Source organism: Microcaecilia unicolor, chromosome 9, assembly GCF_901765095.1.
Source record: "Microcaecilia unicolor chromosome 9, aMicUni1.1, whole genome shotgun sequence".
Taxonomy (NCBI): Eukaryota; Metazoa; Chordata; class Amphibia; order Gymnophiona; family Siphonopidae; genus Microcaecilia; species Microcaecilia unicolor.
In genome coordinates, this window is record NC_044039.1 from 169,384,852 (window position 1) to 169,448,301 (window position 63,450).

A 63,450-nucleotide genomic window follows, 5' to 3' on the forward strand; every position below is an offset into this window, starting at 1 on the left:
TACTGCAAGCTAAAAACGCTAACACAGCATTGAAAAAGGCCCCCCTTAATTGTTTTTATTGCTCAAAATGCATGCTGTGATTAAGTGTGATTAATCATGCAATTAAAATTTTTGATCATAAATTAAAATTTATAATTGTTGCCCACCCCTAGACTTAACCTATCTGATGCTTATTCGGGCAAGGAAGATTACTCGTTTATGATTCAATAAAGAGATTTCAGCTAAAATGGGCCATTTAGCCTGCCATGGTGATAGTCCCAACACAAATGTAGAGAGCTCCCATGCCTGTTCCTCTCTGTTTCTGACTTTATTGATGTGAACAATAATTACTTGAAAATGGCCAAGACATCCATTGCAAAATTAAGGAAGATATGTAGGGTGGTTGGGGAGCAATGGGGTAACATCATAACAATGAATCTATGTAAAAAAAACTCAAAAAAACTATTTATTGTCTATTTCAAAAGGCAACATTGGTGCTACGTACCTTATAAACTCCTATAATGACCACCAGAAGTGCAGAAATTCTGTCACATAAATTTACATCTGCTCCAGATGTAGAAATGTGTACGTACGCTCTATGCATGCATTTATGTATCTTATCAAATATGTTAATTCAATCTCAACTCTATCCCAGCTCTGCGCAAACTATGGCCCTGGGAACACCTATGCGCAAATCACATATAGGTGCCTGCAATCTTGCAGTTCACCTGCTTCTTAAAAGAGAAAATCCCTGCAGAGCTCCTCTGCTGAAGGCTGAAAGCAATTTTCAAAGGTGGAGATTTCTACGGAAACAGCCCTGACTATGTGCAGACATCCCTCTAAAAATGACCTCTCCATGCTTAGATGGTGAAATAAATTGCATTTTTGTAGGAAACGTGAATTACAGACTGTCATCAATCTCAAGCATATTTCACAATAGAGATCATGATACAGGTTCCTTATCAGTCAAAACCTCCGCTAACTTAATCAATATTTTAACTATCGTATTATATTCTATCAAATACCAAACTATAACAACTATCTGGGCTATAGCGTGGACAGGAGGGTGTGCTCGACAGAAAGCTTCTGTTTCCCAAACGCTTCATTGGGAGCTCTGCCCTCAAACGCCAGATTTTGCCCTTCAGGGTGCTGATCGGAATCATATCCAACCCTGCTCAGCTCCCTGAAGGGCAAAATCTGGCGTTTGAGGGCGGAGCTCCGGATGAAGCGTTTGGGAAACAGAAGCTTTCTGTCGAGCACACCCTCCTGTCCACGCTATAGCCCAGATAGGTGTTATTGTTTGGTATTTGATAGAATATAATACCATAGTTAAAATATTGATTAAGTTAGCGGAGGTTTTGACTGATGAGGAACCTGTATCACGATCTCTATTGTGAAATATGCTTGAGATTGATGACAGTCTGTAATTCACGGTTACACACAGTGAATACAGAGTTTCTGAAGTCTTTCCTCCTTAAAATAACTGCACTTACTATATTCCTTCTTGCTTACATTGTATAGTAGTAATCCTCAGGGGCAAGTACCAGCGATTAGGTGATATACATTTTTGTAGGAAAGCAATTATTAAACTGTCTGCGCTGGCTTAGTTTTTGCCTAAGGGGCTAGCATTGATTTTCACAGGTAAAGTAAACAAGTACAGACATTCAGCTTTGAAATTTGCAGTTAGTATAAGGTTCCTAAGGACGTTGCCATGTGTTTTTTGTGTGTGTGGATAGATTTTTCTGTGCAAAATGACACACACAAGCACTTAGAGATGGATTCTGTAAATGGCACTCAAAAATCTGTGCCAAAACAAATCAGTGCTGAATGGTATTCCATACCGGCGTTCCGGGATCCACACCCAAAGGAGTTACACCAACTAAAACCAGGTGTAAGTCTCCGTGCGCAATTTGAGTGCGGATCCGCACTATTCTATAACACTACTCGTATTTTAAGAGAATGCCCCTGACCCACCCATGCTCTTCCCATAGCCACATCCCCTTTGCAGATCCGCACAGAAACGCTTAGGTACTATTATATGAATTGGCAAGTAAGTGTGTTTTTGCATGGATCTGCCATTTCTACCCTATTTCGGTGCCTTGCATCCATTAGAATGCTTTTCCACACCGAAAATTCAGCTTGGAAGTAGTATTTAATATTTGGCACCATATATAGAATTTGCTACTACTACTACTTATCATTTCTATAGCACTACTAGACGTATGCAGCGCTGTACACTTGAACATGAAGAGACAGCCCCTGCTCGACAGAGCTTACAATCTAATTAGGACAGACAAACAGGACAAACAAGAGATAAGGGAATGTTAAAGTGAGGATGATAAAATAAGGGTTCTGAACAAGTGAATAAGGGTTAGGAGTTAAAAGCAGCATCAAAAGGTGGGCTTTTAGCTTAGATTTGAAGAAGGTCAGAGATGGAGCTTGACGTACCGGCTCAGGAAGTCTATTCCAGGCATATGGTGCAGCAAGATAAAAGGAACAGAGTCTGGAGTTAGCAGTGGAGGAGAAGGGTGCAGATAAGAGAGATTTACCCAGTGAACGGAGTTCCTGGGGAGGAGTGTAGGGAGAGATGAGAGTGGAGAGGTACTGAGGAGCTGCAGAGTGAATGCATTTATAGGTCAATAAGAGGAGTTTGATCCTGTGCTAACTACATGTTAATTGATTAGCATGTAGTAAGCGCAGCACACCAATTGCTGTTCATTCTCCATGCCCATTCTATACCCATGCCCCATCTAGTTCCACCCTCTAACACAAAATGCCCTTAATGCAGGACTTAGCGCACAGTAATCTTCAAAATACCACAAGAGTGGTTACCAATGTTGCCTTTTTAAAATAAGACATAATATAGTTTTTTTGAGATTCTTTTTTTTTTACATAGCTTCATTATTATGATGTTACCCCACTGCTCCCCAACCACCCGACATATCTTCCTTAATTTTGCAACGGATGTCTTTGGCCATTTTCAAGTGTGTTAGTTGCTACCATGACCTAAAAACATGCATAACGTGCTTTAGTAAAACGGCCTCTTGGTTTGTTAATTTTACATGCACAAAAAGTAGGTGTAAAATCAATCTAACTCACATTAACCTACAAATTAACCCATGCAAAGTTCATTTTCATGTGCACAAAAGTTCTTATGGATGGTAAAAACGTTAAGCTTAAAGTTTGAAATGATCTAAAATAAATGTCTGGAAAAAAGCCCCAAAAGTCCAAAAATAAAATGATTTTTTTTTTCTGTGTGCACCCCCTAGAAAATGAGACTTAAATAGGCCCTTTGAAAAGGAGTGATGAGAGGCAAAAGTATTGTAACAGAAGAACCATAGCCTACAAAGCTTCAGGTTTTGCAAAAATGATTAACCTTCACAAATATTTTCATGCAGTTCATTAGGCCTTGCAGTAGTTAACAATTACAAATCTTTGTGAACTTATATTGCTGCTAAATGTGTGTTGTTTTTACAATCATACAAGCAAATTATCCTTCACCATCTTCATAGGCATTGCAAATGTATTGCAAATTTTTAATTTAATTCTTGCATTTGCAAGTCACCTTTTCTCAAAGGTCAAAGTGTGGATGCATGTTTGGGATAATGCAGGGTACAAGTATCATTAATAAATAAAATATAAAATAACATCACAATACAGAAAAAGCAAATTTAAATCATCCTTAGTATGTGAAACACAATCTGAAAGGCTTATGCATTTTTTTCTTCTTAAGTTTTTTTTTTTTAATTGCACACACTTATTTTTTCATATGATCTTTGTCAGGAGATCTAGTTTGCCAGCAGTAAAAATCATAAGTAAATAGTGTTTAAGTATGTCAGCAAAATGAATGTGAAGGGTTTATAATGTATGTATAAATGTCAATAATAAGGTTTATGGTTTATAATAAGGTTATATTCATATTAGTTCAGTTTGCTAGTAGAATAATTAGCCTTCTCCTTTACTGCAGGCTTTAGTCTATGGTTATAGACAGTTTGCAGTGCTTGCATTAAAGGAGCATAACCAGTGGTGTGCTGGAGCAGGCTCTCACGGGCTCGCGAGAGCCGTTTGTTAAGTTTTTAAGAATTTTGGGAGCCGGTTGTTAAAGTAGGCCTCCCCATGGCTACTTAAACAACTGACTTCCAAAATGTGGGCTTGGGCCCCCTCCTGAATTCTCTTTTACTTTGCTGGCAGCGATGCTGGCCCCATCAGCCAAATAAACAGACTGCTGCTGCTCCCTGCTCCTTGTTTCTGACTCTGAGCATCAGGCTGGGACTTTTCATGCAAGCGCAAGAAGGTTCCATCATGCTGCTCAGAGCCAGAAACAAGCAGCAGAGAATGGTGGCAGTCCATTTATTGGCTAGTAGGGCTCGGCAAAGGTATGCCTAGCGTGCCCGCACAAGGGAGGGGAGAGAGAGGCATGTATTCCCCCCCCCCCCCAAATTTCAGGGCTGGCTATGCCCGGAGAGAGAGCCCGTTGTTAAAAATTTACCAGCACACCCCTGAGCATAACATATTTGTCTCTGTTTCATATTCTTAGTGCTTCTGAATGGTGGTGGTGCGGGTGAATTGCTTTATAAGTACCACTTCTGGTAATGAGGCCACTGACAATAGCCAGTGATGTAAATAAAGAACATTATCGCTATAAACTGCAAAAGATAAACATTCCACTCAATATTCAGCCTGCAGTGGTAAGCGAAGCCTGAGCCGCTCACAGCTACGGGATGAACAGACCCCAGATATTCAATGGCAGGGCATGTGTGGCTGCCGGCATTGAATATCCAGATCTCGGCGGACATCCAGAAATGTAAAGGGCATCAGTCAATATTCAGACCGGTGCCCAGTTAACTTCATTGTATAAAGTTACATAAGAACATGGAAAATAGAATAGCCATACTAGGTCCATCTAGCCCAGTATCCTGCTTCTAACAGTGGCCAATCCAGGTCACAGGTACTTTACAGAATCCCAGAGTAGCAAGATTCCATGCTACTGATCCCAGGGACAGCAGTGTCTTCCCCCATTTCTATCTCGATTTCAGACTATAGACTTTTTCTCCAGGAACTTGTCCAAACCTTTTTTAAAACCAGATATGCTAACTGTTGTAACCACACCCTCAAGCATCCTGGGATGCACTGGGCGGGGCTACAGACCATGTAAGAGAATCGGTCCCTTACATGGTCTGTAGCCCCGCCCAGCGCATCCCAGCCCTCGGATCTCCAGCCCTCCCTGAGCATGGAGGGGGTCGAATTGTCAGGGGGACCTCCAGCCCCCCCCCCCGTCGCTGAGTGGGAGGGTGGGAGAGGGTTTGGCCAGCGGCGGCGGTGGCCTCAACGTTTTCTGGGGGTTTGTGGGGGGGGGGGGGGCTGGAGACAACGTTCGGTCCTCCAGCCCTCGTTGTTCGGGTCTGGCAGGCTGTTTGACAGGTTTGGGCTTTTGACAGCCCAGACCTGTCAAACAAGTGCGGGAGGATTGTGCTGCACGCATGCTCAGGCGCAATTCTCCCGCACTTCAATATGATAATCAAAGATAATAGCGCTGCTTAGATTTGCATGCATTATCTTTGATCATCGATGCAGAAAAGCCCTGCTCTGTCCCGGCGCTATTTTTAGGGCGCTGTTTGGAACAGCGCAGGGCTTTTGATCATGAGGGCCTAAGTGTCCTGTTTCAATAGTATCCTTCGAGGACAGTTCACACCTAACCATGCACTCCAGGGTGACTATTGACTTCCCCCAATTTTAGTTTAAAGCTGCTCTATCTCCTTTTTAAAAAATAGTGCCAGCAGCCTGTTTAAGGTGGAGTTCATCCTTTTGGAACAGGCTTCCCCTTCTCCAGAATATTGTCCTGTTCATAACAAATCTAAATCCTTCATCCTTGCACCATTATCTCAACCACCCATTGAGACTGCAGTGTTCTGCCTGCATCTTGGGTCCTGTGTGTAGAATGGGGAGCATTTCTGAAAATGCTACCCTGGAGGATCTGGATTTCCGCTTTCTACCTAACAGCCTAAATTTGATTTCTAGAACCTCCCTCCCACCTTTTCCTATGCCATTGGTACCCACATGTACCAAGAAAGCAGGCTCCTCCCCAGCACTATCTAAAATCATATCTAGGTGATATATGAGGTCCACCACCTTCACACAAGGCAGGCAAGTGACCAGGCGATCCTCAAGACCACCAGCCACTCAGCTAGCTACATGCCTAATGATCGAATCACCAACTACAACAGCTGCCCTAACCCTTCACTCCTGGGCAGAAGCTCATGGAGACACATTCTCAGTATGAGAAGATACTGCATCCAGAGGCATAGCCAGGTTTTGATCTCAGGGGGAGCAGACTTTTATAAAATAGGCACCAGTTGGTGTCAGCTAGAAAGCAGTGTCTGTGTTGTTGCTCAGGGGCTGTGGCGGGCAACGATTAATACAGGCTGTCTCTGTTACGTCCTGCCTACAAGGAAACAGTAAGTTATATCAGGAGGCAGGACACAGAAGAGGTCCCTGGACTGGCCAGAGCAGGCAACCTGTCTTTTTAACTTCAAATAAAAATATTCAAATCATGACCATCACCTCAGGAATAGCACACCCAGTCCTTCCACTGCTAGACACCTTGTTTAAATCAAGATGGGCTTTTGTTTGTGTGGTGACTCTATAGGATGTGAAGAACACTAGTCTTGAGCATTTTTATTTTGGGTGACAAGGGCCACCAAAGGTGGTCCTTGCCCCACAGCCTACATTCAAATAGGGCTAGACACTTTGTGAAATAACACAAACCCCTGCAAAAAGACACCCAAAACCTATACTGAAAACTTAACACACCATAACAGCCCTAACTCACCTATGAAAGACAGTGCTATAAATATTACAGTGGGACCTAGAGAAGTGTTTCCATAGGTGGTCCTGGAGTACCCCCTTGCCATTCAGGTTTTCAGGCTAGCCACAATGAATCTGCATGAAAAAGATTTGCATGTAATGGAGGCAGTATATGCAAATCAATATCATGCATATTTATTGTGGATATCCTGAAAACCTGACTGACAAGGGGGTACTCCAGGACTGCCCTAGAACACAAAACTTACCACACCTAACAGCCCTAACGCACCTATCAGACGATAGTACTATATATAGTACACTGGGCTCTGGAGCACCAATATATCTACTATTGGGAAACTGGAACAAGCTGCATCGTTACACATTCCTACACAGATACTACATACTAGCAGAATCCTTCACCTCAGTCACACATGCGGACATGGACAGACCCTCATCTACATAACATAAGAGTAGCCATACTGGGTCAGACCAATGGTCCGTCTAGCCCAGTATCCTGTTTCCAATGTGGCCAACCCATGTCACAAGCACCTGAAAGAAACCCAAATTGTGACAACATTCCATGCTACCAATCTAATACAGAATAGGGAGCCACAAAAAAATAACAACAAAAATTGACATAGAGACCCCTCCCTGCCCAAGGAAGCCAGACTCTAAACAGTGCAATACTGGTTAAAAAAAAAAGAGAGAGAGACAGACATGCATTTTCTCCTGTACTTTGCAAAATAAAAATAGAAAAAATGTACATTTTACAAAGCAGATACATCTGTCCTTACAAAGTATTAAATAAAATAATTTTTTCTACCTTTGTTGTCTGGAAATTTGGCTGGTCCCAGTCTTTTTTTCCATGTTCCATGAGTCATCCTTACAAATTCTTTTCCAGGTTGGCCTTTCCATTTCTTCGCTTGCCTCTTGTCTTCTTCCTTTCCTTCTCTACATCTGTTTCCAAGTGCACCATCCTTTTTTCCTCTGCACCACTATTTGTCCTGTTCAGCATCTGCCCTTTCTGTGTCCCCATCTCCCCCCTTTTTCAGCACAAGCCTATCTGGTCTCCTCACCTCCCCTTTTCTAGCATCTGGTGTCCCCACCTCTCCCTTTTTCTAACATTGTCCTGTGTCCCCATTTTCCCAGCATTACCTCTTTATCCCCATCTTACCCCTTTTTCACCATTGTCCCTATATCCCAGTGGTGCCCCTCTGTGTCCCTATCTCCTCCTTCCCTTTCCAGTAGTGCCCCTCTGTGTCCCTATCCCCCTCCTTTTCAGTAGAGCCCCTATCTCCCCCTTTTCCATAGTGCCCTGTGTCCCCATTTCTTCTTTTTCTAGCATTGCCTCTTTGTATTCCAGTGTCCCTACCCTCTCCCTGTCCAGCATTGACTCTGTGTCCTTCTCCCTCCTTGTCCAGCATTTACTATATTCTTCTCTCTCCCCATGTTAACCTTCTTCCCCGTCTCTTTCAGCACTCCCCATCCTCCTTAGGGCCACATATCTCCCTGGCCTGCTCCCACGGTCCATCCTCTGGCAGCTCCAAGGAGGTTTTAATAGACAGGAGACCAAGTGACGTCAAAATGTTAAAACCAATTAGGCCAGTCTCAGTTTCCCCTTCCCCGCGCAGCTGTCATCGCCACATTCTCAAACGAAAGCAAGCAAACCTATGAGTTGCTGCATCCACGTTGTCACTCTTTATTATTGGTAGCATTTGTATTTAATCTCACTTATATTTTCAAACATGTTGATTTTGTGCAGTATACGGATGTACACAGAAGTATAATAACAGAATAACTTTTCATCGGAAGAGTAGTAATTTGTTATAAATCGTAATCAGTGTGTCATTTGGAGGGGCTGGTTACAGGGACACTCTAGCATGTGTTATATGTAAGCCACTCTGAATCCGACTTTGCTTGGGATAATGTGTGATATAAATGTAAAAAACAAAAAAAATCCTTTATCCTCCACGACACTGCCTATCCTGCTGGATAGTGATGGCACAAGGAAAGCAAGTTTGGTCCAGTGAAGACTAACTCAAAATAACTTGTTCCTTAGCTGGGCCCTAGTATTGCCATATTAAAAATGCAACCATACCATGCCTCTGTGGCTATGTTCCACTAATGTTAAACAATTAACTGGATTTCTTGAAAGGATTATATAAACGTAGGATCCATGACTAGGGACACAAACATATACTTATTTATCCAATATCACAATTCCTCATGTACTGCCACAAAACAACTTTTTTAGGGTGGATAGTGTTCCTTTTATTATCGACCAGATAGAGAGAAGAGTTTTCAGTTTTGGCACAGTGTAAGTCATCATAAGAACAAAATATAAGAAAACAAATGGACTGCATTAGGGACTTATTGCCCACTTATGTTTAAACAAAAGAGATCTGCATGAAACAAAATATTTAATTTTATTTTGACTTATAAAATCACATGCCCCTGAAACATGTTCAAAAAACAGAATAATCCATTTGTGTATCTAAAAGGTAAACTTCTACAACACAGATGAAGATGTGATTGCATGTGCTCCAATGAAAGGAGAGTTTAATTCTACTTCCATTTAATTTCAGTATATTCTATCATCGGAAACAGCTTTAGCATTTTTACAGATGGACCAACAATAAAGAATGACAACTTGTATGCAGCAGATTGTAAGTTTGCTTGCTTTGAATGTCAACAATGGCTGCACGGGGGGGGGGGGGGGGGGGGGGGGGAGTGGAAACAGATTACCAAAATTGGCTTCACCCTCTCTTCTGCCTGTCTCTCCCGTCCCGTCCGCGTGGTCACTTTTTACATCCCTGAAGCCTTCTCTGTCTCCCTCCTGCACAGCACCGGCGAGTCGATTCACAGTCAGCCTTCTGCCAGCATCGGGGCCTCTGTCTCCTCAGGTGCGTCCCGCCTACTCTATTGCAAGTTCCTGTTTTCTACAGAGGTGAGATGCGCCTGAGGAGAGAGAGGCCCCGATGCTGGCAGAAGGCTGACTGTGAATCGACTCGCCGGTGTTCCGTAGGAGGGAGACGGAGAAGGTTTCAGGGATGTAAAAAGTGACCACGCAGATGGGATGGGAGAGATGGGCAGAAGAGGACTCAGGAGGGAGGGAGCAGAAAAAAATATTTGCCATGAGGCGTATAGACGCCATTTTTTCAAAACAGCTGTTTAGGAGAGCGACCACTCCCCCTGTACTCCACTTAGCTATGCTTCTGACTGCATCCCCTGGTGGGCAGGTCCTGGCTACAGGATTACTTCCTACTTCACAAGGGTGATGCTTCCTTATAGGAGACCTTCCTCCTCCAAGGCAGCACAGGGGCTACCAGACTGGAAGTGGGACTTCTCTACAATATCCCTGTAGACCTCCTCTATGTATACCACTCTGTCTCCCTCAGCCCCTCTATCCTTAAGAGAACAAACTCATTCTCTGAGAGCTAGGAGCTCTTTGCATTGAGCACACAAATATAACCTCTTACCATACATGTGACAGTCAATGCAATAGACTGGATAGCACCCTTCTTGCTGCTGGACTGCTGTCTGCATCTTAGTATTGTTGTGTTGTTTAAACTTCTTTAGGGATATTAGATTACTATTAAGAATCTTAATACTATACGGTATATTGTGTGATTTACTTAGTGTTTGCTTTTTAGAAAGTAATTTTAATGTAATGAAAACTCCCTTCATACTATCCTAATTAGAATAACTGACTATTAGTTAAGACTATAAATGAAAAGATGTGGTAGGCATTGACAGCAGTTGGGGGTGGGAATAAAGACTGAAATATGCCCTACTGTGCCTTCTAGATGCTGTATGCTGTGGTTCAAGTTTTAGAAACTATGGGGAAAAGAGTAGGGGAGACTAGTTAAAATTTTCTTTTTTTAAATTCTGTCTTTATCAATAAAACTCCCTTCGGGCCTTCCCTCCCTGTGTCCCACCCTCGTCTGACGTAACTTCCGCAGGCCCCTCCACCCGCCCCCCTCCATCCACCACCGAGCCGGGCCCCCCTTGGAGGCCCGGGGAATTTTGTCCCCCCTGCCCCCCCTCTCTGCGGCCTTGCTAAAAACTCCTCCACTTCCGCCCCAAACAACTTATAAAATTTAGCATTCAGGCCATCAAGACCCAGTGCTTTCCCAGCCTGCAAGTTAATAGCTCTCTCCACTTCTTCAACCCATATGGGAGCACCTAAATGTTCCCTATCATCTCCATACAATACTGGCACTCTCTCCCCTGTAAATAATCAACAATATCTCCTTTTGCACATGGCTCAGATTGTTCATATGGGGTTCTATAAAAATGCAAAAATTGTCCCCGAATGCTGTCATCAGAATAAAGAAGTGTCCTGCCCAGACCCCAAATTTTCCTAATCAGCTGATTCACTCTGCGATCCCGCAATAATCTACCAAGTGAGTCCTGGGTTTATTGCCATATTCAATAAGACGTTGTTTCAATCATCTACACACAAACTCAACCTGTTCCAATTGCAACCACCCTAATTCTGCCTGAACAGAATTTAACTCCCACCATACTCAGGTGGGAGCCCTTCACAAAGCCTAAGATGTGTTTGCGCTCTTTTTTTCTGATGGGCACCCCACTTCACCAAATGACCCCGAACCACTGCCTTCAGTGCATCCTATAAAATACTATTAGACACAGTCCCAGTATCATTATGAGAGAATTTTGAATTACATCACAGACTTTCTGAACCAAACAACTGTTTATGGACTCCCCAAAAGCCTGGAGAGTGCTGACTCACCTCAAGACCAACTCGACCCACATTGGAGAATAATCCAAAATGTGCATCGGTTCTATAATAGCATCCTTAACCTGCATCCATAACCCTCACTGACACCAAATCAGGTCAATCCTAGTATAGGTTCCAGCTGCTTGAGAATAGAAAGTATAACTCTTAGATGAAGGGTGATGTAAGTGTCACACATCCAAAAGATCCAGACCCTTAACTAAGTGGAAAAGGGCTTTCCTATGTCTCCTATTATAATCCCCCCAACCTTTGGTGCTATCCCACACCCCATCTGGAGCCAAATTAAAATAACCTGACCCCTCTCAAAATTCTGTAAAGGGTCCAGGAGGTTCCAAAAACATTTGCCCTGATTCTTATTGGGAGCACAAATATTGATAATAGTGATAGGAACACCCCTAAGTTGACCAAACACTGCTAAGCATCACCCCAAAGAGTCTTTATAAACATCTTCTACTGTAAAAGAACGAGTAGAATGACACAGTATCACCAGCTCCCCTTTCCCCCCCCCCACCCACACAAATATGAAATCCACACACATCATAGCACCTATGAGAGAGAAGATGAATCTCTTGCAATAGAATAATATCCCATTTCAAGTGATTCAGCTCATTAAACACTATACTCCTCTTCCCCACATCATATAAACCATTGACATTCCATGAACCCACTTTTAACCCCTGTATGTCACCTACAGACCCTCCTCTACTGTTGTCCCCCAATCCCAAGCAATCATGCTGGCTCTGACCCTCTACTGATAGCCCCCCTCCCCAAAGGAAGATCTCCCGCCCTTGAGCAGGACCCAACTCGCCCCACATCCTATTCACTCTCCCAACACTCATTCCACATAATATACATACAAACACTCAAGCATTCACCACCACACTTATATACTCCACATTCACCCGAGATCCTGAGCCAGCCATAAGGCGAGGCAAGTCTAGATCCTCGATCAGGTCCAACAGTTCATCATGCCCCTGGATACCCGACTTTTCTGCATTTGATAAGTGCTCCTCACAAGCTTCAGTGCTCCACCCGAGTCCCAGTCTCACTCGCATCCCTCCGGATCTCAGTGAGTGCCTCCTGGAGATCACAGCGCACCTCCTGCATTTCCAATTTTAAAGCTTTAAACCAGCTCACATCTTTTTTTGTGATCTCTTCCTCATTGGGACCAGGGTAGGTCCCAGCCTCCTCGTCATCTGTATCACCATGTTCTGATACCATTTTGGCCATGTTAGGTTCCACTCCGCGACTCTGTGGTCAACAGTGCTCCACATCCTCGGGAAGATATTTAAACTTCTCCAGGTGTTTTCGGGTGGACATGGCAGCAATCAACAGGCAAATAGTGGCAAAAATTACACTGAGGGGAAGCAGGAGAGAGGTAAAACAAGCTTAAATCGCACTGCTCTGATGGAGCTCAAGACTCATGCGCCCATGATTGAGAGGTGACGTCACTTCCTCCCCAACATCCTTTTATTGACTTTCTTTAGTCAGTGTGTTTGGGAGCTTTTGTCTATCTCAGACTTTCATTCCCCTCTGGTGGTTTATATCACTATCTGTATTAATATCATGTAAGATTACCAATATTGATGGATTGTATTTCTCATGTTTTTATATAGACCCCTATGTGCCGAAACACGGCCGGTGTTGGGTCCTTGAATTAAAGAATTATTCCATTTTTGAAGACTGTAGCAGGCATAAGAACATAAACATTGCCATACTGGGACAGACATCAGAGGGCCATTAATAAAAATGACCACCACTTATTTTGTAGACACGAGATAAACTTGCATTAACCAGTTTGTACACAGTAATGTAGCTGTGCTGACTAGCGCAAGAATGCCCCCCTGACATGGCCCCTCCCAACAAAAGTAAGCTTTTTTTTAGCGCGCACTAAAATATCATTTATTGCAGAATTCCTGTGCACATCCCATGTTAAACCATTTTAAGCTGTCTTAGATGAAAGGGAATGGGGACTTGATATACTGCCTTCCTGTTGTTTTTACAACCACATTCAAAGTGGTTTACATAGTATATACAGGTACTTATTTCTATCTAGGGCAATGGAGGGTTAAGTGACTTGCCCAGAGTCACAAAGAGCTGCAGTAGGAATCAAACTCAGTTTTCCAGGATCAAATGCTGCTACACTAACCATTAGGCTACTCCTCCACTCCAGGTGAGTGCTGGTGCCTAACACAGCTTAGTAAAAGGGCCTCTTAGTTCTCTCAGCATGCATCTGTGACAGTTATCACCTGGTCAAACTTGGGGACTGATCAATCTGCTGTTAGCAACACTTTTGGCAGTGGCGTTCTTAGGGGGGGGCGGTCCGGGGCAGAGGGAGCATGGAACGAACGACGGACAGGCGCGCGCGGCACCCCCCTAGCGGCGTGCACCCAGGCGGGGGTTCTTTTGCGGGGGGGGTGTCCTTTCGCCTGAGGGGGTCGCGCTGCATCCGGGGGGTGAGGTGCATTGGCGATCCGCCCCGGGTGTCAGCCCCCCTAGGAACGCCACTGACTTTTGGTAATTATCATGATGATCATACTAGGTGATTTACCTTGCTCCTGCTAAACCCTCATATCCAAATGACATTCCTTTATTTACAGCGTGGCCCCACTAATATTGTTTCAGATCAGTTTAACATGTATGTTAAAGCCTTATTACATCACCTACTATTTTTAGCATGCGAAGAAAATACCTTAACCTCCCACATGAAAGCTTAATATATCCCACTGCTGATGATACGGTCCCCTAAATGTGATTTGCTATTCTTATCTATCTTCATATTCTCTGTTTCTAAACTGTAAGTAACAATTTGGGGTAACTAGTAATTTTATATCTCTATCAGAATTCTAATATATTTTTATTATTTATTCTTTCAATAGTGGGGTCCTTTACTGAAGTACAGTGGGTGCAACACACGCCTACTGCATACTAAAAAAAAAAAGCACCACCGGGGGCATGCAGAGGCATGATGTTTGTGCAATCAGCATGCGCCAATTGCCACGCAACAAAATGGAAAATATTTTCTGGTGCAGTGGGTGGAGAGTAGGCATGCTCAGTGGTAATCAGCAAGTGCATGGCCATTAGAATATGCTGACCGACTACTGCAGGGGTAGCATGTGAGCCCTTAATGCCAAGTCAATAGGTGGTGGTAAGGGCTCACATATTAATGGCCATGTGCTAATTGGGAAATTAGCTCAAGTCCATTAATGGAAGATATTAAAAATCAGCCATTTTACCAACACGCTAAAAAGTGGATGGAGCGCATGGGAAACCCCAATGCTGGCCAGTTTCTAGTGTGCCTCAGTAAAAAGACCCTTTTATTTCTAGCAACAAATCCTAACACTGATCAACAGCGGAGTGTAACTTGTTTTGGGAAGAGCTAAAAAATAAAACCGACTCCTGTATCTAATGTAAATCAGTTAAGCATGTGTCTATCAGAGAATTAAGAATTTTCTCTGCTTTAGGGTAGACTCATCTGGATAGTTACCTTGGTCATTATAGAAATACAGTAAGAAGCATGGTAATCAAAGAGCCAGAAAGGCATATCAAATCAATATGAACATCGAAAGAAAAAAGGCAGCCATCATCTTCATGAGTGGACTTCCAAAATACAGAACACCAGAGGAAACGGGACCAGCAGTGAGGTTTGGGAATGATAAAAGGAAAAGAGGTAGAGAGAGAGAGAGTTAGAGATATCACTAATGGTTTCAGATCCTTGTATGGTGGAGGAGTAGCTTAATGGTTAGTGCAGTGACTTGGGAAACTGGGTTTGATTCCCACTGTAGTTCCTTATGACTCTGGGCAGGTCACTTCACCCTCCATTGGCCACCTGTACACCCTATGTAAACTGCTTTGATTGTAACCACAGAAAGACAGTGTATCAAATCCCACCCCCCTTTCTACTGTATTTGTTCTCCCTGAAGGAAGATGCCCTAAAACTAAAATGTGATGTCTTATTTTTATAGAGAAAGTTTGTTTATTTATTTTGGAGTGTTTAGATGTTTAAGTTACACCACGATCTGTACTGCAAAGAAAGCAATAAAAAGAAAAAAACTTTAAATGTTTTCATATTTATTACAAGAAAATCTGGAAAAGTTACTCATATCATCTTAGCAGAGCCCAAGGGAGTAGGGGTGAAAGTGTCTGTTACAGGAGCCATATCAGGAAGTTACATCTTTCCTGACTGTGAATTGAAGTCTGACATTTCCATCCAGAGACATCAAAGACACCAAACTCTTCCCTGAGGTAACTGCATCGGTAGGTTTTACACTGAAGTGATAATGCATAATACAGGACACGGACTGAAACAGAGGTGGAAGGATTATTTTAAACTGTTCTTTTTAGTAATGTCTACACTTATAAAGGTCAATATTAATATGTAAAGAAAAGATATTGGATGACTCAGAAATCAAACTTTCAAAGATTCTTTAGTGTCCCTATGGCATCTTATAATATTGAGGAGGATCTTTTGTCAGGAAATTGTCAATGATGCTTATTTAAATTATTGAAATAAGAATATAAGACACATAGTTATACTCTTTTTTACTGTAGAATATCTGTGTGAATTCCATATGTTCTTTAGATATAGGAAAGAGCAAATGTTTTTCAGTATTATGATTAAACCCCAAAGTGAGCTGATAACACAGTAAAGTGAGTATCTGTCTGCTCAACTATCCTCTAGTGCAGGTGAGTGTGCCAGAGAAACTAGAGGACAGTCAGGGCCAGATGCACTAAACTTAACGAGCCATTAACGAGCAAGTAGTAAACCCTGGCATGCACTAAACACTTTTTTCCAAGGACGGTAGCAGCTAATGAAAACGGAGTGCAGATGAGCAAATCGTGTAGAAACCCTATTGTAATGAGATGCACTAACCTTTTCCGATTGCCTTAACGCTGGAAAAAGCTGGAAAATCTAATGAGAGGTCTGTACCTCTCTTTGGGGCTGGGCAGGGTTGGAAAAATTATTAAAATGTTTAAAAAAAACCCTGGAAGTCTCTGAGCCAATCCCAGCGCATTTAGCTGAGCTAAACGCGCTGTGATTGGCTCAGAGACTTCTCAGCTGAGTGAAGCACGGGCAAAAAGGACATTTTTATTATTCCGGGGTTGAATGATGTCCAAAAAAGAGCCTGCTGCATCGGAGCCTGTTTGATTTTTTTTTAATAAAGCTTTGCTTTTTAAAAAACGTGCATTTTGTGCGTCCTCCCCCCCCCCCCTCGCAATAGTAAAAACGTCCTTTTTGCCCGTGCTTCACTCAGCTGAGAGACCTGGAAGTAAGGGAGGGCCATCCAAGCAAGTAGAGCTGTGGCTGATAGAGCACTGGTCTTATAATCCAGACGTGGCGGGTTCAAATCCCACTAACAGTTTTGTTTAAAAAAAAAAAAAAAAGACGAGCACTTGGATTTTTTTCCACTTTTTTAAGTTGTATGAAGTCTTAATGTTCAATAAAGATAAAGTCTTTATTGAACATTATCAAAACAGCATAACAAAATACAGCACTCCAGAACAAGTAATAGCATGTCTGATCAGCTCCAGGTCTCTCCCAGCCAATCACAGCACGTTTAGCTGTTACCAGTATCAGCTAAACGCACTGTGATTGGCTAAGAGAGACCTGGATGGCAGGATGTCCAAAACGTTTTGATTTAGACGTCAGGTCTCTCTCTCATATGTTCGTCCTGCAAAGTTTGTTGGGGCTGGGGCTCGGCTGGTTCAGCTGTTCGAACGGTAAGACCGCTGAGGGAGCAGGGTCTGGACTGGAGATTAAAGTAAGGCTGGTGCTGAATGCTCGTCAGGATGTCCTTTTTGGACGTCTTTGGTATGCGTAGAGCAGCCAGCATAACACTTTGCTGCTCTGCGCATGCTCTACCGGCCGATTCTCCGACTGTTTAACGATGGGATAGAGAATGCAAGTGAGCTACAATGAGCAGCTCATTTGCATTCCTATTCCTTGATGCATGCCCGTTCGTAAGGGAATCGGTAAGGGAAGGGCTCTAACGTTTTTTTAGTGCATCTGGCTCTCAGTTCGGGGGTAATTTTATAAAGCTTTTTTCACGTGTACAACATGTTTTGCAAGTAGAAAATGGCTTTTATAAAATTATATCTGAGTATACACTTGGAAAACATAAGTGCACTAAAATTTCTCCTATTTCTCAGCATAAGCATTCCTAGGAATGTACATTGGGTAGTGCTAAGGTGGAATTGTAATGTACATGCTTATTTTATAAGTCAGAAAACAACAAGGCAGGCGGTCCGCCAAATCCAACGTGAAAGATAACACAAAAAGTTAGACCTTTTGAAAAACACAGTCTTTACTGGTAAATTAAAAGCTCCCAAAAGTTCAACCTTCAAAGCTTGACACTGCCATATTTCACCTGAATTGCAGGCTGCATCAGGGGTAAGCAAGGCTCAAAGATCAGTCTTTTTCTGAAAGCATTGTGTAGTTTTTACTGACTACACAATGCTTTCAGAAAAAGACTGTCTTTCAGCTTTACATAAGTAATGTCACACTGGGAAAAGACCAAGGGTCCATCGAGCCCAGCATCCTGTCCACGACAGCGGCCAATCCAGGCCAAGGGCACCTGGCAAGCTTCCCAAATGTACAAACATTCTATACATGTTATTCCTGGAATTGTGGATTTTTCCCTAGTCCATTTAGTAATGGTTTATGGACTTGTCCTTTAGGAAACCGTCCAACCCCTTTTTAAACTCTGCTAAGCTAACCACCTTCACCACTTTCTCCGGCAACGAATTCCAGAGTTTAATTATACGTTGGGTGAAGAAACATTTTCTCCAATTTGTTTTAAATTTACTACACTGTAGTTTCATCGCATGCCCCCTAGTCCTAGTATTTTTGGAAAGCGTGAACAGACGCTTCACATCCACCTGTTCCACTCCACTCATTATTTTATATACCTCTATCATGTCTCCCCTCAGCTGTCTCTTCTCCCAGCTGAATAGCCCTAGCCTCCTTAATCTTTCTTCATAGGGAAGTCATCCCATCCCCGCTATCATTTTAGTCGCCCTTCGCTGCACCTTTTCCAATTGTACTATATCTTTCTTGAGATGTGGCGACCAGAATTGAACACAATACTCAAGGTGCGGTCGCACCATGGAGTGATACAACGGCATTATAACATCCTCACACCTGTTTTCCATACCTTTCCTAATAATACCCAACATTCTATTCGCTTTCCTAGTCGCAGCAGCACACTGAGCAGAAGGTTTCAGCGTATTATCGACGACGACACCCAGATCCCTTTCTTGGTCCGTAACTCCTAACGTGGAACCTTGCAAGACGTAGCTATAATTCGGGTTCTTTTTTCCCATATGCATCACCTTGCACTTGCTCACATTAAACGTCATCTGCCATTTAGCCGCCCAGTCTCCCAGTCTCGTAAGGTCCTTTTGTAATTTTTCACAATCCTGTCGCGATTTAACAACTTTGAATAACTTTCCAGCTTATAATCGAAAGAGAAAAACGCCCAAGTTCCGACCTAAACCGGGAGATGGACGTTTATCTCACAAAAACGAATAAAGCGGTATAATCGAAAGCCGATTTTTGGGCGTTTTCAACTGCACTCCGTCGCGGATGCGGACAAAGTTTATGGGGGCGTGTCAGAGGTGTGGCGAAGGCGGAACTGGGGCGTGGTTATCTGCCGAACAAAGATGGGCGCATTTCACCGATAATGGGAAGAAAGTATGCGTTTTTACCTAGAATTTAGGACACTTTTCCTGGACCCTGTTTTTTCACGAATAAGGCCCCAAAAAGTGCCCTAAATGACCAGATGACCACTGGAGGGAATCGGGGATGACCTCCCCTGACTCCCCCAGTGGTCACTAACCCCCTCCCACCACAAAAAAATGATGTTTCACACATTTTCATTTTCACCCTCAAATGTCATACCCAGCTCCCTGGCAGCAGTATGCAGGTCACTGGAGGAGTTGTTAGGGGGTGCAGTGGACTTCAGGCAGGTGGACCCAGGCCCATTACCCCCTACCTGTTACAATTGTGCTGCTTAATGCTTATTAGTCGTCCAACCCCCCCAAACCCACTGTACCCACATGTAGGTGCCCCCCTTCACCCCTTAGGGCTATAGTAATGGTGTAGACTTGTGGGCAGTGGGTTTTGAGGGGGATTTGGGGGGCTCAACACTCAAGGGAAGGGTGCTATGCACCTGGGAGCTCTTTGACCTTTTTATTTGTTTTTGTAAAAGTGCCCCCTAGGGTGCCCGGTTGGTGTCCTGGCATGTGAGGGGGACCAGTGCACTACGAATCCTGGCCCCTCCCACGAATAAATGTCTTGGATTTATTCGTTTTTGAGCTGGGCGCTTTCATTTTCTATTATCGCTGAAAAACAAAAACGCCCAGCTCACACATTGTTGAATAAAACATGGGCGTCTATTTTTTTCGAAAATACGGTTCGGTCCGCCCCTTCACTGACCCGTTCTCGGAGATAAACGCCCATGGAGATAGGCGTTTTCGTTCAATTATGCCCCTCTTTGTGTCATCAGCAAATTTAATCACCTCGCTAGTTACTCCCATCTCTAAATCATTTATAAATATATTAAAAAGCAGCGGTCCTAGCACAGACCCCTGGGGAACCCCACTAACTACCCTTCTCCATTGTGAATACTGACCATTTAACCCCACTCTCTGTTTCCTATCCTTCAACCAGTTTTTAATCCATAATAGGACATTTCCTCCTATCCCATGACCCTCCAATTTCCTCTGTAGCCTTTCATGAGGTACCTTGTCAAACGCCTTTTGAAAATCCAGATGCACAATATCAACCGGTTCACCTTTGTCCAAATGTTTGTTTACTCCTTCAAAGAATTGAAGTAAATTGGTCAGGCAAGATTTCCCCACACAAAAGCCTTGCTGACTCGATCTCAGTAATCCATGTCCTCGGATGTGCTCTGTAATTTTGTTTTTAATAATAGCCTCTACCATTTTCCTCGGCACTGACATCAGACTCACCGGTCTATAATTTCCCTGATCTCCCCTGGAGCCTTTTTAAAAAATGGGCGTTACATTGGCCACCCTCCAATCTTCCGGTACCACGCTCGATTTTAAGGATAAGTTGCATATCACTAGCAGTAGCTCCGCAAGCTCATTTTTCAGTTCTATCAGTACTCTAGGATGAATACCATCTGGTCCAGGAGATTTGCTACTCTTCAGTTTGCTGAACTGCCCCATTACGTCCTCCAGGTTTACCGTGAAGTCAGTAAGTTTCTCCGACTCGTCCGCTTGAAATACCATTTCCGACACCGGTATCCCACCCAAATCTTCCTCAGTGAAGACCGAAGCAAAGAATTCATTCAGTCTCTCCGCTACGTCTTTGTCTTCTTTGATCGCCCCTTTTACCCCTTGGTCATCCAGCGGCCCAACCGATTCTTTTGCCTGCTTCCTGCTTTTAATATACCGAAAAATGTTTTTGCTATGTTTTTTTGCCTCTAATGCTATCTTTTTTTCGTAATCCTTCTTGGCCTTCTTTATCTGCACCTTGCATTTGCTTTGACACTCCTTATGCTGCTTCTTCTTATTTTCAGACGGTTCCTTCTTCCATTTTCTGAAGGCGTTTCTTTTAGCCCTAATAGCTTCCTTCACCTCACTTTTCAACCAGGCCGACTGTCTTTTGGACTTCTGTCTTTCTTTTCTAATTCGCGGAATATGTATGGCCTGGGCCTCCAGGATGGTATTTTTGAACAGCGTCCACGCCTGTTGTACAGTTTTTAATCTCTCAGTTGCCTCCCTAAGTTTTTTTTTTACCGTTCTTCTCATTTATCATAGTCTCCTTTTTTAAAGTTAAACGCTAACGTATTTGACTTTCTGTGTACAGTTACTTCAAGGTCGATATCAAAACTGATCATATTATGATCACTGTTATCAAGCGGCCCCAGTACCATAATGTTCCTCACCAGATCATGTGCTCCACTAAGGACCAAGTCTAGAATTTTTCCTTCTCTTGTCGGCTCCTGCACCCAGCTGCTCCATAAAGCTGTCCTTGATTTCATCAAGGAATTGTACCTCTGTAGCGTGTCCCGATGTTACATTTACCCAGTCTATATTTGGATAATTGAAGTCACCCATTATTATCACATTGCCCATTTTGTTCGCGTCTCTGATTTCTTTTATCATTTCTGCGTCTACCTGCTCATCCTGGCGAGGCGGACGGTAGTACACTCCTTTGCTTATTATGTTTGAACAGCTGTACCAGCTAGGCTGTTTCTGGAGTTTTACACCAGCTGGTAACTACTGCCCCCCCTGACGCAGCCTGCAATTCAGATGAAACATGGCCATATTGGACTCTGTATATTGAACTTCTGTGAGCTTTTAATTCACCAATAAAGACAATGATTTTCATAAGGTCTGCATTTTTGTGCTATCTTCCATGATTATTTTATATCCAATCATTTTCATGCTTCTTTGTCAATCCTATGACAAGGATCTGTGCTGTTTTACCTTGTTGATTCTAGGCTGTATAGAGATGGGGGGGTGGGGGGGAAGCTAGGGTTTTTGGGTTTGGCTTTTGATTTATGTTTCAATGATAGATTATTCAATGCAGTGTTTTCTTTTATTGTACGTTCTGAAATTTGCTATTCTGCTGTTGTTCATTCTAATAAAAAGATTTACGCATAGGGTATGTACACATTTAGAAATTTCTTTGGAGCAGATGTACGTTTGGATGAGAGAATAGGTGTAATACTGGGGATCACTGTACAAGCCCATATTATAAAGGCACATGGACATCTATAAAATGTTTGCCTTTCTAGACATTTCACATTGATGATCTGTTATAAAGTTATATCCTATCCCCCGGATTCTATATATGAAACTCAAAGTTACATGTACAATTTTAATTAATGAGTCAATTAGCACCAATAGGTGGCCACTAACAATTATTGGTGCTAATTGGCAACAATTGAATTTACACATGCATCATGCTAGGCGCTATTCTATAAAGATGCGTGCATAAATATTTTAGCATGCAACTGAAAAGGGGGCACAGTGAGTCAGGGGCATTCCCTAAAGATGCACATACTGCAATAGAGTTTGGACGATCCGTGTCTAATTTTTTTCAGAAGGTTTTACACCAAGTTTCAGTTGGTGTAAATCCTCATGCCCAAAGTTAGGTACGGATCCCAGTGCTACTCTATAAACAGCACCCAACTCGGAGTGCTGGCTGTAAAACAGCACTCGGTGCTCTTTTTTTTTGGAACAATAATAATGCATGATTTAAAATTAGTCTGATAACCAACTTCAAGATTTATCATTTAATACCAGCTGAATCCAGACAGTGAGTGGCTGATGGACACATTCTATTCTCTCACTCATGAATTCCTTAAATGAGCATTTTCTGGCTGATATTTTAAGTATAATGCCATCCATTTTTGTACTGACATTTAGGAGCACTTTAAAGGGCATTAAGCTTGTAATGCGTAGTTAACGCATAGAAACAGGATACTGCTCAACTATGTTAATGGGTGTTGGTGGCAGTTTGACAGTTTTTACATGTTAAACCACACATTACTGCATTTTTCAGATTTTTTTTTCCCTCAGGGGAGACATGGGTGGAGAATGGATGTGGAAGCATTAGCCAGCTAGCATGTTACATTTACTGTGTACTAATTGGCTAATACAGTAGGAGGTGGTAAGTGATCCCAAGCTAATTCTCAGCAGGTACCACGCACTAATGGGAACATTAATGAATGACCTATAATAAAAATAGTGTGAACACCCCCAAAAGGTGCTGTGTAAAATTTGTAGTTACTACTCAGTAAAATCCTACATTAAGCCACAATAATTGCAAAAGTTAGCACATTTTAGTAAAAGGAAATTGGGGCTTGATATACCACCTTTCTGAGGTTTTTGCAACTACTTTCAAAGCGGTTTACATATATTCAGGTACTTACTTTGTACCAGGGGCAATGGAGGGTTAAGTGACTTGCCCAGAGTCACAAGGAGCTGCAGTGGGAATGAGAACTCAGTTCCCCAGGATCAATGTCCACTGTACTAACCACTAGGCTACTCCTCCACTCCTTAGAGCCCCATAGTCATGTGTCTCATTTGATTCATCTCAATTTCCTGCAGCTGTTTCCATATATGAAGTCTTCAACCTGAGCAAGAAGCCTTTTACCAAAAGTAATTCTGTACAATCTGTCTCTCTTGACTAAAACCTTATGTTTTATACTGTCTAAATCCTCAGTGGTCAACCTTTGATTCAGAATTCTCTTCAGAGTCTGATCTTTTTTTTATATATATAATCTGTAAATCTGCCACTTTCCTTCTGTTTAGACCATCATTTGTGTGTTCATTTTGTTCATTCATCATTAGTTTACCTTTATCTCCGATGGCTTTCCAGGATGACCATTACCCTCGGTCAGGGCTTTTTTTTAAGGGGTACTTGAGGGTACTGAGTACTGGCACCTTTTCCATTATCTGCTAAAACTGACTCATGGACCCCATGTTTTAGGGGGTGTTTTACTAAAGATTATCTTGAGTTATCTGCAGCATGGCCCATTTTATTCCTATGGGCCCTGATGCAGATAACTCAAGCTAACCTTTAGTGAAAGACCCCCTTAATGAAAGAGCTCAGGCTCTACACCCCAATTCTGCCTTGTTATAGATTCTGTGACTGGTTGCAGGGGACCTGGCTATTTTGGGGTGGCTCCCTCAGTGATCACCCCACCCCTGAAGGGTGGCCTGGCATTTGAGTACTGGCACCTTTTTTGCTAGAAAAAATGCACTGCCCTCAGTCTTCTTCAATATTTTCACCAATTACCCTTCTCCTGCCCATTTAAATTGCTTGGGACAACCCAACTGCCAATATTCAGTAGCATTTAACTGGCAGTGCCAATGAATATCAGCTCTGATTGACCCAAAAAAATGTGAGCAGATCAGGGGCGGTTCAGGGGTGGCATTGGGAAGCAGGCACCAATGATATTCAGCTTTTGAGCTGTCCTAATTTCAGCCACTTAGCTAAGTGGGCCCCAGCACTGAATATCAGCTTGAACCTGCATAACTACACAGTGTCCGGAAAAAAACAGAACCCCTGGCATTTTCCCAAATAACCCAAAAACATCCTACTGCCTGAAATTTGAGATATTTCTGGGTATTTTATTTTTCAACAGGATAGTGCTTTAGCGAATCGAGCTCACAAAACACTTAAACTCTTAATCAATGAAACCCCAGAATTCATTGAGCCAACAGCTCAGTGGCGTCAAATATTTCATGGATGTGTCAGGGTTGAAGGAGGACACTCTGAACACAAATTATGAATTAACTTAAAAAAAAACATTATACTAGCGTATTTTCAAAGATCATACTGACTCATTTTTGAAAGAGATCGCCGGCCATCTTCTGACACAAAGTGGAGGAGTGGCCTAGTGGTTAGGGTGGTGGACTTTGGTCCTGAGGAACTGAGTTTGAGTCCCACTTCAGGAACAGGCAGCTCCTTGTGACTCTGGGCAAGTCACTTAACCCTCCATTGCCCCAGGTACAAATGAGTACCTGTATACAACATGTAAGCCACATTGAGCCTGCCATGAGTGGGAAAGCACAGGGTACAAATGTAACAATAAAATAAATTGAGAGATGGCCGGCAATCTCATGATCCTGGCCAAATTGGTATAATCAAAAGCTGATTTTGGCTGGCACCAACTGCTTTTTCGTCGCAGAGCTGGCCAACCTTCAAGGGAGGGTACAGAAGACGGGCAGGGGCGGGGTTACGAGATGGCCGGCTTCACCCCATAATGGAAAAAAGATGGCTGGCTCAGATGAGCATTTCGCCGGCTGCACTTGGTCCATTTATTTTTAGGTCCAAGTCACAAAAAAGTGCCCCAATTGACCGGATGACCACTGGAGGGAATCAGGGATCACCTCTCCTTACTCCCCCAGTGGTCACCAACCCCCTCCCACCCAAAAAAATGTAAAAAAAATTTTTTTTGCCAGCCTGAAATGTCATACCCAGCTCCCTGACAGCAGTATGCAGGTCCCTGGAGCAGTTTTTAGTGGGTGCAGTGCACTTCAGGCAGGTGGACTCAGGCCCATCCCCCCCCCCTACCATTAAAGAAAAGGAGGCAACAGTAAGACATGTACCTGGCATGTTTTATGTGAAGTCCACTGCAGTGCCCTTAGGGTGCCCCACTGCTCTGCTGGGATGTCTGTGTGGCCAGTCTACTAAGAATGTTGACTCCTCCTACATCCCAATGGCTTGATTTTGTGCGTTTACCACTTGGACATTTTTTTCCAAAAATGGTCCAGAAAGATACACACACTGAGTACAGCAACTTCTAGCAAATGGCCATTTTTGAAACAAAATGATAAACGTTTTTCTGTTATGAAAATTGCTATATTCACCACTTGAATTTGGAACGTTTTGAGCAAAACATCCAAAGTCAGATTTAGACGCCATATTGAAAATGCCCCTCCACACTACATACTCTTAAATTATCAGTGTTTGATCGATAATCTAGAGCAGTTCAATACTGATAAAATCCATTAATAAATGCAATGCAGTGCTTGCAACAGGTTACTAATGCATTTTTCACCTAAATATGGTTTACATTCCATTTCTTACAATATTGTTAAAAAATCTGACAAATTTTTGTTTCTGATTTACATTTAGGTCAACTGCAATGGCTACAGGCTCAGTAAGTTTGCTTAATTTTAATGTATGAATGAACACAGCCTATGCTATCAATATCATGAACATTTGTGAATATTAATATTTCATAAGAATATCAGTACAAATATGGAATGTTATCCAGCTTATTTTTGAAAGAGAAAGACGCCCACATTTCGACCCAAATCGGGAGATAGGCGTCTTTCTCCAGTGGGCGAACAAATCGGTATAATCAAAAGCCGATTTTGGTCGTATTCAACTGCACTCTGTCGCAGGAACGAACAAAGTTGACGGGGGGGGGGGGGTGTCGGAGGTGTGGTGAAGGCGGGACTGGGGCGTGGTTATCGGCCGAGGAAAGATGGGTGTCTTTAGCTGATAATCGAAACAAGAAGGGTGTTTTGGACGACAATTTGGTCCGCTTTATTTGGACCCTTTTTTTCAGATCCAAGTCCCATAAAAGTGCCCCAACTGACCAGATGATCACCGGAGGGGGGATCACCTCCCCTGACTCCCCCAGTGGTCACTAACCCCCTCCCACCAAGAAAACCCACTTTAAAAACTTTTTCCAGCCTCTTTGCCAGCCTCAAATGCCGTACCCACCTCCATGACAGCAGAATGTGTTCTATCCTGTGACAGCCTTTCCCCGGTTCTGATGTGGCTCTGGGGTGAGTGGGACACTTTTTCTGTTATGTGCACTGCAGAGTCACATCAGCAATGCATTGTGGTGGGTGTAGAGTATTGTGCTCCGTGATTCCACTAGCTTGTGTTAAATGCTCACGATGTTGGTAGTTGGTAGGCTCTACTCCCATGGTGCTTTTCCCCCTGCTTACTGGGTCAGAGTGTGCCCTGTTTTGTTTCCGGTAGTCCATGAGGTAGTAGTGGCCATTTTTGTAAGCCAGTTTTAGATCCCTTTCAGGTGTTAGCCACGTTACAGAACTTAGTTCTTTGCCCTCTTTCAGCAACATTCAAGGTTTTGTACAGCTTTCTGCCAGCTCTGACCTACTGCTAATCTCAGTACCAGGGAGACTCTTTGCTAGTGGGGTACAACATCTGATCTGCAGTTAACTGTGAGTAAATGTGCTTATTCCAATAAAGGACGTTTTCGGAGGCATTAGACTTCAGGTGTCAACTGATGTGCCAAGGTTATACAGCAGCAACAAGTCCTAGAGGCTTGCGTGTATGCAGGTCCGGAACACTTTTAGTGGGTACCGCAGTGCACTTAAGGCAGGCGGACCCAGGCCCATCCCCCCTACCTGTAACACTTGTGCTGGTAAATGGGAGGCCTCCAAAACCCACTGTACCCACATGTAGGTGCCCCCTTCACCCCTAAGAGCTATGGTACTGTTGTACATTTGTGGGTAGTGGGTTTTGGGGGAGGGGAGTTGGGGGCTCAGTACCCCTGGTAAGGGAGCTATGCATGTGGGAGCCTTTTCTGAAGTCCACCGCACTCACCTCTAGGGTGTCCAGTTGGTGTCCTGGCATGACAGGGGGGCCAGTGTACTATGAATCCTGGCCCCTCCCATGACCAAATGGCTTGGATTAGGACGTTTCTGAGCTGGGCGTTTTTAGTTTCCATTATTGCTAAAAAAAAACAAACGCCCAGCACAGAAACGACTAAATCCGTGGAATTTTGGTCCGTAGAAACCGTATTTTCGAAACGAAAGATGGTCGCCCATTTTTTTTCGAAAATACGGTCTGTCCCACCCCTCTCTACTCTACCGCAATAATAATAATAGCCAAAACTTAAAAATCAGTGCAACCTTTATAATACCTCCAAATATATCATCAATGTGTTCTTGTCACTGAAGATAGTACTTTCAAACCTACTTGGTGACTTCAGCAGTGCCCCTCGACAGTGTCATCACACCTTAGCAACATTATGGGCAACCACTTCCTCATCGGTACACCTGATTTAATATTTTTAATTTTTTCTTAATATTATCTTAATTTTACTTGAAACAGGTTAAACTCATATCATATTCATCTTATTATGAAACTGGGGACCTGGCCTCCGACATGCATGTTTTGCCTCTACAGGCTGTTTCAAGGATTGTCCCCTGAAAAAAACATAAATCACTGTGTGAGAGTCCATCTTACACTTCCCAAACAGTGAACTAAAAGTTTACATTTTTACCTTAAGCCGTCATAATGCCAACCCAGCTTTCTTTCACAGGAAAACCCCTGCTAAGATGGCGATGGCGTCTTCTCCACCATTTTAAATACTACTTCCTAACTATTAAGTCATCTCCCCTTCCACTCTGGGAGGTCCATACCAACCAAACTCCTTACAATCAATCTGTAATAATGATGCCCACTCCAGCTCCAAATTTAAACCTCCAGATATTACTGTTTGAAGTTGGTAAATCAACTGTTGCTTTCTATAATTCAGCAATCTCTCCACTGAACCTTCCTCCTCCTTTACCTGTATTTGTTCCACCACTCGCCAACACAAGTCTCTGACAGTGTGATGAAACGATAGCTAATGGTGCATTAAAGGTGCTTGCTCACTTTGGGTCACCACGTGGGCTTGTGCTCAGTGAGGCATATGTTGATCGGATTTTTTTGTAGCATTTTGTACACAGCGTGGTTTAAAGGCAAAGCCTTGTGAACAGAAAATGTAAGGCAGGTGCTCTCTGGAGGTGCACAAAGGAATGTGACAAGCTCCTTTAGTGCACTCCTTTGACTCATGCCACAGAAAAGAAAAATAAACTTTAAAGTTACTGCATCTGATGTCACCTCTAAATGTGTTCACAGTGAGCTAAGGGCAGCAGCAAAGCATAGATTGGTGGAGATATGCAATAGCCTATTGAGACACAAACATACAAATTATAAAACAGCACATATGGTAATGAAGGAGATTTAGGTGATGTTTCCATACTCTAGGCAACAGACAAACACAGTGCTTGCATTTGCTCTGGTTATGTTCAGCACACAAGCAAATTAAGCACTTGGAGTGAGTGTCAAAGTAGATTTTTCTGCCACATTTTGGGCAGGCCAGAATCCAAATTTTGGAGCTATATCAACCTAAAAAAACAAACAAAGGAAAATAATAAAGAGTACAATGGATAATAACATTGGACGAAGTTTTAAATTAAAGACAAAATATAGAGCTTTGTTTAGATTCTGTTTGGCTGAGCAGAAAAAACAAAACTGAGGAGCTAATCCACTGCGCATGGGAAAGTTCACGAATACTCAGAAGTTTATACTAAGCTCTAGAACAGCAATTTCATCCCAGTGACCTATGATGTATGCTGTTATGCAATCTTGCTTGATGACAGAAAATATGTAATATCACAAAATACCATAACTTCAAATTCATCACATACAATAACTACAGTCAGCTCAATAAATCTATAAATAGCATTAGGCAAAAGCTTTCCTATTAAAAATGCCTTTACTTTCCTTCTAAAGACAGTAAAAATCCCTTACCATCTAAAGTTCAGGAGGCAAAGCATTCTAAATTACAGACCCTGAAAAAGATAAATTCTTAATGGGCTGGAGCCTCACATTCCCCTCCCCAGCTCCCAAAGTTTGAAATCTAGCAGATTCTCAAAGGCTGCAGTTAAGGCTTATATAAAATGTTATAAATGGAATTCTGGAAAGCCTATGGGGCAATTTGAGTAGCCTTCCTAGATGCAAGGTACCTAGGTGAAAACAACCAATGAACCTTACACCTCTTATATCTGTATGTCCCAGATGTAGACAATAAAGTTAGAGCTGCAACCAGGCATATCATTATATGTGAGAAGGAGGCCTGAAATCATGCTTTGCAACTGATCTGATTAACACAGTCGCTGCTTGATACTTTATCCCTTCATTTGTTGGTTCACTCTTTAGTGATTTCTAGAATCGATTATTGTAATTCTCTTCTTAGTGGTCTACCCAAACATCAGCTACAGAGGTTACAGATTGTTCAAAATTCTTTGGTAAAATTAATACATGCTGCAAAAAAATACAAGAGAGTTACTACGTTTCATCTGGTAGAGCATTGGCTCCCTACTTCTTTCCATATAACCTTCAAGATTCTGTTCTAGGCCCACCAGATTATGCACACTGGCTTACTCTCTTTTCTTCTAAGTCACTTCCTTTAGTCTCTTACGCAGTCTTTATTAAACCTATCAACATCTACTTGCTGTTCCCACCTTTCTTCAAATCCGATTTCACTTTACCAGATCTGCTTTTAGTATCATTTGCCCCAAACCTATGGAACTCCATTCCTCTTGTTCTTAGATCGGAACCTTCACTCAAGAAGTTCAAGGCTATACTCAGAACTCATTGATTTTTTCCCAGGCCTTTTCCCATCGTTCAGATTAACTTTTTAATTTTTTTGGCTGGATCATCATTATTGTTGCTTCATTGCAACAGCTTCACTGGTGTTGTATTCTTTCTCATGCCCTCTCCTCCTAATGTGTCTTATATACACTTAGGACTAGATTCTATATATGGTACCTAAAATAAAAATAAAAAAATCAGCACTGAAAAACCACACACTTAGTGCTATTCTGTAAATCTTGATTAAAGTTAGGCACAGTTTATAGAATATGCGTAGTGGCCGTCCAATGACTAAAATTTACTGTCGGCTACTTACACCGATTAAAACCTAGTGTAAATACCAATGCCTAATTTAGGCACAGATCAAGCATATTCTAAAACACTTGGCCACATCCCCTTTTGATAGCCACATGGTAGAATTTACGTGCAACACTTTATAGCAAGTTATGCCTATAAAGTCTAATTAGTGCTTATTAGTGATAATTGCTTGTTAGTGTCCACTTATTAGTCCCAATTAACTTGTTAATTAAGTTACATACACAATATGGCCACATGGCCAAAATCACACATGTAACTTTAGTTGCCATCTATAGAATACAGGGGTTAATTACTTTTTTTCTTTTGTAAACGTTTCTGCATATTTTAAAATTTATTCTAATATGGTTAACCTTTTGTATGTTTTCTGAAGTCTTGGTCCCCCTTTTTAATGACTCTGTAAACTACTTAGATATTTTGTATTACCAGTATATTGAATAAAGATGAAATGTGAAATCTGGTATAAAGGTAAAACTTTTGCTTAATGAAAAGGTTCTTTATTTTTGTACTTATAAAAAAGTATTGCTAAATAAATATCAATGTTTATTCTACAGCGAATAAGTGTTGACCATCACCTCAATGGAATACTTATCCCTCATTCTATAGTAACGATCCTTGGAAAAATTAAGCCTGATCCAGACAGGTAACATATTCTGTATTATATTTTAAAATGTTTAATAGAGGGATGTATTTGTGTCTACACATTCAGTTCACTTGGGCACCAACAAATTTAAAGTGAGCACAAATCACTTGTACTTGTGTATATCTTCAAATTGAGTGAACCTGGCAAAAAGCTCAACCCTCCTCCCAGCCTGGCTCCTGGATCACTGCCCCTGCAGTCTAGCATCTCTGACTTGCCTTTCCCTTCACTTCACTTCCCTCCCCCACCCCTCTGCAGTCCTCCAAACTTTTGTGTGGTTGCCCCAGCAGCAACAGTAGAGACAAACTGCATTTGGTTTGCCCCAGTGACTTTCCCTCTGCTGTTTCCCATCTCCAGTGGTTCAACTTCCTGTGCAGAGATATGCTTAAAAAATATCTCGGAGAGGTATTGGGGATTCCGAAGGAGGGATTTCCACCTATTACACGGCTCCAGTATATTACTGGAACTGTGAAATTATCGAAGGAGCAACCCCAGGCTACTGCAAATTTGAACTTGACTGAATTTCTTGTGACTTTTGCTCTTGAACTTGATAGACATAATATTCTTAGATTATATTTTCGCCATTTAAATGATGTATTTCTGGGGCAAAAAATACAGATTTTCCCCGACTTAGCTAGGAACACACAAAAGAGAAGAAAGGAATTTTTACTTTATAAACCTAGAGCTTTAAAATTAGGTGCTACTTTTCTCTTGAAGTTCCCATGCAAATGTCATATAACGTTTGGTTTAAATAATTATATATTCTTTACCCCTCAAAAATTATTACAATTTATTTCATCTAAGGAAAATGTTCAAGTACCTAATGTGTTGCCTCCCTAATCAAAGTGCTGATACGTTGGCTGTGGATGTCAGCTATGCCCTTACCGTTATAATGATTGGCATATTTTTATAGGCTTGTTCTTCCTTTCATTTTCCTAGTATCTTGTCTCATTTATTGTGGACTAATAATAATCTGATAATTTTAACTTAGAACCTAATTTGGTAATAAGTAATTTTGTTTTGCTTGTCAAGTTGTATATTCTGATATTTCCTGGTTTATGTCATGAGATGTAAATGTGAAAAAATTATAAATAAAGAATTAAAAAAAAATTAAGTACAGCTCTTAAAACTAATTTTTTACTATAAAGTAAAAAGTTTTCTTAACAAGTTGGACCACAGAATCTAGTACGTTTACAGGCAAAGTTCCAGGGGCTCACAAAAGGCCCTTCCTAGAAAAAAAAACAACACCCTGAGCATTGCAGTGGACAGGAGAACATTAATACACCTTTTGGAAAACAAAACAAGGTGGAATAGTACAAATCAGTCCTACACAGTCAATTGATGCTAACAGACTATCCGGCCTTTTTCACACATGAACAGAGGTAGCCCCTCATAAAGTATAGGATAAGTAACTATAAACTAAAATAGAAATATGTAGACAAAAATTAAACTGAACCCCCAAGAAGCCATATTCTTTATACAGCGCAAAACCAAAGAAACAGAAACAACACGTTCCTTTGTACCATGCAAAATATAAAATGAGCAGATGTAAATATCAAAAACTTACATATTCCAATTGCTACATTAAAAATTAACAAATAAAATAGAGAATAAGGTGATACATTTTTATTGGACTAACTTATTATATTCTTTTACTAGTTTTCAGAGGGAAAAACCTCCTTTCTTAAGTCAGAACAAAAATACCATTACAGCAGTATATTGTCCCGACCTGAAGAAGTAAGTTTTGGTCTCTGGAAGTTGGTCGGCATTATTCCCAGATATTCAATGCCAGGCCACGTCCAGGCTTTGGCATTAAATATCTGGTTTATGCAGTGCCGGCTAACACATGGCTGGTTAAGTCAAAATTCAGGACTTAACTGGCCATGGATTGCCGCATAAAAATAAGACTATTTTATTCGGTCCATTTATGCAGTTACCTTCACCAGTTAAGTGCTCAATATCGGCATTTAACCATTCAAGTACTGACTCCACCCCTGGTTTTAGGCACTAACTACTAATTTTCAGTGGTGATAACCAGTCAAGTGCCACTGAAAGTTAGCAGATAGACCTGAACAATGACCGTTTCTGTCGGGTGAAATCATTTTGAATATCAACCAGATAGAAAAAAATGAAGGCAGATAAAGACCACATATGGCCTACCCAGTCTGCCCACCCATGCTATCTACTATCTCTTCCTCTCCTTTAGAGATCCTATGTACAGTATGAATGACCCTGCATTTTGTTAGCATTAAATCTTAGCTGTCAAATAGCAAACCATTCTTCAAGCTTCGCTAGGTCCTTCATCTTATATCTCAAACCATCAGGAGCATCTACCCTATTGCAGATTTTAAGAGATAAACCTTACCAGACAGCCCTTCGGCAATATTGTTTACAAAAGTGTTTAAAAGAAGTGTCCCAAGAACTAATGTTGCGGCACACCACTGGTAACATCCCTTTCCTCAGAGTGAGATCCATTTACCACTACCATCTGTTGCCTTCCACTCTACCAGTTCCTAACCCAGTCAGTCACTTTAGGGCCCATTCTGAGGGCACTCAGTTTATTTATTAGTTGTCTATGTGGAACTGTGTCAAAGGCAATCTAAATACATTACATGTAGCACTCTCCCTCATCCAACTCTCTGGTCACCTAGTCAAAGAAATTAAACACATTTGTCTGACAAGACCTGCCACTAGTTAAATCATGTTGCCTTGGGTTCTGTAATCCATTGAATTCCAGAAACTTCACTATTCTCTGTTTTAAGTGTTTCCATTAATTTACTTACCAAAGAAGTCAGACTTACTGGCCTGTAGCTCCCAACCTCTTCCCTACTTTCACTTTAGTGGAGAAGGACGACATCTGCCCATCTCCAGTCCTCTGGCACCACTCCCATCCCGACTGTGGAGAGCCATTGAAAATGCCAGCCAGCAGAGCCACCAGAATATCCCTAAGTTCCTTCAGTACCCTTGGATGTATCCCATCCGACCCCATCACTTTGTCCACCTTTAGTTTAGCTCCTCCCAAATACTGGAAATCGTTCAGGGTCCATAACACCTCCATTCCTATTTGTGTTTGTCTTCTGCAGTCTTGCTCCCAGCCGTTCAGCTGTGAACACAGAACAGAAATATTTGTTAAGCAATTACACCTTATCTTTATCAGCCTCTGTATATTCCTCCCCTTCACCTTTGAGTCTCACAATGCCACTTTTGCTCTTTCTACTATCACTAACATATCTAAAAATGTCTAGATCCCCCTATTGACTGTATTGGCTATTTTATCTTCCAACTGATCCTTCCTTTCTTGAGTACTCTACCAGTTTCTCGTAGCTTTTCCAGATATTGTCACCCGTTTCCTCTTTCTGCAATCTCTTGTACTTTATACAGGTTAACCTCTTTTTTTCTTACCTTTTCAGCTACAACTTTTGAGAACCAAAGCAGCCTCCTTTTCCTCTTACTTTAATGTACTTTCCTTACAAAATGGATTGTTGCCTTACAATAGCTCATTTAAGTTTTGCCCAGTGGCGTAGGAAGGGGGGGGGGGGCGGTGGGGCGGTCTGCCCCGGGTGCACGCGCTGGGGGGGTGTCGGCTCGCTGGTTGTCTGCTCTTTCTGCCCCCCGCTGCAAGGTAGGGTGTGTTTCAGGGGAGTGCACTCCAGATGGGGGGCGCCGTGCCCTGCACCCGGGGAGGAGGGTGCGCAGCCACGACCCGCCCCGGGTGTCAGGCACCCTCGCTACGGCACTGGTTTTGCCCACTGCTTTCCTACTGCTTCCAGATTTTCCCATCCAGACAACAACTATATTCTGCAGGAGTGATAACTAAATAATTAAATAGAATTGAGGTATTCTGCTATTGTGTATGGATTTGTAGCAGTCTGGTTTGTTCTGTTCCTGCAGGAAGTATATTGGTATTCTAAGAGAATGCTTTTTATCAATAGAATTGTTGCTGTTTGGGTTCTGGTCATTTGTACTGTTTTATTATGACAGGTTTTCAATATAGGTCTGGGAGAATGACTAATAAACATTGAATAATTTAAAATGTTATATATATATATATATATATATATATATATATATATATATATATATATATATATATATATATATATATATATATAAATATAAATATAATAAAAGAGAGAGAGAGAGGTCTGGAATATGTTTGTGTTTTGCAGGGTTTTGGTACTGGAGCACAAAGCTGATCACTATGGGGTGATTATTACCCTCTTTGTTTTGATTTATATATTAGGGGTATGCACAAAGAAAAATTTGATTTGTACTCATTTGAAACAGAATGTTTCCTCATTTTGGGGCATTTTTTCACATTCATTTCACCAATTAGTTCTTTGTACACACACTGTATATGAGCTAGAATTTTTTACCTCAGTAAGAGGGTATTTTACTAAAGCTTAACTTGAGTTATCTGCAGCAGGGCCCATTTTATTCCTATGGGTCTGATGCAGATAACTCAAGCTAAGCTTTAGTAAAAGACCCCCTAACATAGCTAGGATTGAACGGGTCCCAGGCAGAAAAATTAAGGGGTCCTTTTACAAAGCCGCAGTAAAAAAAGTGGCCTGCAGTAGTGTAGGTGCATCTTTTTGGTGTGCGCTGGGCCACATTTTACCGCGGAAGGGGGAAAAGGCCATTTTGAATGGGCCGGGAAATGGGTGTGTGCAAAAATTAAAAACTAGAGTGTGTCGATTTACAACCTGAGCCCTTACCACCAGCCATTGACCTGCCAGTAAGGGCTCATGCACTACTTGTGCAGTAACCATACAGAGCTCGCCAAGGTGGCCGCACTTCTGATTACCACCAGGAACACCCCCTGTGGTAGAAAATAGAAACATATTTTCTACCGGGGGATTCAGCATGTGCCAAACTCAGAATTACCACCGGGTGGTAGTGCTGCTTTGGCACACGCTTACCCGCACATTAGCCCTCCCGGGGCTTTGTAAAAGGGTACGTAAGATAGGCCTCTTGGTCCTCACTACCTTGGGAAAGATGGTGTTGTAGGAACAGGGGAAGAAAGTCTTAAAGGGTGAGAGAGGGGATGGGGATGGGGATGGCTCTTCCTTCAAGTTTGCCAATGTTGCCAGCAACCCTGCTCACTTCTGCATCTATCTGACAAGGTTACAGATCTACTTCCATCAACTATCCCAGTAAACTTGAGCATCTCAGATCCAAGAGACAATACTGATCAATTTTATCCAAGTCATGCTGCTATGGGGCTTCTTATCCTCTGCCCCATTTGATGCTCTTCTATTGATAATTCCCTCTCATAACCCTGATGTTTACTTAACTTTGCGGTTCTATTTATTACATGTGATCTTTATAATTGTCAATTTTTCTTACCATACAGGGTAAGTTTATAACACGAATACATAGGGAGACAAGGCACATATGTGCATATACTAATATTATACAAGAGGGCTTAAATACCCCAATAACCCACAGGAGTTAAAAAATTAAAACAATAAAACAGTTTCCAGGAAATTAGAGAGAAAACATAATTCAAAGCTCAGACCTAGAGAATGACATGGGGATGGGGACCTGCAGTAACCATGGGAATGGGGACGGGGACAGAGCTTGCAGGGACAGGGCAGGGATTGGGACAGAGCCCACAGGGATGGGGACAGATCCCATGGGGATATGGCGGGGATGGGGACACAGCCCATAGGGACGGGGCAAACTTTGTCCCCGTATCATTTCCGTCTTTGAAGCCTGTTAATGAACTGGACTGTTATTTATGTTTAAGTGAAACAGACAATGATATTTTGATTTTTTGGAAAAACAAGCAAACATGTTGGCTACAACTAGTAAAATTTTCATGAGGGATCCTGTACATCCTGCTACCAGTACATCTTGTCTATTGCAGGAAGGACTGTGAAAGGCAGGAGAGCTAGACTGAATCCTGAGATTGTTGATGACTTCTTATTCATCCACAGATTTAAAAAAAATCATAGGGCTTCATAGGGCATATTTCTCCCCTCTAGAGCATACAGAACGGGTTGTATTTTGTACCCCTGGACATTTTAGCAGGGTGGACTAGGATTCCTTGGGGTAGTAGAAATTAGCTATTGTTGGGGTTGGAAGAGTAGAGGGTGGTGGTGAGGAAGGTTATTATAGCTGCTCGTTGTTGTTATTATTTTCTATTTGTAATTTATCATAACGGTTGCACAGCATATTGTTCCTTTTTATAATTTAATAAAAGATTTAAATATAAAATCATAATTGTTTGAGGCTTCTGCAGATGAGGACAGAGCCCATGAGGATGGGGCAGGGATGGGGACAGAACCTGTGAGGATGGAGCAGGGACGGAGACAGGACCTGCGGGGATGGGGAGGGGACAGAAACAGAACCTGCGGGGATGGGGCGGAAACAGAGCCCATGGGGCGGGGACAGGGACAAACTTTGTTCTCATATCATTCTCTACTCAGGCCTCATAAAACATTCTGAAAAGATGAAATTTCAGGACTTTCTTAAAAGTTTTAAAATTATGCAGACTACATATATGTGCTGGTAAAGCATTCCAGCATTTTGTTGCTTGATAGGAAAAGAAGCCATTAAAAATACATTGCCCCTGTTTTATAAAGACATGCACTGATCCATCTTTATTAAAAAAAAAAAAAAGGCTGCCTGAATACTGCAAAGCCAATAGAAATTAGTTTCTATACATGTATATTACAAAATACATATAAGTACTGATCCCACCACAGCTTCACCCATTCTCCACCCCCAGAAATGCCTATGCATATATTGCAAAAAAGCAGGTCTATACTTTTATGCACCATTACCCTTATGCATAAGTACATAAGTAATGCCATACTGGGAAAAGACCAAGGGTCCATCGAGCCCAGCATCCTGTCCACGACAGCGGCCAATCCAGGCCAAGGGCACCTGGCAAGCTTCCCAAACGTACAAACATTCTATACATGTTATTCCTGGAATTGTGGATTTTTCCCTAGTCCATTTAGTAGTGGTTTATGGACTTGTCCTTTAGGAAACAGTCCAACCCCTTTTTAAACTCTGCTAAGCTAACCACCTTCACCACTTTCTCCGGCAACGAATTCCAGAGTTTAATTATACGTTGGGTGAAGAAACATTTTCTCCAATTTGTTTTAAATTTACTACACTGTAGTTTCATCGCATGCCCCCTAGTCCTAGTATTTTTGGAAAGCGTGAACAGACGCTTCACATCCACCTGTTCCACTCCACTCATTATTTTATATACCTCTATCATGTCTCCCCTTAGCCGTCTCTTCTCCAAGCTGTATAGCCCTAGCCTCCTTAGTCTTTCTTCATAGGGAAGTCGTCCCATCCCCGCTATCATTTTAGTCGCCCTTCGCTGCACCTTTTCCAATTCTACTATATCTTTCTTGAGATGCGGCGACCAGAATTGAACACAATACTCAAGGTGCAGTTTTTATAAGCATCTACTTGAGTGTATAAAATGGTGTCTTACATGGTTATTAATGGGTTCTTTTTACTAAGGCACGTTATCAGATTTAACATGCACTAAATGCTAAGATGCCCATGGGCATCTTAACAGTTAGCGCACACTAATCGTTAGCATGTGCTAGATCCATTACCAGGCCTTAGTAAAAGGACCCCTAAGTAACTAATAAAATTATTCTCATAGTGGCCATTTTAGGAATCTCAATTTAGGCTACTAAATCTAGGTGCTCAACCCTAGTCAGTTTTCAAAGTGCCTGATTTGGGTGTTTAACACACACAAGGTTAAATACCTAAAGTCAATATTCAAAAGCACTTATCTGGGTAACAGCACCCGCTATTCAGGTGAGTGTTGAAAAGAACATAAAAGTCGCCATATTGGGTCAGACCAATGGTCCATCTAGGCCAGTGTCCTGCTTCCAACAGTAGCCAATCCAGGTCACAAGTACCTGGCAGAAACCCAAAAAGGAGCAGCATTCCATGCTACTAATCTCAGGATAAGCAGTGGCTTCCCCGTGTCTATCTCAGTTGAAGACTATATAAGCCCCCCTTGCATATATGTGCTATCCAAGATATGCACATATTTATGGGACAGTTCTGATGTGGAATTTTGGCATATTACGGAACACTTCTGATATGCATACATATATGCTAGCATTCTAAACAGTCACGTGTGTAACACGCCTATAAATGCTATCACCTTTGATACAGAATTGTCCCTTATGCAGACAATGCCAGAATGAAGCATTGTTGGCGCCAGGGTGGTCCATGAACTAATCCAGATAGTGGCAATATTCAGTTTGCTCTCCAGATAACCTAGATCAGATAGAAGGCTTATCCAGATAAGTTTCACTTTATTTGAATATTCATTGCTGGCTACTATCCAGATTATAGCACTGAATACCTAGACCTTTTTGACTGCCACAGCCAGGATTTTAAGGAAAATGCTGTCTGTGGTGGCTGAGTATTGACCCATTTGAAAACCGACTCTTACTAGGCAGGTCCATACTACAGCTGACCTCAAAGCTATGTTGAAATGCTTAGGCTACCACACATGACACTTAAAATCAGTATCTGTTCTCTTTGTATTATAGGCTTGGAATAGATTTCCGGAAAGATAACAGGAATATTTGCTTTCATTTTAATGTACGCTTTAAAGGGAGTAAGAGGATCATCTGTAACAACTTGAAAGACAATGTTTTTGGAATTGAGGAAATCAAGAGTGACATTAGTCCATTTTCACCTGGCAAGACATTCAAGGTAAATTATTTAAAAAAATAATAATAAAAAGTTTAGGGGCCCTTTTACCAATCAGCAGTAAAAGGTGGCCTGCATGGGATTGCTGTGCGCCAAGGCCACTTTTTACTGCCACCGGTAAAAAGGCCTTTTTTTCTACAGGGCCAGTAAATGGCTGTATGGTAATTAAAAATTGCTGTGAGGCCATTTAGTGCTGGAGCCCTTACCATCTCCTTTTTAGGAGGAGGTGAGGGCTCCGTTGGTAACCCATTGGTAGTTGGGCAGCACTGCCTGATTACCACCAGCCACCCCCACCCCAGCACTACAAAATAAAAAATATTCTCTAGTGCTGGAAATGGCATGTGGCAATCCCGGAACCTACCACTAAGGTCCTAGGCGAGCCCGGCGGTAGGATCGATTTCCTGCACACAAACCCAGTACTAGCTCTACCACTGGTTGAGAAAAGAGCCCCTTAATAAGCAAACTATCAACTAGGAAAATGGGGAAAATAAATTGATTTTAAATTAGTGATGCATGAAAGTTACCTCTTCTAGGATATCCCAGTTTCCAAGTACAGTAGACTCTTGGTCTGCATTTGGGGCAGAAAACAAGCAAACGTATTTTTATATGACTATACCTGTGGCAGAGCAGTTGGGTTCACGAAATCTACACTGAATATGCCTGGAGATACATTTCTCACATGAGTAGTGCTTGGCACTCTCTGTGGACCTAGGCCTGTGCTGGAAGAAGGATCCAACTGAAAATAATAGGAAACGGCATAAACAATGGCAAGTCAAATGCAAAGCGCTGATAAGGAAGGAAAAGAAGATTGTGTTGGAAGCAAAAACGCATAGTAAAAACTTTTTTAGGTATATTAAAAGCAATCTATTACATTTCTTTGAAGGGGTGAACAAACGTGGATAAAGGTGAGACAGCTGATATTGTGTATCTGGATTTTCAGAAGGCATTTGACAAAGTACCTCATGAAAGACTCCAGAGGAAATTGGAGAGTCATGGGATAGGAGGTACTGTCCTATTGTGGATTAAAAACTGGTTAAAAGATAGAAAACAGAGAGTAGGGTTAAATGGTCAGTATTCTCAATGGAGAACGGTAGTTAGTGGGGTTCCCCAGGGGTCTGTGCTGGAACCGCTGCTTTTTAACATATTTATAAATGACCTAGAGATGGGAGTAACTAGTGAGGTAATTAAATTTGCTGATGACACAAAGTTATTCAAAGTCGTTAAATCGCGGGAGGATTGTGAAAAATTACAAGAGGACCTTACGAGACTGGGCGTCTAAATGGCAAATGACGTTTAATGTGAGCAAGTGCAAAGTGATGCATGTGGGAAAGAGGAACTCGAATTATAGCTACGTTATGCAAGGTTCCACGTTAGGAGTCACCGACCAAGAAAGGGATCTAGGTGTTGTCATTGATGATATGTTGAAACCTTCTGCTCAGTGTGCTGCTGCAGCTAAGAAAGCAAACAGAATTTTAGATATTATTAGGAAAGGAATGGAAAACAAAAATGAGGATGTTATAATGCCTTTGTATAGCTCCATGGTGTGACTGCACCTCGAATATTGTGTTCAATTCTTGTCGCCGCACCTCAAAAAAGATATAGTGGAATTAGAAAAGGTGCAGAGAAGGGCGACGAAAATGATAAAGGGGATGGGATGACTTCCCTATAAGGAAAGGCTAAAGCGGCTAGCAGTGGCGTTCCTGGGGGGGCTGGCACCGGGGGCGGATCACCAATGCGCCCTGCCCCCTGGGTGCAGCGCCCCGCCCCGATGCAGCACGGACCCCCCCCCCCCGGCAAAAGGACACCCCCGCGAAGGAACCTCCCCCCCGCCGGGTGCACGCCGCTGGGGGGGGTGCCGCGCACTGCACCCCCCCCAGCGGTGTGCACCCGGGGCGGCCCGCCCCCCCTAGGAACGCCACTGGCGGCTAGGGCTCTTCAGCTTGGAGAAAAGACAGCTGAGGGGAGGTATGATAGAGGTCTATAAATAATGAGTGGAGTTAAACGGGTAGACGTGAAGCATCTGTTTACACTTTCCAAAAATACTAGGACTAGGGGCATAGGAGCCAACTTTTCAAAATGATTGGGGGTGCTTAATTTTTTTTTTTTTTTACAGGTGGTGCATTTGCTCTCCCCCCCTCCGAGTTCCAGCCCCTCCCTCCCTCCCTTTGAGTTCCAGGCCTTCCCTCCCTCTGTTCCAGGCCCTCCCTCCCTGAGTTCCAGCCCCCCTCTCCTCAGAGTTCCAGACCCCAATCCCTCCCTCCGATTACCAGCCCCTCCGTCCCTCCCTCCGAATTCCAGCCCCTCCCTCCCACAACAGTCCTTCGCCTGCCCCTCGCCTTCCTGCATGCCGCCCATAACTTAAGTCATCTTACCGGGGTCCCGGCGGTAGCAGTAGTGAAAGGCGAGCACAAGCAGGCTCAGCGAGTCGGTGCATCAGCCTGCCTTTCCTTCTCGTTGCTCTCAGCTTTGCCTCTGGTCCTGTCCTCATTTCCTGTTTCCACAAGGGCAGGGCCAGAGGCAGAGCTGAGAGTAACGAGAAGGGAAGGCAGGCTGAAGCGCCGACTCGCTGAGCCTGCTCGTGCTCGCCTTTCACTACTGCTACCGACGGGACCCCGGTAAGATGACTTTTAAGTTATGGGTGGCATGCAGGAAGGCAAGGGGCAGGCGAAGGACTGTTGTGGGAGAAGAGGTCGGGCAGCGGGCTGGCTCCTGGGGAACTTCCGGTTCCAGTGGGGAAATATTGGGGGTGCTCGAGCACCCACAGAGTCGGCGCCAATGACTAGGGGGCATGCGATGAAGCTACATAGTAGTAAATTTAAAACAAATTGGAGAAAATGTTTCTTCACTCAATGTGTAATTAAACTCTGGAATTCGTTGCCAGAGAATGTGGTAAAGGCGGTTAGCTTAGCAGAGTTTTAAAAAGGTTTGGACAGCTTCCTAAAGGAAAAATCCATAGACCATTATTAAATTGGACTTGGGGAAAATCCACTATTTCTGGGATAAGCAGTATAAAATGTTTCATACTTTTTTGAGATTTTGCCAGGTATTTGTGACCTGGAATAGCCGCTGTTGGAAACAGGATGCTGGGCTTGATGGACCTTTTGGTCTGTCCCAGTATGGTAGTACTTGTGTACTTATGTAAAGGCCTTGCTGTAGACAATGAAACACATGTAGATACAGTATCATTTTCATATTATTTCATCTTTTCAAAGATCCATCGAACATTTGTTATGATATCTCTTGTTCCTTGTCCTTTCCTGAGCCGTGCTTGAACTTCAGGCAGTTCTTGTTCCAGGTATGCTTGTAGACTCAACTGAATGATGTTGAATAGAATCTTGCTGGCATGTAGAATCAGAGCAATTGTGCGATAATTTCCACAATGAGTTGGATCTCCTTTCTTCAGTATTGATATGAACACAGATCTTTTCCAGTTAGTCAGTCATGATGTTGACTTCAAAATTTCCTTCAATGTCCATTGCTTTGATAAAGTTTTTAATGCTGCTTCGCCTTTTTCTTTCATCAAGAAAAATCTTTCAATCTGGTCAAATTGACGCCAGTTTTTCCATCATGGATTCCTGGGCAAAGACGTTTTTGTTTAAGCTTAATAAAGACAAAACACAATGTCTTGTCCTTTCGTCCCAGTACTGTAAAGTTGTCCACAGAACACTCGCCGTTAAGGACTACAAACTTCCAATCACCAATAGCCTGAGAATCCTAGGAGTTGTGCTGGATAGCCACTTGCGACTGGACAATCAAGTGCAAATCATCACAAAAAGAATGTTCTATGCAATGTGGAGGCTGAAGCTTATCAGGCATTTCTTAACTCAGGAGCTATTCCGTACCCTTGTTCACTGGCTGGTCCTGTCCCATATAGACTACTGCAGCGGGATCTATGCCGGTTGCCGGGACTATATTCTCAAATGGCTCAAAACATGGCTGCACGACTTATCCTGGGGAAATCACGCTTTGTTCCTGCTCAGCTGCTCAGTTTTCAACTACACTGGCTCCCTATCAAGGACCGTATAACATTTAAAGTCTGTTCACTTACACACAAGATAATCTATGGAGAAGCCCCTGAATACATGTTTGCACTAATCGATCTGCCCTTTAGGAATGCCCAGAGCTCTGCAAGGACTTACCTCCATCTTCATTACCCCACCTGTAGACAAGTAAAATACAAGATTCTATGCTTCGTCCTTCCCCTACATCAGCACAAAATCATGGAATGTCCTGCCACAACAGCTTAAGGAGCTCATCGACCATCAGCATTTCAAGACATTCTTGAAGACCTTCTTATTCGCCAAGGCATATTCCCCTGGCTACTCCTCTGTTTACCCTCTACCATTTGTTGGCTCTTCGCCCCTGTCCTTTGCCCGTGTTATCCTGTGTACCTTCCCCTCCAGTCACATTCTGTTTCTGGGCCATCTCTATATTGAATTGTATACTCTTGACTTAATGTAAGCCACATTGCGCCTGCTTGTGTGGGGAAATGTGGGGTAAAAATGCACCAAATAAATAAATAAATCACTAATGGCTCCTGATCCAGGAATAGGTACAGTTTGAAACGGTTGTTGATTCACTTGATCTTTATGATATAATGACTCAATGCATTAATTCTACTTTTTTTTTTAATCTACTTAGCATCTTTTAGCATGGGTCCTTGTGTGTCTTTTAGCATTCCAATTAGAGGGTGACTGAAACAGGTGTTTTTGTTGTTGTTTTGTTTCAGCCAAAACCGAATCTGTGGCCAAACCAAAGCCAAAACTGAAACTCATCCCACCTCCAAACTGCAGCAACTTCTACTCTCTCCTCCCTCTCTTTAATTCTTGTAGTTTTAGGAAAACCAATTTTGTTCTTCCTGTTATATTTTCGGGTTTTATTTCCTTGCATACATTTTTCTAGTACTTCTCTTTTTCTCTTCTTATGGTACATTGGAAATTCTGGCTAACTCCGCATCTGTCTTTCTCCTCTGGCCTTAGCTTCTCAATGTATCTTGTTTGCGTGTTCTGTTCTGATTAACTATATCCTCTGACTGCTTCCAGCATTATACACGGAAATTCAATGCTGGGCAATATCAGACTCGGGTATATGGAGCCAGCGAAAAAATAACTGGTTTCAGCTTGGGTGCTAACCGGGCATTTTCATCAGTTAAGTGCTGCCAAAAATGCCCAGTTAGCTCTGGACAGGTAATTTAAATGGCCAGGATACTCTCCTGGCCATTTAAATCGTTTTGAATATCAGGCCCTAAGTGTCCATTGACTGCATTGTATTGCATTACAGTTCTTGCAAGCTTAATCTTATTTATAAATACATTGTCAAAAATGAAAGACAAAGAAGAAACTTAGTATAGCACGTGATCATCAGATTTAAAGTGCCCGATACATGTCTATTTCAGTTCATTGACATCCAACAGATCAAGTTGTCTGCATTCCATTTCATTCTTGACCACATCCAGCTTTCCTTGGTTCATGTCTCGTACAGTTCATGTCCTAATATGTAAGACACCTTTACAGCTTCTGTCTCTCAATTCATGTGCAGCCATATCTGCAGTCACGTTTCCTGAGGTCTTGGTTTCAACTACTTCACAAATGACAGTTCTGCAGAGTCTTCATCTCTTCCCCAGTAACCCATTTCCATAGTGGATCTTAGATTTTCCTAAATATTGACTGCATGTATATAGCTAAGGTGTCCTATCTGTGAATCATTTACTATTTGTTTCCTGACCCTTTTATTTCAACTTACTACAGATTGACATCGAGTGTATGGAGGATTGTTTCAAGGTGTCTGTGGATGATAACTACCTGTTAACATTCAACGCTCGTATGAAACCCCTGAAAGACATCAACCACATCAACATATGGGGCGACATTGAATTTTCTGGATGTTTAATTACCCTAAAGTAAAATTAAAAGTGCACCAAAAATACTAAAAAACAGTAATAGTAATCAGAATTATAAGTGTTTAAAATTTGCTAGTTGCTGGTCAAATGTTCCTTTCAATTTTAAAATATATTTCTGAAACATTTATCTTGATTTAACATCTAAGACTAAAGTCCTTCATTTGATTTAATAAAATCTTTGTGACCATATGCTTTTATGAAATAAACAAATTTGCAAGATGTGTAAAGCATTAAAAAAAAAAACAAAAAGCAAAGTTCAAAATTGTGTTAATGGAACTTAAACAGTAATAAAAAGACACTTGGTACACATTTGTTATTTATTTATTTGGATTTACCTCACATCTTTTTCAGTAGTAGCTCAAGGTAAGTTACACTGAAGTACACTACAGTAGGTGATTACTCTGTCCCTACAGAGCTTACAATCTTTTAGGGTCCCTTTTTACAAAAGGTTAGCACACACTAAATGCTAAGAAGCCCATTTTATACCTTTGGGCTTTTTAGCATTTAGCACGCATTAACCTTTAGTAAAAGGGCTCCTAAATTTGTCCCTGATGCAATGGTGGGTTAAGTGACTTGACCAAGATCACAAGGAGCAGCAGCAGGATTTAAACCAGGATTCTCTGATTGTCAGCCCAGTGCTCTAATCACTAGGCTGCTCCTCCACTGAGTGTCTTCTAAATTTTCTCATTACAGTAATTTTTATTTTTATAAACAAACTCTTAGGTGCTCTCTTTTGCACTCATTATGGTCTCTCTCCAGCAGATTTCTTTTCTTATCTGCTTATTTCTGCTTTGACATGCATGGGATAAACATAAAGGAATCCTGTTCAGAAGGAATGGATCCTCAGGAATTTAGCCAAAATTGGGTGGCAAGAGCCGGTAGTGGGAGGCGGGGATAGTGCTGTGCAGACTTATACCGTCTGTGCCAGAGCCGGTAGTGGGAGACGGGGATAGTGCTGGGCAGACTTATACGGTCTGTGCCAGAGCCGGTGGTGGGAGGCGGGGCTGGTGGTTGGGAGGTGGGGATAGTGCTGGGCAGACTTATACGGTCTGTGCCCTGAAAAAGACAGGTACAAATCAAGGTAAGGTATACACAAAAAGTGGCACATATGAGTTTATCTTGTTGGGCAGACTGGATGGACCATGCAGGTCTTTTTCTGCCGTCATCTACTATGTTACTATGTTATGACAGAGAATGAGACGGAGCGTGTACTGGAGATTTTCTTATTGGGAGGTGCTGCCACATCCTTTTATTATAGTTTTAAGGGCTGACCTCCCAACATTGAACTTTCAGAAAGAGGCTGGTGTGTAGACTCAAGACCTGACCATAGAGGTCTCTGCAGACTTTCTGACGTGTAAGCCGTTGGTTAAATTGACTTCTGCAATCCATCGTGAACAGCAATACACATTTTTGTTTCATACTTATATTTCCCCCAGACGAGCTTTTAGGAGGGGGCTCGCACAGAACAACCAATGTCTGAATTGCTTGCAATCTGATGCCACCCTCGAGCATATGTTCTAGTCCTGTTCACTTGTACAACCCATCTAGCGGGAAGTCTCTTCTAAGGTGCATCATATTTTTCACTTTCACTTGCCTTTGCACTCAAACATCTTTTTATCTGATGACTTTATTACCTGCACTGCTAAACCCAATAAAACTAAGCACACTTTATTGCATTACTTGATTCTCTTGGTAAGACATACTATGTTGGTGCAGTGGATGAGCCAGGATGCTCCTAAACTGATGAAATGGCTTAGGGGGTCTTTTACTAAGGCGCGCTCAAGTTTTTAACACGCGCTAAAAATAGGTGCATGCTAAATGTTAGAGACGCGAACGCATTCCTATGGGCGTCTCTAACGTTTAGCATGCACTAAAAACGTGAGCGTGTCTTAGTAAAAGACCCCCTTAATTTGGTCTATGCTTTGCTGATTCTGGAGCATCATAAAGCAGGCAGAGATCATCTGAGCCGATGGAAGAAATTTCAACTGTTTGGGAGCCACTTTGGACTGTCAAGCCACACAGAGTTCATAACTGGACTTTGAAATGCTGATGTTTGGACCCAAGTCTGAAGATGTTGTTTTGGAATGTGGGAGGGAGGGAGTGTGTGGGGCTTTCTTTGTTATTTTAAAAGTCATTGTTCTTGTATTTTTTCGTTTTCTTATGCTTCTTTAATAAAGATAATTTTTTAAAAATTCTTAACTTTATTCCCCCTTATCCCTTCCCCAAATACAAACACATCTACAGTAGTAGTAATAATAATAATAATAATACCCATTCTTATATTCAATTACTTCACCCACTGATGGGATCTTTTCCATATTTCTACACACTATGTTGAAGCTTCTTTCCATCTACTCACCACATTACACTCTCCTCTTCGAACTTGTCCGTCCATTCCAGTTGGTCCCCATCCCCCCACCTCCCTTCCCTGCACCTTCCGGTTACCCTCCAACAACCACCCTAGAAATAACTCTATACCAAAATGGTACCAGATACTACCCCCTTCTTCTATTCCCCCAACTCAGTCTCCCCACCCCACCTTGGTGACAAGGAGCAGATTAGTAACAGATGGCGGCAGATAAAGACCTATATGGTCTATCCAGTTTGCCCAACAATATAAACTCATTACATATGGTATGAAGTGATTTATCCTTGCCATTTTTAGGGCATAGACCATAGACGTCTGCCTGGCACTGGTCTTGTTCTAAAATTTCTGAAGTTGTTGTCAAAGCACTCGAAAAGCTGCACTCTGGCCCATCCAAATCTACTCAGCCTCCATCAGGGCACAGACCGTAGAAGTCAGCCCAGCACAGGTTTTCCTACCTAATCTCCCCTAAGCTTCTATGGATCCAATCCTTCTAAACAGGATTCATTTGGGTTTGTCCCATGCATTTTTGAATTCCATTACCATTTTCATCTCCATCACCTCCCGCGGGAGGGCATTCCAGGTATCTACCACCCTCTCAGTGAAAAAATACTTCCTGGCATTATTCCTGAGTCTGTCTCCTTTCAATTTCAATTCATGCCCTCTAGTTCTACCAGCTTCCCATCTCTGGAAAAGGTTTGTTTGCAAATTAATACCTTTCAAATATTTAAATGTCTGTATCATATCACCCCTGTTTCTCCTTTCCTTCAGTGTATACATGTTTAGGTCAGCAAGTCTTTCCATGTACATCTTGCTGCCTAAACTCCTTACCATTTTTGTTGCTTTTCTCTGAACTGCTTCAAGTCTTTTTACATCCTTAGCAAGATAAGGCCTCCAAAACTGAACACAATACTCCAAGTGGGACCCCAGCAACGACTTATACAGGGGCATCAACACCTCCTTTCTTCTGCTGGTTATACCCCTCTTTACACAGCCTAACATCCTTCTGGGTGCGGCCACTGCCTTGTTGCATTGTTTTGTCACTTTCAGATCTTCAGACACCATCACCCCAAGTCCCTCTCCTGAGCCAAGCTTACCAATCTCTCCCCTCCTATCCGGTACATCTCTTTTGTATTTCTGCACCCAAAGTGCATCACTCTGCACTTCTTGGCATTAAATTTTAACTCTAATTGAAATTAGGGGTCTAGAGTTCTACTGGTATCTTTCTCATATAACTGTTATCTATTAAATGTACCAGTCTTGTAAATTTAATTTATTAAAATATTTTTGGTGCTCAGTGCTTATGAAGTGCCCATTGAACCATTTGCCATGGTACTAGCTTAATATCATACCATCATAGCACCAGATCCCTCCCTGCGTACCTTTTTTAGCTTATCAGGGTTTTAAAAAGGTTTGGATGGCTTCCTAAAGGAAAAGTCCATAGATCATTATTAAAATGGACTTGGGGTAAATCCACTCCTTATTTCTAGGATAAGCAGCATAAAATGTATTGTACTTTTTTGGGCTCTTGCCAGGTACTTGTGACCTGGATTGTCCACTGTTGGAAACAGGATGCTGGGCTTGAAAGTACTGATCTGATGGTTCTGGTTTTCTAATTCAGCCAAGATATTCACATTTTCTTCCTACATGCCAAATTTGGTCAATTTCCATTCCTTTTCTGGTGAGTTTTTGTGCCAACTTAAAGACAAACATCGATCCTTTTTATATCACCATATGGACAGTATATTTTTGCAGGCTGAGAACCAATCCCACTGCAGCTCCTTATGATCTTGGGCAAGTCACTTGCCTCAGGTACAAACTTAGATTGTGAGCCCTCTGGGGACAGAAAAATATCTACTGTACCTGAATGTATGCTACTTTGATAGCTTTCAGGCTTCTACATGGTCTACAACAAGAAATGGGGAAAAAATGAAATAAAATGTTCTCCATAACTTGTGTATAGTAGGTCCTGGTGACCTCTACTACTACTACTACTTAACATTTCTAGAGCGCTACTAGGGTTACGCAGCGCTGTACAAATTAACAATTAAGGACGGTCCCTGCTCAGAAGAGCTTACAATCTAAAGACCTCTAGTGACAAAAATGAAAAACACAAATTTTCCTGGTTCTTTTTCTGCTCATGTTTGGGGTTTATTGAAATGAAACAACATGAGATAAAGGGAAAGGGGGTGGGATTTGATATACTGCTTTTCTGTGGTTACAATGAAAGTGCTTTACATATTATATACAGGAACTAATTTTGTACCTCAGGTAATGGAGAGTTAAGTGACTTGTCCAGAGTCACAAGGAGTTGTAGTGGGAAATGAACCCAGCTCCCCTGGGTCTCAGGCCACTGCACTAACCATCAGGTTACTCCTCCACTCCCTGTTTTGGACATTTCCCAAGTAGTTGTAAATGACAGCCCATCCCTAGTGATGGGGAAAGGCATCTAGTGGCCATGAGACGGGAGCAAGTGAACATCACTTGCCACCAGGGGCCCCGGGTAATACCAGGGAATGGGTTGGGGAGTTGAAGTTGGGAAGTCTTGTGTCTGGCAAGGCTAATGTGAGAGTCTTGGGCCCATGGAGAGTCTTGTGAAGGGTGCCACATATCAGACTCCTGCCCAAATGTAAAGGCATTTCCCACCTGGGAGGGCCCTGTGGACCTCTACGTGCAGGAATGGGGTCAAGCCTTTGTACGTGGTGGGGGGAGACAGGCTACGTATAGGATGGTCTATGTGTGCTCCAATCACATTTCTGTGTTCCTCAGTGCTCTTTTTCCTTTACAACAGGCAAACTGGTCAGAAACTACGAGTTGGGCCCTACTTCCTGTCTCTTTAAGGTAACAGCACTCACTAGCGCCACTGCTCCCACCTTCCAAATCTTTTTCCCATTAGCACTATATAGTGGCAGCAGCTTAGTTCATCAGTCTTTCTCCTCTAAAAGCCAGGATCAGATTTCCCTGATGATCTATCACTCCTCCTTTAGAGCACTGTAAGCCTCAAGGGACAGCTGCGGATCAGAGTGGCAACCCCTGATTAGTTCAGTCTTTTGGGGACCACACCACTCTCCTTTCAATATGTACCAGGGCAGAGCTGTGGATCTGACCAGCAATTTGTCTGCTTTTGTCCTTTTCCTTTAGCCCTTTGAACAGGGAGCCAAAGCTCATGTGGGCCCCAGAGTGGGGTAACTTATCTACTGTGCTTCCATATGCTCTTTTCAGGACCACCTCCAAGAAGGAAGGGATACAGATCTTCCCTTAACTTAGAGTATTATAGTTAGTTCCCTCCAAAAGCTTAAGCTCCAGTTCTATTGGGACAGTTTCTCAGAATAGACTGGTCCCTATTCAGATTTGATTGGCACCTTTCTGAAGAAGGGACCCGGAATGTTCTTCCTGCAACTTCACAGGAAAGCACATTTTAGCAGCCTTCTGCAGAAGTTTAACTGAATGACTGTACTGGCAGGGAAGGGGCAGGGGGTTATGCATAGAAGGGCCATGCAGCTTTTGCTTGTATTATTTTTTTAATAGCTAATTTAAAGGCAGTTGATGGCTGTGAAGAGGTAGTGGACATGATGTATAGCAATGTCATATTGCCTTTCCCCTTCCCTCTACTGCCTCCCCATATCTGTCTAGTGACATCAGTGGTCTGCTGGCCTCCCCATCTCCACTTTGACTGACAGATCATTAGGCCCCAAGAGCTCTTGAGAACCAGCACCACTAAGAACATAAGAATAGCCATACTAGGCCAGACTAATGGTCCATCCAGCCCAATATCCTGCTTCCAACAAGGGCCAATCCAGTTCACAAGTACCTGGTAGAATCCCAAAGAGTAGCAAGATTCCATGCTATCAACCCCAGGGATACGTAGTGGCTTTTCCTATGTCTATCTTAATAGCAGACTATGAAATTTTCCTCCAGCAACTTGCCTAAACCTCTGTAAACCCAGATACACCAACTGAGTATCAGAGCTTGACTACTTGAATGAAAAATGCTTTAAAAGTATTACCATGTAACTTCATTGAGTGTCCCTTAGTCTTTGTACTTATTTGAAAGAGTACAATTGATTTACAATTTACCCATTCTGCACCACTAACTGCTTATAATAATGTAACCCCTAAGGGGTTAAAGATTTTACCTGGGGTGCACGGGAGCATTGGATCCCAGCTGCTCGTCGGGTCTGCAGATGCAGGGGCAAATTATTTTTGGCGCGCCGGCGCTATAGCGCGATCGCGATCGCGTCGGGGAACGAAGGTGGAGGAAGCTTGGGAGGTGTTTTGGGCTCTGATTGGCCCTGCGTCGGCGTCTGACGTCGACGTAGTGACGTCAGACGCTCGTTTCAGACGCAGGGCCTAAGGATTCCCTTTTCTTAAAGGAACCGGCTCTTTTAAAAGTATAGAGCCGGTTCTGAAGAAAATAACGGACCGGCGTGGGCAGAGGAAGTTGGGGAAAGTGCTCCGGTGCACTTTCCCAGCGTTATTTTGTTTTTAATTAAGCGGCTAGCGACGATGTTAGCGCTGCACGCGCTGGGAAGAGAAGGAGAGGAACCGGGTGCAGAGGGAGATTCACGTGAAGGCTGGCTCGTGACAGCACGGGATAGAAGGCTCGTGCCAGGTAAAAATAAAGGAGGATTTTCAGGCGGCTGGAGGCTTAAGGTACTAATATCTATATAGATTTATTATTTTGCTTAATTGTATATGTTTTAAATCTGTTTAATTTTATGTAAAGGTGCTGTTTTATGTTATGGGGACTTTTGGAATGTGGGAGCTCGTGGCTAGCTCGAGCCTCGTGGGGAAGGTAAGAAAGATTCTAAACTGCCTTCGGTGGTCAGTTGGGTGGGTATTCAGCTTCTGGACGGTTGTAAATGAGAGACTCCGTCCAGAAAAGTCTTTAAAGTGTTTTAAAGTTGTGAAAATTGGTTAACTGTAACTTAAAATAGTTTGCCTGAGTAAAGTATGGTTTAGTTAATTTAAAAGAGCCCCGCGGCTGAGTTTGGCTCTGAGATGTGTGAGTGAAAGTCTGAGCTTCGGGTAAACTGCTGACCCTGTATTATTATAACACAGTATTGAGAAGCTCAGATAAGGAAAATATTTATTCGAAGTTGGTGTGACTTTAAAGGTTATAGCACCCATCTCTGAGAGCACAGAGATGTTCTGGATGGGCAGCTGGCTCTGTTTATTAATGTGACAGTCTGCTGAACTTCTCTCTGGTTACTTAATTTAAAAGTAATTACACTGCAGCGCATGTATGGATAATGTGTATGTTTAGCGCCAGGTTACTTTTAAGTTTGGTACTGGCATACAATAAAAATATATACACATAACGATAACCAATACTGAATTAAAGAGTTGGTTTCTGGTACAGATTTAATTATTATAATACCAACTTTGAGGTTTCCATAATTCATTTTGGGAGAATTAATTGAGGGTGGGATCTAGCATAGGGATTCATGATTATATTTTTTATTTAATTGGGTAGCTAGAAAAATAATAACAATTTTAAACTATTGGAGCATTTGCATAGGGAATAGGTTTTTTCCCTTTGAGTTTGTTAAGGTAGAGTAGTAGGTGTGTGGAGCGGAGGAGCTGATCTTAAATCAAGCACATCCTAAACCAACCCAACATCAAGTTTATGCTGGCCAGCCAACAAAAGAGCAAGGAGAAGAAAGGAAAAGAACAGTGTTAAAGAGAGTATCCTTTAATGTACATCTAAGTGAAAGACCTATCAAAGACCAAGACTTGGGATAAACACAGACATTATACTTACCGGCACGCGTCCTGAAGAACCTGAAGAGAAAAAAAAACAACACAAAGTATCATTCCTTAGAAGATAGCGTTATCACCACATAGTTAAATAAATATTCTATTTGTTTAAGTAAAAGCTGATAATATACAAGATTATACTTATCTGACAGTTCTGGGTAGCTGATAACCTGTTAGAGAAAGGAGAGATAAAAAAAAGTTTAGCATGTTGAAATGTTATGTTAGAAGAAATATATATAAATTCTGTGGTAAAATAAATTTTGCTTAATTTTACTTATAAACTCATTTACTTGTTTGAATTTCTTAATTTTTTTTTAGATTACTTTCCCCTTCCCAATTCAGAATTAGGAAGGAGTGGTTAGTGTTTAATATTTTAACTTTACTCCCTCGTTTTGATAAGATATACCTGAGGTAGCTGCAAAGGTATGGTAGGGTATATCTTTATCCTGGAGGGCGGGGTTACATATTATTTTGGCGTCACGGACAGGATATCATAACTTTTAGAACGTTCGCTGGGAAATCTTATTGTGGTTTTCGTGGGGAAAATAATTATTGCAGCATTGAAAATTGGTACTGACTGGTTATTGAAGATATACCTGAGTTAACTGTTGTGCTAAATATTGTAGTTTTGCTAACCCCTGTTTTCTTGGTGAGGCCTAGTCTCCAGGCTTATAGTGAAGATGGAAGAAATGAGGAAAGAAATGGAAGAATTGAAGGAGATGGTAAGAGCCTTGAGACAGACACCACCTGTGATCACGAATACCATTGTTCTGAGGAAGGACAAGGAGATCCCGGATTTCTTTGGATTCCCTAGGAATGCTGGGGACCTGTCTGTGGAGGAATGGGTAGAAAGTACCAAGTCGGCGGTGAAGATTTTGAGAATTCCTCCAGAGGATCAATTGGAGACCATTAAGGATCATATCAAGGGTCAAGCAAGGGAGACGGTTAAATATTCCGCTCCAAGAAGACACTGCACAGTAGATATGATTTTTGAACTACTTCTGCATGTCTACGGAGATAAAGTTCCGTTAGGTATCCGTGTAAAAGAATTCTACGACCAAAGACAGAAAGTAGGAGAGACCATAAGGGAGTTCTCTTATAAACTGCAGGAGAAGTTGGAGGCAATCCGAATAAGAGATGCCTATCGAGTGGGTAACCCGGAAGTCGTCCTTAAGGAACAGCTGATTCTGGGATTGCGCGATGATGTGCTCAGGAGAGAGATGAGCCGAAGACTGGAATTGAATCCGGAGCTGACTTTCGAGGATTTGATGCAGGCAGCCATAAATTGGGCAGAAGAAGAACGTAGACCCATTCGGTATTCTGACATGCCGGTTAAAATACTGCAGCGAGAACCAGTGGAACTGCCTAGGGGTGGATCAGGAGCAACAGTGTTAGGGTCGGGCCTGGAAAGGGATCCTATGTCAGATGTCATCAGGAGGCTTGAGAGAATGGAGAAGAGGCAAGAAGACTTCATGTACCAACAAAGAAGGAAAGAATTATCTCTAGCCGCGCGAGGGGAGTCAGCAACCCGCCCAAGAGATTTCTCCAACATTACTTGCTACAACTGTGGAGAACCAGGACATCTGGCTAAGTATTGTCACAGCGAGAAAATAGTCAAGAGACCGCAGAGATGTGAGGAAGAACAACCGAGTACTAGCATGCAAGGAAGAGTAGCAGAAAAAGGTCAAGGTGATGTTACTGTACCCAGAGCAAAATTACAAAGTCTAGAGTCTGAAATACTTCAGCAAGATTGGAGTGTTCTTCAAGAAAAGGCTATGGGAACGAGCCCGGTCCTTGTTTTGCGGATTGGAGATGTGGAGACCAAGTGCACAGTGGACACAGGATCCAATGTATCCACCATCCTCGCTAGTTATTTCTACAAGCATTTTAGCCATTGTGAGGATCTTCAGGATGCAAGCTGGATAAATGTGTCCGTGGCTAATGGGACGGCTCTCCCGGTTATTGGCTGTATTGCAGCGGAGGTGCAATGCTTGGGTCAAAAGATCCCGGAACGGTGCATTTTCGTGGTACGGGATACCAAAGCGATGGCAGAGGATGAAGAGAAAATTCCGGGTATAGTGGGCATGAATGTGCTCAAATATCTGGAGGGTTTTTTTAAGGATCTATCTTGTTTTACCCAGAATTTACCTCGGCAGGAAATAAAAAAATTGCATGTGGAAATTAAAACAAGAACAAGTTTGATCGTTGCGAAGGAGAACAAATGGGATTTGTGAAAATGGCTGGAAGTCGTCCAACGGTGGTTCCCCCCATGTCAGAGAAAGTAATAAGAGGAAAGTGCCAGAAGTTACATGGTCTAACAGCCTGCACGATGATGGTGACAGCTACACCTACAGGACATCGGCCGGAAAACTTAATGGTGGCAAACACCTTAGTAAACCCGGTGCAGGGAAATGTCTTTGTAAGAGTGCTCAACGTGGGGGAAAAGGAGCTAATTATTCCACCCAGAGTGAGGCTGGCTGAGGTGGTAAAACCAGAATCCATTCTAGTTCCGGAGTTAGGAATGCTGTCGCCCGAGAAGAGTGAAAATTTACAGAAAGATATTCAGGAACATTCAGACATTCCTGCAGTAAAAGTGGATTGGGAATCCTTGAATTCTGAGCAGGCTCAGGCTTTGAAGTCGCTGTTGAGAAGACACAGTAACGTGTTCTCTATTAACAATCAAGATATAGGGTATACAACCTTGGTAACCCATCCAATAGATACGGGGGATGCTGTTCCCATAAAGCAACCCTATAGACGCGTTTCTCCTCATTTATACAACGATTTCAAGGACCATGTCCTAGAGTTAGTGAATCAAGGCATCTTACGAAACAGTAACAGCCCATGGGCGTCACCAGCCGTGGTCATACGGAAAAAGGACGGGACGCTCCGTTTTTGCTGTGACTACAGGAGATTGAATCAAGTAACCATAAAGGATGCTTTCCCATTACCACGTATCGACGAGTCTTTGGATGTTCTGGGGAGTGCTACGTGGTTCACGTCCTTGGACCTGACATCTGGATATTTTCAGATGGGCATGGACCCCAATGCAATCCACAAAACTGCTGTCACCACACCATTTGGCCTTTATGAGTGGACACGAATGCCATTTGGTTTGTGCAACGCGCCCGCCAGTTTCCAGCGCTTGATGGGCACAGTGTTGGAGGAATATGTGTTTCAGATTTTACTTCTTTATCTGGATGATATTCTGGTGTACGCCTCCACATTTGAACAACATTTGGAGAGGTTAGACCTGGTATTCACGAGACTTAAGGAATGTGGATTGAAACTAAAACCAGCAAAGTGTAAACTGCTGTGCAAGGAAGTAAGGTTCTTGGGATTCATCGTGTCCAGCAAAGGAGTGTCTACTGACCCAGAAAAAACAGAGGCCTTGAAGAATTGGGCTGTCCCAAGAACTAAGACCGAATTAAGGAGTTTTTTAGGATTTGCCAGTTTTTATAGGAAATTTATCCAGAACTTTGCGCATGTGGCAAGTCCATTGCATTGTCTAACAGGGAAATCCAAGAAGGGCAGGAAAGAGGTACCGTTCCTTTGGAATGAACAATGTCAATCAGCATTTGAGGAATTAAAGAACAGATTGTCAACAGCTCCAGTTCTTACCTTTCCCAGATTCGAAATTCCATTTATAGTCACCACTGATGCAAGTTTCAAGGGCTTGGGAGCTATACTGAGTCAAATCCAGGACGGAGAGGAGAAGGTAGTAGCGTATGCTAGTCGTGGACTTCGAAAGTCAGAACGTAACGACAAGAATTACTCAGCTTTTAAGCTGGAGTTACTGGCGTTAAAATGGGCTATAACAGAGAAGTTTAGAGAGTACTTACAGTATAAGAGATTCATAGTTCGAACCGACCATAATCCCCTCAAATACCTGAATTCAGCTAAGGTACATGCGGTGGAACAGCGATGGCTGGCGCAGCTAGCAGAGTTCGACTTTACCGTGGAATATAAACCCGGTAAATTAAATCAAAATGCGGATGTACTCTCCAGAATTCCAACCGTGGAAGAAGAAGAAGAAGTTGAAGATGTGGAAAAGGATTTTTGGACATTATCTGTGAAGGCTAGTCATGCTGTTTTAAGGAGAAGGGATCATGGAAGTAACGTTAAATGTACAGCAGAATCCAAATTTCTGTATACGGAGCTGGAGATAATTCAAGCCCAGAGAATGGATTCAGTGTTGAAAGAAGTAATCAACTCTCTAGAAGCAGGTACGGCACAAGTAGAGAATCACTATTCTGGAGAAGTAAAGAAGATATGGACTCAACGAAAATATCTCATATTAAAGGAGCGCATTTTATATCGCCTAATTGAGGATCCTAGATCAGGAGAACATGTATGGCAGTTAATGGTTCCCACTGCATATCGGGAAGAAGTGCTAAAATTATATCACGACAGGGGAGGACATTATGGGGCTGAATCTATGTTAAAAACCCTGAGAAAGAAGTATTTTTGGATAAATATGGCTAAAGACGTAGAGGCCTGGATAAAATCGTGCACCAGATGTATCCTGTCCAGAGAGTGTTGTCCTAAGGAGGCAGCTAAGATGACCTGTTTCGAAGTGACACGTCCTCTTGAAATAGTAGCAATGGATTATACAATTCTAGATAAGGACGTAAAAGGGTTTGAGAACGTTTTGATAATTTGTGACATGTTCTCCAGATTTACTGTAGCCATTCCCACCAAAAACCAATCTGCAAAAACAACAGCAAAAAATTTAATCAAATTCTGGATTTCAATTTATGGGGTTCCCTCCAGGTTACATTCAGATCAAGGCCGGAATTTTGAAGCTGAGATTATAAAAGAACTCTGTCTTTGGTATGGAGTTAAGAAATCCAGAACCACTCCATATCATCCCAGGGGGAACAGTAGATGTGAAAGATTTAACAGAACCATGCACCATTTGGTAAAAACTTTAGCTCAAGAGAAGAAGAAAGCTTGGTCAGAATATCTAACAGAGGTGCATCAGATCTATAATAGCACAGTGCATAGTGCTACGGGTTTTACCCCGGCATTTTTATTCTTGGGAAGGGAATCTCTACTGCCACATGTTCCGGTGAGTTCACAAGAAGAGCAGAAAGACATGGAGTTATCTGACTGGATTCGGGAAAGACAAAGGAAAATGGAGGAGGTTCATGCACTAGCCAACTTATCCTCAGAGAAAGCAGGGCTGAAGAATAAAAAGCAGTATGACAGAAGAGCAAGAGGCGATTGTCTTAGGCCTGGAGATTGGGTCTTGTTAAGAAGACAGGGGTTCAAAACAAGGCACAAACTACAGGATATATGGAATGCAGTTCCTTTCCAGGTATTAACTTCATGTGGTGCCAATGTATATAGAGTTTGGGACAAAAAGGGCACGGAGAAAGTTCTTCACCGAGATCAGTTAAGATTGATTTCGGGGGAAGATGCCAATCAAATTGCAGAAACTTGTTCACCTAAAAAAACTCAGAGAGTAAAGGAATGTTTAGAGATGGTAATGAATGACAGGCCTTCTAAATCAAATGAATGGTATGTTATTCAAACTGTGGTTGATGTTTCCCCAACATGTAGTGCATCAATAAGAGATGTACCTAGTCCTTTTGGGAGTAATTCTGAGGCCAGTAGTAGTGAAGGAGAAATTAGAAGTTCGTCCAGAACCACAAAGGGGAGGAAGCCAGAATTTCTGACGGAAAACTATTTTCTGAATTAATGGTACAGAAGAAATTGTTAAGATGTAATATATAAAAAATGAAAAAATTGAGAGGTTAAATTGTTATTAAATTTTGTGTTAGATTTGAAATTGTGGTGGATAAAAAAAATGTTTTTACAAACATTTTTTTTACTTTGCCTGGCACGAATGTAACCCCTAAGGGGTTAAAGATTTTACCTGGGGTGCACGGGAGCATTGGATCCCAGCTGCTCGTCGGGTCTGCAGATGCAGGGGCAAATTATTTTTGGCGCGCCGGCGCTATAGCGCGATCGCGATCGCGTCGGGGAACGAAGGTGGAGGAAGCTTGGGAGGTGTTTTTGGGCTCTGATTGGCCCTGCGTCGGCGTCTGACGTCGACGTAGTGACGTCAGACGCTCGTTTCAGACGCAGGGCCTAAGGATTCCCTTTTCTTAAAGGAACCGGCTCTTTTAAAAGTATAGAGCCGGTTCTGAAGAAAATAACGGACCGGCGTGGGCAGAGGAAGTTGGGGAAAGTGCTCCGGTGCACTTTCCCAGCGTTATTTTGTTTTTAATTAAGCGGCTAGCGACGATGTTAGCGCTGCACGCGCTGGGAAGAGAAGGAGAGGAACCGGGTGCAGAGGGAGATTCACGTGAAGGCTGGCTCGTGACAGCACGGGATAGAAGGCTCGTGCCAGGTAAAAATAAAGGAGGATTTCAGGCGGCTGGAGGCTTAAGGTACTAATATCTATATAGATTTATTATTTTGCTTAATTGTATATGTTTTAAATCTGTTTAATTTTATGTAAAGGTGCTGTTTTTATGTTATGGGGACTTTTGGAATGTGGGAGCTCGTGGCTAGCTCGAGCCTCGTGGGGAAGGTAAGAAAGATTCTAAACTGCCTTCGGTGGTCAGTTGGGTGGGTATTCAGCTTCTGGACGGTTGTAAATGAGAGACTCCGTCCAGAAAAGTCTTTAAAGTGTTTTAAAGTTGTGAAAATTGGTTAACTGTAACTTAAAATAGTTTGCCTGAGTAAAGTATGGTTTAGTTAATTTAAAAGAGCCCCGCGGCTGAGTTTGGCTCTGAGATGTGTGAGTGAAAGTCTGAGCTTCGGGTAAACTGCTGACCCTGTATTATTATAACACAGTATTGAGAAGCTCAGATAAGGAAAATATTTATTCGAAGTTGGTGTGACTTTAAAGGTTATAGCACCCATCTCTGAGAGCACAGAGATGTTCTGGATGGGCAGCTGGCTCTGTTTATTAATGTGACAGTCTGCTGAACTTCTCTCTGGTTACTTAATTTAAAAGTAATTACACTGCAGCGCATGTATGGATAATGTGTATGTTTAGCGCCAGGTTACTTTTAAGTTTGGTACTGGCATACAATAAAAATATATACACATAACGATAACCAATACTGAATTAAAGAGTTGGTTTCTGGTACAGATTTAATTATTATAATACCAACTTTGAGGTTTCCATAATTCATTTTGGGAGAATTAATTGAGGGTGGGATCTAGCATAGGGATTCATGATTATATTTTTTATTTAATTGGGTAGCTAGAAAAATAATAACAATTTTAAACTATTGGAGCATTTGCATAGGGAATAGGTTTTTTCCCTTTGAGTTTGTTAAGGTAGAGTAGTAGGTGTGTGGAGCGGAGGAGCTGATCTTAAATCAAGCACATCCTAAACCAACCCAACATCAAGTTTATGCTGGCCAGCCAACAAAAGAGCAAGGAGAAGAAAGGAAAAGAACAGTGTTAAAGAGAGTATCCTTTAATGTACATCTAAGTGAAAGACCTATCAAAGACCAAGACTTGGGATAAACACAGACATTATACTTACCGGCACGCGTCCTGAAGAACCTGAAGAGAAAAAAAAACAACACAAAGTATCATTCCTTAGAAGATAGCGTTATCACCACATAGTTAAATAAATATTCTATTTGTTTAAGTAAAAGCTGATAATATACAAGATTATACTTATCTGACAGTTCTGGGTAGCTGATAACCTGTTAGAGAAAGGAGAGATAAAAAAAAGTTTAGCATGTTGAAATGTTATGTTAGAAGAAATATATATAAATTCTGTGGTAAAATAAATTTTGCTTAATTTTACTTATAAACTCATTTACTTGTTTGAATTTCTTAATTTTTTTTTAGATTACTTTCCCCTTCCCAATTCAGAATTAGGAAGGAGTGGTTAGTGTTTAATATTTTAACTTTACTCCCTCGTTTTGATAAGATATACCTGAGGTAGCTGCAAAGGTATGGTAGGGTATATCTTTATCCTGGAGGGCGGGGTTACAATAATATGGTACCTAAAATGGTGACTCCCCCTTATAGAATTGCATGCTAAGACTTAACTGCATAAGTGTTTTTCTTTTTTTCTTTAAAGTCCTGTGATGGGTAACACAATTTTTGGCCAGACAACTTGATGTCAGCCAAGAGTTATCCATACAAAGGAGAAACCAGTGACATTCCAGGGTGGGGATTAAAAGCTATTCAGATAATTTTGGCAGTCATTATAGAAGCACTATTCATGTTTTACATGTGGATTGCCCAGTATATCCAAGTCTAAACCATATAAAGCACTATTTTACAGCACCATAGCAAAAAATGTGTATGCAGCAAAAATGTCAAAAAGGCAGAAAGTGTGTCAAAGGCATTTTATTTTTATTTATTTTTGTTACATTTGTACCCCGCGCTTTTCCACTCATGGCAGGTTCAATGCGGCTTACATATTGTATACAGGTACTTATTTGTACCTGGGGCAATGGAGGGTTAAATGACTTCCCAGAGTCACAAGGAGCTGCCTGTGCCTACAGTGGGAATCGAACTCAGGAGTGCGTCAGGGTGTGTCAGGGGTGGTGCACTGCTCCCAGCGTGTATCAGTGATCCCGGGTGGCATGCCAACGTGTGGGAAATGCAGCAAAACACTACCTATAGAATGCGAATAAGTACTGCTGAAACTTGTCTTTGTGACTGCTTGCATTGGTGCCGACTGGAGGAGAGCTGATATGAGAATCTGTGAGTCCAGTTGCACTCTCTGTCCACATTTAACCCTCACTGGTCCCACCCATACCACGATCATGCCACAATCCCTCCAGAGCCCATCTCTCACCTCTCTGCTCTGCCTGCATAGACGTTAGCACCCCAAAAAATCTCTGTTACACCCCCTTTGTATCCCCAGTGCAGGAACAAGACTTTTTACTGTTCCCACAGGAACGGTAAAATGTTTTGCTCCCACACGGTTAAAAAAACAAAACCATGAATACTGCTGGTGCCCTCCTCCCTCTGCCCCCAACCTCCATTGTAGTCTCTTACTTATGCAGCCAGCAGCAGGATCCCCACAACAGGCCTGCTGCAGGACCTTCCCTCTGCCAGAACATGCCTTCTAATGCAACTTCCTGTTTTGCATAACAGGAAGTTATATTAGAAGGCGGGACATGGTGGAGGGAAGGTCCTGCAGAGCAGGCTTGCACTGGGAATCCTGTTTGTGTCTGCTGTGTGCATAAGTAAGAAACCACTGCCTGCCTGCGGCCTGCCTCTACATACCTCTCCCCTGCAACCCATTCCCACTTACCTGTGAGCCCCCTCAACATCCATCCCTGACTGAAGCCCAACTGAGTCCCTCTCTGTCTGTGTCTGCCCTGCTGCTGCCTCTGTGT

General features: G+C 42.3%; 1 protein-coding gene across 2 annotated transcripts; it reads left to right on the forward strand.

Annotated features, from left to right (window-relative positions):
• The first annotated feature begins 15,604 nt into the window (after nucleotides 1–15,604).
• Nucleotides 15,605–46,303, forward strand: LOC115477601 (galectin-3-like). Of its 2 annotated transcripts, none has more exons than XM_030214594.1 (5): nucleotides 15,605–15,802; nucleotides 26,169–26,193; nucleotides 31,307–31,395; nucleotides 39,933–40,098; nucleotides 45,843–46,303. In XM_030214594.1, the coding sequence occupies exons 2-5, from the start codon at nucleotides 26,179–26,181 to the stop codon at nucleotides 45,996–45,998; spliced, it is 426 nt and encodes a 141-aa protein (XP_030070454.1). In that variant the 5' UTR covers nucleotides 15,605–15,802; nucleotides 26,169–26,178; the 3' UTR covers nucleotides 45,999–46,303. The 2 variants fall into 2 exon arrangements, with proteins under 2 accessions (XP_030070454.1, XP_030070455.1); XM_030214595.1 differs by having other exon boundaries at nucleotides 15,605–15,790.
• The last annotated feature ends 17,147 nt before the right edge of the window (nucleotides 46,304–63,450 follow it).

What these genes read in the sequence shown, in the direction of transcription:
- LOC115477601 (XM_030214594.1), top strand. An exon ending in ATTAAGCCTGATCCAGACAG is followed by an intron (nt 31,396 to 39,932) that starts GTAACATATTCT and finishes TTTGTATTATAG; the next exon opens with GCTTGGAATAGATTTCCGGA. An exon ending in CACCTGGCAAGACATTCAAG is followed by an intron (nt 40,099 to 45,842) that starts GTAAATTATTTA and finishes AACTTACTACAG; the next exon opens with ATTGACATCGAGTGTATGGA.